Below are 72,089 nucleotides of genomic sequence, written 5' to 3' on the forward strand. Positions count from 1 at the left end.
CATAAAGGAGTTTTTTGAGAGGAAACTAAACTAGGGATCTAAGGATAATAAAAGCATAACCTAATTATTATGTAGAAGTTTCCTATTTATACTATAACATAATAATTAATTAAACCAATTTAAGGAAAGTTTCGTAAATAATATGCCAGACTAGGATACTCGATCGAGTATTGACACACTCGATCGAGTGACTTCAGCAACTTTAACTTATCTTCTCCTCTTCTCCTCTTCTCTTCTCTCGTTCTTCTTGTACTCCATCTTGCTGACTCCGCGGTGCTCATTATTATCCAATTGCTCCAAAAATGCATCCAATCTGCATTAAAACAACAAAAGGCGAAAGTATCGACATTTTTAACAAGAACGGCATATAATCAACATGTTATCGTACAAAACCGTATCAAAATCAACCAAGGGGAGGCATAAATGTGTATGTAATTATGACTCATCAAAAGGATTTAGGGTTGGATTAGGCGGACCGCTAACGCGGATCCGCCTAATCAAACCCTAAACCTTTTCCCTTGCTTGTCATTCGAACGGTAGCAAAACCAAAAGACACCCTAGAGGGGGGAAGAGTGAACCTTTTTTGAGGGGCGGGATTTAAACTAAGGGGTCGGGTATCCTAAAACGGGACGGGAAAAGGTTTAGAGTTGGATTAGGCGGATCGCTACCGCGGATTCGCCTAATCCAACCCTAAACCCTTTCCCTTGCTTATCATTTGAATGGGAGCAAAGCCAAAAGACACCCTAGAGGGGAAGATTGAACCTTTTTTTGGGGGACGGGATTTAACTAAGGGGCCGGGTATCCTAAAACGGGACGGGAAAAGGTTTAGGGTTGGATTAGGCGGACCGCTATCGCGGATTCGCCTAATCCAACCCTAAACCCTTTCCCTTGCTTATCATTCGAACGGGAGCAAAGCCAAAAGACACCCTAGAGGGGAAGAGTGAACCCTTTTTTGGGGGACGAGATTTAAACTAGGGTCGAGTATCCTAAAACGGGACGGCAAAGAGCTTAGAGTTGGATTAGGCGAACTGCTACAGCGGATCCGCCTAATCCAACCCTAAACCCTTTCCCTTGCTTGTCATTTGAACAGAAGCAAAACCAAAAGACACACTAGAGGGGAAGAGTGAACCCTTTTTTGAGGGATAGGATTTAAATTGGGGGCCGGGTATCCAAAAATAGGACGGGAAAGGGTTTAGAGTTGGATTAGGCGAACCGTTACCGCGGATCCGCCTAATCCAACCCTAAACTCTTTTCCTTGCTTGTCATTCGAACGGGAGCAAAACCAAAAGATACCCTAGAGGGTAAGCGTGAACCCTTTTTTGGAGAACAGGATTTAAACTAGGGAGCCGGGTGTCTTGGAGAACAGGACTATTATTGGGAAGATTGAGTCTATTTGCAGAACCTACCTGTGGCATGGTCAAGACCAGAAGGATAGTCCAGCTCTGGTGTCTTGGTCCCAGATATGTCAACCTATGAAACAGGGTGGTTTGGGCCTTAGAGATCTTCACAGCTGGAACATAGCTGCCATAGGGAAATAAGTTTGGTGGGTAGCAATGAAGGCTGATCATTTATGGGTTAAATGGGTACATGCAGTCTATATCAAACACACTAGGTGGAAGGATTATGAACCAGGTGTTGGATGTAGTGTAACACCCGCGAATTTTCTGTTTTGGAATTAATAATTTAATTAGCCATTTTATTATTTTATTTATATTTTAAATCCGTTTTTTTATAAAAATGCGGCTTTACATGTATAATAATGTTAATATTAATAAAAATATCCGTCTTAAGTTTGTAGTAGGTTTGAAACGTATTTTAGTGGAAAATCGACTCAATTTAAGGTTTTGGGCTTAGGATAACCATTGGGCCTTTCTTTTATTTCTTCCCCTCCACCAATCCTACACTCAAAACCTTATCTTCTTCCTTCTACTCTAAAATTTCAGCAACTTTCCTCAACAAACAAATATGAAACACCAATGTTACACCATTTCACTAAAATCCCCATAACTTGCTCAATTCTTATCCGAATCAAGTGATTTTCGCGTCTATCTTCTCCTCTTTCCGTTCTCCATCCATTCACGTAAGAAAGAACCCAACTTTCCTCTTCCCCTTATTCTGGCCGTGTATATAAGGCACGTTTTTCCCCGATTAAAACGTTTTCTTTGTGTTTAGGTGAGTTCTTGGACAACCCGGAGTAGCTTTGAGTCGGGAAGTGTTTTCTTTGAAAAGCTAAAAGGTAACGGTGATAGGTTACTCGACATTATGTTGAATTTATGTGGTTGTTTACTCTTTTAGTGAACAAGTTTACATTTTTTACTTGTGTTTGTACCATGTTTGTATGTGACGGTTTTATACAAGTTTTACTAATCTATTCGAAAAAAGATGATACCTTTAGATTCATGGTGAAGTGGGTAAATGAATTGGGTAGTTTATTTGAATGGAGATTACATGTTTCATGCTTAAAATTTTGTCTTAAGACGGCTTCACTAATTTTCTAGAAACCATATGTATAGGTTGTTGATGAGTGTGTTTTGTGGACTGTTTTTGAGTCGGTTTCTTGGGTGATTTGAGCAAAATTGTTAATTTCTGCCTCTTGTGTATATACATGTATGATTTGGGTAACTAGTATGGACGAATACCGCTTTACTCGTGCTTAGAAACCCGTCTTAAAATCACCCGCGTTGGCCTGGACACCTGTCATTCCTGACCGGGGCGACCTCCAATACCGCTGAAAATATGACAGATAGACCGGCGTCGAAAAATTAGGTGGTTTAGCCACTTGAATCACTCGATTCGGAGTCCGTATGAGTAAATGACGACCGTTTTACCGTTTCAAGTTATATCCTTTGTGTATGATGGTTGTTTATGCTTTTTATTCGTATTATGACCAAGTTTTCCCTTGTTGACTCGTATATGTTTATGGGCTGTTCGGATTTTGGTTTGTTTACGTTTTGCCTCGTGTTTCGTATTAGTTAATTCATTTGTTATCGGTTATTTATACTTTGTTCAAGTAACATGTAAATGTGAAATAAAATGTTTATTCATGATAAGAAGGCATGAAATGAAGCTATATGCTTCATATTTGAATTCATATTCATTTGTTTACATTTTGCCATGTGTTTTGTATTACTTGTTCCATTTTGAGCTCACTTGTTCCATTTTGAGCTCAAGTGACATATAAATACGAAATATAAGGTTTATTCAAGTTATATAAGATTGAAATGGTATTATATACTCCACATATGAGTTCTTATTTGTTCATGGTCGAATCTTTATCAAGTTTTAAGTAAGAAATGACTTATTATATTTCATTTATGGCTGTACTTACTCATTTCCATGTTTCCATCATATTTCAAGTATGAGTGATTTATTCTAAGTAACTACTTGTAATGAGTGGTATTCTTGTGAAAATGTCATAATGATATGCTTTCTTGCTTGACTTATCTTTACGCCTTACTTGTGCCGTTCTGCCAAGTATTGGTTTACGCCGCTCTCGTGCCGTTCTGCCAGGAGTTGGTTGATTTATGTTTTTCCCGCCCCTTTCGGACTGTTCTGCCGATTGTGGGTTAGCTCATATCGTATTCTGATGACAATGCCTTTATGCTATACATTTTGCTTGACTTGTCTTTACGCCCCTTTCGGACTGTCCTGCCGATTGTGGGTTTAGCTCATATTTTCCGCCTCTTTTGATCGTATCTGCCGATTGTGAGTTCTCGATTTCCGATCGTCTTCGAGTCTTGGATGCGGGCCGTTCGCCGCATGTCGAATTGGGGACCGTTCGCCCGAGAGTCGGCGATTTAGACTAGGACCGAGTCTTGGGAGTACAATTGTCGTCCTACCAGAGGAATTATATATTTATATATGGGTAGTAAAGGTCTTGCTTGGTTATAGATATTGGTATTTGTCTTTCATGTGTTGTTTGACTTGGTCCTATCGGATACTAGGGGTGAGCTATAAGCCCTCTAGTTGCGATATGATCGTCGGGATTGATGTTCCCATCCGTTCTTATGGTGAGATGCAAGCCATAAGTATGAATGTGACATTAGTAGCCACGTCCCGTGCAATGTTTGCTAAGTGGTTTTCCAAGTAATGGCTACGGTTTCTATTCCTGTAATTTGCATTGATTGATCCCTTACTTAACTGCTTCACATGATTCGAATTCTAATCTCATATGTATGTTGTATTTCCTTGAAATGCGTATTTTTGTATAGATGACTGTAATGTTGTTGATCTATCATGTTCCATCTCATTTAATTGCCATGTTTACACATAAAATTGATATTCATATGATTGTAAGTATCTTACATGACTTACTTGTTTTAGTTCTTTGTTATGTTCGTTTCGACATTTTGTGGCCGGGAGAACCTTGAGTTACTCCCCACTGACTGTGGCGTTCATATTTACATGAATGACAGGTACTAGTTGGTGCATTTATGGGGTGAAGACATGTGTGAGCTAGCGAGCACTTTGGCCTTGTAGTCGGTTTATTAGGATTGATTAGACTCACCTTTTATTGTATTGTCATTCGAGGGATATATTTTCCCTCACCTTGACTATCACGTTTGTATAATTTAATCTTTATTTCCGCAATCCTTTATCTGTGTTTTAGATTTTAATGAACCCGCGCTTTAAATTTTAAAAGTTTCAAAAATTCCCTATTTTCCGCTTGAATTTGTAAGTTATATTTTCCGCTTTATCGCGGGGTGTCACAGTTGATGTAGTCGGGCTTGGAGGAAAATTTGCCAAGTTAAAAATATTTATAGAGATAAATTATTTATTGCAGATGAAGTAGAGCATTACACTATCAGGCAGGGCTATCAATGGATAAAACCAGATGCTGCTAAGGTCTGTTGGTTTCCCTGGATGCTAAATAGTTGGATTTTACCACGTCATACTTTCTTGTGTTGGTTAGTCGCTCAACAACGGCTGCTAACACATGATAGACTGGTTAAAATGAATATAATTCAGGAGAATTGTTGCTACTTGTGTGGGTTAGAGGAGGAGACTCATGATCATCTCTTTTTTGAATGTATTTACAGCAAGAGTTGCTTGCAGTTGGTGACAGATTGGTGTATATGCCCTCTTCCTGGAAGGAATTGCATTGTATGGTGGATTGGATGGAGACAGTCATCTGCTTGTAGGAAAAAACTAGTAGCAGTGATATTGGCAAGCCTGATGGCGCATTTGTGGCAATGCAGAAATTTATGCAGACGGGAAGGGTTTGTTTGGAGGCCTGGTGTTCTGTTCAGCTAAGTACGACATGAAGATCTGATAAGAATAGGCCAGTGTGACATTAAATCAAAAAATAGAAGAGTACTTGATTGTGTTAGCTATATAAAAAACCAATAGAGATGTAATGATGTATGGTAAAATTTTCGAAAGTTCGTGAGTTTGTATGGGACCTTTTCAATATTAATGAGAAGCTTACATTTTCCCAAAAAAAAAAAAGTAAATATGGTGAAAAAAGTTAGCAATAAAATGTAAAACAATAATTTGTGTAAAACGTGAGGGTATTTTTAAAGATCACAAATCCTCATTTGTGACGGCCGATATCTGTCACAAACTTGTGACGGAGTCAAGTCAACCTATATGGATAGATACTGATACATGGGGGACATTGGCAAGCTCAAAACGCAAGTTCAAGTCACTCTTGTCTTTCAGATTCGTTCACTTGATTAAAAAGCAAAATATCTCTTAAAATATGGCTAATTTTGGTGTGATTCCTGTTTAAAATGAAAGTATGATGTAAGCTTTCCAACAAGTGGTCACACGCTTTATTTGGTTAAGTAACGAAGGAGATATGGTCGTTTTAAGGTGAGCTGTCCAGATTTTACACGGATGACGGAAATTGGACGAACTAAGACAATCAAAGGACGAATGGAATTGTTACTTCCCTAAATCGAGTCTAGTTATTAGTTTCCTAATTCGAGTCAGTTGGTTATTAATTGTTTCCAAATAAGTTTAGGAAAGCTAGTTTCCTAATTGTAACTAGAATAGTTATTATTTCATATTTAGTTCAGGAAAATTTTTATTATCTTCTATTAGGAATATGATGTCAATCCTAGCACTATAAAGCACTATAAATAAGGGTCTTTGTAATCAGTTTTAAATAATCAATGAGAGAGTTTAATTCAAGTTTTATACTTGTGTGTTTTATAGCTTGCAAGTTATAAGATTGCGAGTTATAAGATTGTTATTTCATTCTTGCGAGGGTGAGATAGTTACCATTTTTCCTTGCGAGGTTGAGTGTTAGTTGTGTGTTGTTTCGAATTTCTTGAGAGGAAGGGGAACAATTCACTTCATATCCTTTATTTTTGTTTTATTTTACATACAAAAACACAAAAAATATTACTTTTAAATTCCGTTGCAAAATAATACTCTAAAATCGTGAAAACTCCTTGTTAATTTTACATCAGATAGGACAAATCATTTATGATTTCCTAGACACAGGCACCATGTTGGTGATATTTAAGCCGTCACAAACTTTTGAAAATACTTGTAATTTAAAGATAGAACTATAGAAGGGTATGGTCTCCAGCTGAGCAGTTGTATTAAGAAAGCAGGAGTACAATTGTCGAAAAAAAGAAAGCAGGAGTGCCCAAAATCGGTGCCTCGGGTCTAATGATGCCACAAAATTCCTTTCTCTAGACATCTTTTCACACATGGGACAAACACTCTTTACTTTTTTGATGTCCTGCTCACTTGGACTTTTTACACAAACAAGAGAGAATCTTAGGAAAGGAAAACCTAAATCCCTTCATTTTTCTCATCTTCCCTTTTCCTTTCCCACCAACAAATACTCGAGGAAGGGAGCTAAAGTAAAGTAGTAATGGGTTCTGGTAATGCCAACAATAGTTTTCTGACTGTTGTTGCTAAAAACTTTGATGTCCTTGCTGGGTACGTTTCTTCTCACTTTCCCTTCATTTTTTCGCCAACAATAGTATGTGCTTTCTAACAAATTGTTCTCACCTAAATAAATAAATGATCGGGACGGAAGGAAGGAGTACTTTTCCTTTAGTTTTTGAGCAATATAATGAAGTTGTGTTAAGTTGTTGAAATGGGTATGTATGTATGTATGTATGTGTTAAAACTATTTTTGTCCGGTAAAGAATCTAAAGCAGTAGTACTAATATGTAATGCATATGCTTGAGAGTTTGTTAGTTAGCACTTGTAACATTTTCCTACAAGTTATATTATATTATAAAAATCTGAATAAGCTGTATATCTGTTTGCAGGCCGCTAGTAGCTCTTGTTTATCCTCTGTAAGTATTATTTCCGTATCTCATTATCATTTCAATATTTTCCGTCCCTAGGCTTTCAGTTATACCGCTACTACAACAACTACTACTACTCCAGTACTCCGTACTTTACAATGTTTCAATGCCTAGGTTTTCACTTAATCCAACTTACGGAGTTAATTAGTTTGGCTTAACTTCTGGAACATTTATACACATTAAAATGTGCACATAAACAACATTGGATATTCCTTCAAAGTTTTTCCTTAATTGGGGTTCAAACCCAAACTATTTAACAAAATAGGGCGGTTTTCAAACAATTTACCAAAAATGGGTCCACGTCATCATTTCCGTTTTTTTTCTTTTTTTTTAAAGCTGTATATATCTCGCTGTCGCGGACAGCAAGATACTAGGAAAACCGAGCAGCCAGAATCCATCCAGAATGGCACTTAAATTACGCATGTAATGTCTCGCTGTTTGGGATAGCGATATACTTGCTGCACCATTTCTCACTCTCTGATATAGCGACTATGTGAGGCTCAGAAAATAGAAACATTCTGCATGTTTCTCATTACATATTGTCTTCAGTGTATCGCTGTCCTAGATAGCGAGATACTAGCTCTAATATGCAAAAGGAGAAAAATACATATAATCAATTATAAATCTACTTCTAATTGCAATGAGAAAGATTTTAATAACAACACTAACAAGAAGAGAACTTGTTTACCTTATAATATGGTTGAAAGAGATGGAAGGATTGATTTGGGTTTAATTAGAATGATTTGGAAGAATTTTGATTTTTAGGGTTTCAATTGGTCTGGGGGTATTTTTTTTTTTTTTAAACGCTTAAATGAAGTGAAAGGGGGATTGATGGTAGGGGTGTTCATTGGTCCGGGACCGGACCGGACCAAACTCTCTGGACCGAAGACCAATAAGGGTTAAGAGGTGGACCGAGGACCGGACCATATTAATATTGGTCCGGTCCGGACCGGACCATAAAAACACGTGGACCGGACCGGACCAGATCAAATGGACCAAAGTGGACCAAATATTATTGTGATTTGACATATTTTAGCATATAAAACTAGAACTCGAGAAGTTCGTAATGATCAAAATAAACAACATCATTTCCGTACAAGATTTAACTACATAATTACACATCTTATAATACATGTAAACAAAGTAGAAAATAAAATCAATAATATTACAAATTTAAAAATTCTTTTATTACATAACTTCGGTCCATGGTCCGGTCCGCGGTCTATTCGGGTCGGTCCAGGACCGGACCGAAGACCAAAGTAGAGTAAATAGGTGGACCGTGGACTGGAGGTTTGGTCTGGTCTTTAGTCCGGACCACTGAGTGAACAGCCCTAATTGATGGTTTTATAAAATTGAGTCCGTAATATCTCGCTATCCCACTTAGCGATTAACTACAACTCATTTTTCTTCGCATTCTAAATGCTCGGTTTTCATAGTATCTCGCTGTCTGGGACAGCGAGATATATACAACTTTAGAAAAAAAAAAGAAAAGAAAAAAAGCGGAAATGATGACGTAGACCCATTTTTGGTAAATAGTTTGAAAACCGCCCTATTTTATTAAATAGTTTGGGTTTGAACCTCACTTAAGCAAAAACTTCTATTCCTTCTACGCACGTGAAATTATGCTTTACTAATAGCGAAATGATGTACTCCCTCCGTCCCAATTATTTGTTTGCCTTCATGTACATTCTTCTTTAACAAATGAAATAAACACTATACTAATAAGTGATTGCTCCAACTCATAAGTCATACATGACAATGGTTCATCCGTTGATCTTACTTATTCTTTTGCATGTATTCATTTCACTATTCCATGATCCATGACCAAACATTAATACGGAGTACAACACAACTCATACTATAGCAAATACTATCAACCTTGTGTCAACTTAAACCTAACTTAACTTTAAAATACACTGATTCGTGAAATTTAATCGATTCTGAGAGAGTAAAGGGTTAAGGTTGGAAGGAGGAGGTGCATAGCAACCCTCTATTTCACATAGGAGAACCCATAGATCATAGAGGACAATACACATGAGTTTGGTATGGATCCTTAGCTTTTTGTACGTTTAGGATGATCTCCTGAAGAATTAGTTGACCACCTGTTAAATGACTTTTAACTCTTTAATATTGATAGATATGCCTCAATCAAAGCCATAGAAAGCGGCTCGCGAGCAGATGACCAACAATGGCTTACATATTGGGTGTTGTATTCCTTGATCACCATCTTTGAACTTTCTTTTGCTAAAGTTCTCGAATGGTAAGCATTGCTTTTATACTTATACATGCGTATATCATACTTTTTCTTTGTCAAGTAAAACACAAAGCGGCAAGACTCTCTCTTATGAGTTTAACAATCCCCAGGTTTTGAACTCGAGTTCTGTGATTAGGCGCTCGAATCAAAATGATTAGGGGTAATTCCAGTGACACATTTGCTTACAAATAAAATAATAAATAATTGATGTTACATAGGTGCATGTTTGAACCCACATACTCTTGTCATATCTTTGTGATGATTGAAGAAAAATAACAAGAATCACTATTACCTAACCTTGGGCTCTAAACCCAAGTATTACGATAATGGGTGAATTGAATATGAAGAAATAATGTGTCACAGGTTCCCTATATGGAGCTATGCTAAACTATTTTTCACCTGCTGGTTGGTCCTACCGCAATTCAATGGCGCGACTTATGTTTATAAGAATTTCATTAGACCGTTCTATATGAACCCTCAAGCAACTACTTCAACAATTTGGTATATACCCAAGAAAATACCTTCTTTCAAAAAACAAGATGATGTTTTATCTGCTGCAGAGAGGTATATTGAAGAGAACGGTACTGATGCAATTCAGAGGCTCATCAGAAAGGTATATAACTCTTCATTTTTTGTTGCTAATAAGAAACCTATAATTGTTATTAATCAGCAGCAGAATGATCAAATTAACACTTTTCAAGTTACAAGGAGTGTATTTTTTTTTTTTGGGAAGAAAGGAGCAATAAATAAATAAAAGACAAGTGTTAAGATTACATCACGGGGGTGGGTCGGGGGAAAGTGGCGCACAAGCCAAAACAGAGTCCGAAGTACAAAGATCTACAACAAAAGGAGGGGGATGATCCCACTCAAAACAACCCAAAGAAGAGCTAGTGTCCCGAATGGAGTGATGAGCAATGGCATCCGCGACACGGTTGGCCGTTCTCTTCTCAAAAACAAGTTTCAAATGGGGGGAGTCCTGCAAGAGGGTCCTACACTCAAGAATAATGTTAGTAAACGGTCCATAGGGGGCAGAGGCGCGTAAAATGGAGGTCACCGCATCAAGAGAGTCAGAGGCAATCAGGACATTATTCACATGGACTCTAGAGCGTAAAATCCCATCACGAATGGCAAGGACCTCACAAATGTAAGGGTTATGACCAATGAAGCGGGTGGACCAACCTAAAACCCAGGAACCAAAACCGTCTCTGTCTCTGATGACACACCCCAGGCTAGCTAAGTAAGAAGAGGGGGAAAAAGTCGCGTCAACGTTGGTTTTTAGCCAACCAAGCGGCGGAAGGGCCCAGCTCAAAGGGTAGCAAAATGCATCATGGTGGGTGGTAATCGTAAGTGGGGTAGTGTGGGAACAGTTAGAGGCACGGGTCCAGGCAAGGGTTTGGGAGGTGACCGAAGTACAGAAAGTGGAAGGGGAGAGAGAGGTGGGAGTGGAGAAGGTTAAATCACAGCGTATAAGGCAAAGGCGCCAAAGGACGAAGGTGAAGAGGGTAATCCAGCTAGGGGGTTGGGAGGTGCAATTGTCAAAAATCCACTGCTGGAGGTCAGCGGTGAAAAAGAGTCAGGGACATTGAGGATAGTCCAAGAGTGAGAGGCAAAGCTGCAATCACGGAGGGCATAAAGAGAGGTCTCGGGAATAGAGGGATTGGGAGGGCAAGATATTCTTCCCAAAGAGGGAAGCTTTGTGTGGTAGCTTATTCCACCACACAAGCCAAAGGAAAACTTTGATCCTCGGTTGAGTTGGAAGGTTCCAAAGCCAGCTCAGGTCAGGTGAAAAGGTAGGAGGGGTAAGGGTAAGGGTCGGACGACACAGGGAAGAATATGTCTCACTAATAGAGAATTTGCCTCTGGGGGCGAGGGAGGTGGTCAGTGTATCAGGTCTTGGTGCAGACGGGATGAGGATGGAGAGAATGTTGGTGATGACATGATCAGGAAGGACAAAATCAAGGGAATCGAGGGCCCAAACTCCATTAGAGATGATGAAGCATAATCTGGCAGTAGAGGAAGAAAGATTAAGGGGGCCAAGAATAAGATTTCTAAGGGGACCGAGGCAACACCAAGGGTCGTCCCAAAGCCTAATGGTGGAGCCGTCCCCAATGGACCTGGAGAGGTGGTCTTTAAGGATATTCCAACCTCTTCCAACGCTCTTCTAAATGTGGGAGCCACAAGAGAAGGAATGTCGGGAGGGAGTACAATATTTACTGTGAAGGGCCTTGGCGGCGGTAGAAGAATTGTTGAGAAGGTGAAGGGCCTTGGCGGCGGTAGAAGAATTGTTGAGAAGGACGTTAGCACTGAGTTTAGTTGAGAGAGCATCATTAAGAGGCTCAGCGGCCTTAATTCCAAGACCGCCAAGAGAGAGGGGGAGGGTGACAAGATCCCAATTAGCCGGATGAAGTTTACTAGCGGACTGGCTTGACCAGAGGAAACTTCTAGTGATCTTGTCAATGTCGCGAAGAATAGAGGAGGGGAGTCGGATACATTGCATCGCATGATTGAGAATAGCGTTGATGGTAGATTTGATAAGGCAGATTCTGCCGGCTCTAGAGAGAGAGAGAAACCGGGACTTCCAAGTGGCTAATTTTGACTTAATGTTATCGAAGATGAAATGTAAATCAGCTCGCTTAGGTTTTTTCCCCAGGAGGGGGAAACCTAAATAAGTACCAAGGCTGTTGGTTCTTTTGATGCCGAGGGCGTCTTCGAAAAGGGTGGCTTCGGGAGAGGGGGTGTGTTTGGAGAAGGTGATTTTGCTTTTAGAGCAGTTGATCTTTTGATCTTCTGTCCTGAGTTAGAACCTGAGTTAGAACAGAAGGAGAGTGGTGTCTTGAAGAGCACGCAAGTTCTTTTCCGAGGTTCTGCCAAAGACTAGGATGTCACCGGCAAAGAGAAGGTGAGAGAAAGACACTCCACCTTTTTCAAGGGGAAATGGGGTCCACTCGGTGTCGCGGCAGGCTTGGTGAATGAGGCGAGAGAGGGCTTCCATGCAGATAATGAAGAGATAAGGAGAGAGAGGATCACCTTGCCTAATTCCACGAGAGGGAAGGAAATTGTCAAGAGGAGTGCCATTGAAGGTGACATAAGCAGAGGCCGTGGATATGCAGCTCATAATGAGAGATATAGTTTCAGGGTCGATGTTGACCGAGATTAGGCAGGATCTGATGAAGTCCCATTCAAGTCTATTGAAGGCCTTCTCAAGATCAAGTTTAAGAGCAAACCAGCCGAGCTTACTCTTGGAGGTGTTCATAGAGTGGAGGATCTCAGAAGCGATGATGAAGTTAGTGTCGGTTCCCCTTCCAGGAATGGAGCTCCCTTGGTTAGGGGAAATCAGAGAGTGCATAAGGGGCTTGAGAAGGTTAACAATGATCTTGGTGACCATCTTATATGTGGTGTTGCAAAGACTGATGGGTCGAAAGTTTTTGATGGATTGGGGAGAGGGGATTTTTGGAATAAGAGAGATGGAAGTCATATTGATAGACGCGGGAACGGTTTTTGAGTGGAAGATATTTTGAATAAAGGGGATAAAGTCGGATTTGATGATGTCCTAGCATCTCTTGAAAAAGCCCGCATGGAAACCATCCGGTCCCGGAGCCTTGTCGGAGCCAAGAGAGAAAAGAGCAGCACAGATTTCATCAGCAGAGGGGATCAGGAAGGCCGTGGTGAAGGGGGGCCCAAAATGTGAAGGGGTAGAGGGAGGGACAAGGTAAGAGACGTCCTTGCCAGAAGTGAAAAGATTGGTGAAATATTGAGTAATGTGGTTGTTCAAGGCATTATGGCCCGTGATAACAAGACCAGCATTGTTGGTAAGGGAGAGGATGCAGTTGAAGCTTCTCCGAAGAGTAACAGATTTTTGGAAGAAGGAGGTGTTGCGGTCTCCGTCAGTAAGCCAACTGATGTGGGAACGATCTTTCCAATACAAATGTTCAAAATCCAGAATGCAGTTAAGTTCATGTTCATGAGTGAGGGAGTCATTGAGGGTCAGGAGAAAATCAGAGTTGGGATTAGTGCACAAGTTGCGTTGGACACCAAGTAAGCGAGAGGTGAGTCTATTTTTCCTTTTGGGGAGATTGCCGAAGATCACATTAGCCAGGTCGGAAATGGTCAAGCTGAGGTTAGTGAGTCTAGCCGGGATACAGTCGGTAAAAGATGGCCAAGTGTAGGCCACGAGAGGGTAAAAAGACTGTTCGCACGTCCAAAAGGATTCAAACTTAAAGGACTTAGGAGCAGGGTGATGGGGGAGGGAAGTCTTGAGAATAATGGGGCAATGGTCAGAAGAGAGACGGGTCAGATGGTAATTATGAGAGTTCGGGTAATGGTCCATCCAAGCTTGGTTAACCCGGACACGGTCCAGACGTTCTAAAATATGATTAAGACGCCTCCTATTCGTCCAAGTGAATTTAGGTCCGGAAAAGCCAATGTCAATTAAATTGCAAGAGTCAAGGGAAGACTTGAAAAGGTTCACTCTATTAATCTTAATGCCCCTGCCCCCAATTTTATCGGCACTACAAGTGACTTCATTGAAATCGCCTAAACAGACCCAAGGGAGATCATGATTAATAGAAACATTGACAAGGTCATTCCACAAGTTTTTTCGAAACCTAAATTTTGGGCTCTCATAAACCACGGAAAGTAAGAAGAGAAAGGAAGTGATAGGTACCTAGACCACCACATTAATCAATTTGTTGGTTTTGTTCAGAAGAGAGATGACCGCCTTTCCCGCATTCCAAAGGATGATGATGCCACCAGTGAACCCCACCGGGTCCAAGATCTCATAGGAGTCAAAAGAGAGCCTATGCACGATGGCCAGGGAGTTGGGGGATCGAACTCTGGTCTCGGAAAGGATTACAATAGCAGGGTTGTGGGCGTTGATAAGGTAGGAAAGATGGGTACGGAAGGAGGGTCTATCAATGCCTCTACAGTTCCAATATAAGATATTCATGTTATTGGGTAGGAGAAATGGGTTGAAGGGATCGACGGGGGCAGACTAGTTACCCTCGTCCTCTGCCATGCCTGCCACGTGGTTTTGGCACTCGCTGAGAGGGTTGTGGTTCAACCCGGAACGAGTCAAGATGAGCTCTCGATGGTCCGAGCCCAGGACTTGATCCAACTGACCCACAAGTCCACGACATTCAATCAGGTTGCTGTTCAAAAGATCACTACTGAGTTTGAGAAGCTCGCAGTTCGGAGGTCCTTGGATGTCAAACTCAATAGATAGATTCTCCTCAATCGAGGCAAGATGGGCATAGGATCCAATATGAACTGGAGCTCCGGTGGTACAACCAATGATGCGAGAATGGCTCGAAGGTTGCAAATGGTTGCCTGACGCGAGACGAGGCAATGTTCTTGGGTGAAGGTGTTGTCGTTGATTAGAGTTTCTGGCAGGGTGATAGTTGGGGTTGGGGGTTGGTAGTAATCCACGGGAATCGCATCCACGGGAAAAAGTAAGATTTTTAGAGGAGCTTGGGGTAGGTTGGGCGGTGGTTGGAAGAGCGGCGTTGGTTGAAGGTAGGAGGAGGGAATGGTGAGGGTTAGGTAAGGGGAATTGTTTTGTTGTGGTGGGGAGGGGGGAGGGGGGAGGGGGGAGGAGACAGAGGCGTCATTGTTTGAGGGAATAATTTTTGTGGTTAATTTTTTTGTTTTGTTTTTTATAAGGGGAGGAGGGAAGAAGGGGATAAATGGGGAAAAGGGAGGTTGAGTGAAAATAGAGGTGGGGGGGGGGGGGGGAAGAAAAAAAAGTCGGTCAAAAAAAGGTTTAGGATTAGGGAGAGGAGGGGTAGGGCTAGTGTCAGGAAAGGTAGTAACACAAGGAATGTAAGTTTTTAAAGTTGTGGGGGCAGGAGGAAGAGGAAGAAAAGGTGGGGCTAAAGGAAGCATACCTTGGACTTTGAAAGGTACAATACTCCAATTGTCAGAAGAGGACAAAGACGGGTCACTCTCTGCAGCAGAGTCAACAGAAAAAGGCACGTTGTCTTCGACTTTTGTTGATGGTGACGGTTTAGCAGTTTCATCAGAACCAGCACACAGGCCCTTGCAAAAACCATGGCAAGATCGCCAGTAAATTTGTTTTTCCGCCAGTTTGATTTCCTGCCGGAAGTTTCCAAGCCACACGGTGTCAGGGATTGGTTTGGTTTGGACTGGTCCAAGTGGACGGAAATTCGCGTAAAACGCGCATTATTTCTGTGAAGACCATTTGGGTCGTGTTTGATGAAAATCCCGATGGAATTTCCAATGGCTTTGAGGATATCAACGCGGTGGTATTTAATTGGGAGTTCGGGGAGGATTAACCAAGTAGGGATTGAGGTGATTGACGCCGTGGAAGGTTAGAAATTGGGGATCCACGGTTGAACACGAAGATAGTTCCCTTGAACGAACCAAGGTCTGTTCTCCTTGATGCGGGTAAGATCCAAATTGGAATCGATTTTGCATGAATAAAACCCCTTTCCAAGACCAATTAATTGCAAATTGTTCTTGCAATTCCACAAATTTCTAATGGAAGTAGCAAGATGGGCAGAATCAATTGATTTTCCAGTTAACTTGATGATTAGGGAGTTTTCCCATTTGGATCGGATTGAGGATAGGACTTGCGGTGGTAGATCAATGGCGGGTTCACTCCTGGAAGGTGTTTTGCCAGGGATTGGTGGTGAGAAGATTGGGAATTTTGTGGTGGTGGTTTTTGGTTGGGGGTTAAGTAAGGAATTAGTAAGGGCGGATTTGTAGGTGGTCGGGGTGGTGGAGGTTGATTCAGGGGTTATTTCTGGTATTGGTCTGGTGGTGGGGAATGGTTGAGGTGTTGGATCAGGGTTTGGGGTTTGGTCGAGGTTGATGGCCAGCGTGCGCGGTGCTCACAGATGAACAACCGGAGAGGGTGGTGGAGAGGGTGGGGATGGCAGCATGCAGTTGGGCAGAAGGTCTCAGAAGTGGGGATTTGTGGTGGTCCGGTTGAGTAGCTGGGTTGATGTTTGGGTCTCTCATTGTATTTTATTTCTCTAGAAAAACACTCATTCTCTCTCTCGAGGCTTTATGCACAAGTTATTGTATTCTAATTAGAGTAATTGGAGAGGGTGAGGTGTATGTTGACTCTAATTATCTACTCATTACTGAAAACTGTTTATATATATATATATAGAGGCAAGATCCGGTGAGTCCAACTATATTTTTGAGTCCCATGAGTCCACTTATGTATCACACGTTGTACACAAGAATATCACGAATTGAATAACAATATAGTAGTGTTCATAAACAAGAACCGAACTAAGCTTTGAGTCTTCATTAATGAACCGATTAAACTTATAAATCACTGGATGTATGTTTTTGCTTTGCTTTTTGTAGCAGATATTTAGAAAAGTATTTAATTCCAAATAAAAATAAACATTCATTCCCGAATATAAAGTGGGTCAAAGACACAAATCTGTCGTTTTAATAATTTGGAACTTTGATGAAGATTCCATGCCGTCATAAGATACGATTATAGATTGCTTATTAATACCGCGTCCAACAATTTAATGAGACAAACGACTTAAGCTATCAGCCAATGAGGATAGAACCAAGTTGGAAATTAACAAGTGATATGGCACCGTCTTGCAAATCGATAGCTTTTCAATTCTTTGTTTTCCTAGACCATGATCTTCATACCCGTGATTAAGAACATTAATGTTCTACAGTCGTAGTCTCGTACTCTCGTACTTGAATGGCAAATACTTGAATTTTTACACTATGTCGTGCTCACGTTTCGATATATTACTAGCCGATCTCACAAAACAACTCAACCCAAGACAAAAAGAACTTAAATTAGCCGAGAATCAACCGATATAACCCGATTAACACATCTTATAACCACCGCTTCTTCAATGACAACAATATGTGGTTACAGGACAATGAGCTCTCTTACAATTTTTGTATTCACGGCTAAATTGCCTTAAGAATGAGTCAATTGGAGATGTAGCAAACAGATCTCAAACTGTCAAAACCTATAAAATGACTGACAATGAAGATGGTGAAAGACCGAAAGACGAGTTAAGTTCGGTGGTGTGATATTGTATAATATAACCCATGATATTGTTCAGTAGAACCAGTGGTATTGTTTATTGTAAGGTATGATATTGTTTTGTATAACTTGTGATACTCTTTTTTGGACTCGGAGACTCGATACAATATCACGGGTTCTACTAAACAACTTATAAAAAAAATCGTGATATTTTTGTGTTGAGCGTGTGATACATAAGTGGACTCACAAGACTCAAAAAGATAGGGTGGACTTATGTGATCCTAATTCTATATATATATATATATATATATATATATATATATATATATATATATATATATATATATATATATATATATATATATATATATATATATAGAGTGAGGTTTTATGAGTCCCCAAAAAAGATTGAGTCCCTAAGTCCTCACCACAAGTCCACAACCCTTAGATCAAGCATTGTAGATGGTTGTAGATGGTTGAGATTAAAACAAGAAACACACTTAACACTAATTAATTGACTCTCTCTCTAGCTTTAATTATACATTCACTAATTCATTATCATACACAATTAACACTACCTTTTGTCTTCTTATGTTTCAAAGTTTATACAAATTTTGTAACACTTTTACCGTTTTACAAATGTAACTTTAGTCTTTTACGAGTGTAATTTTAACAAAAAACAGTGTAAATTTAACAAAAAGAAGCGGTTTTGACAGATATTATTTTGAAATTTGTAATTTTACAGAAAGTTTACGAGAATTTTGCGTTTTACGAGTTTAACTTCCGTCTTTTTCGAGTGATTTTGACGAATAATATTTTGTATTTTTGTAATTTTAGTCTTTTGCGAGTGTAATTCTAACAAAAAAAAGTGTAACGTTAATCTTTTAGAAGTGTAACTTTAGTCCAACGAGAGTATAACCTAGTCTATTGAGAGTGTAGCTTTAGTCCATATAAAAAGTGTAACTTTAGTCCATTGGGAATGTAAATTTTAGTCCATTGAGAGTGTAACCTTAGTCCATATTAGAGATAATTGTAACTTTAGTTCATTGAGAATATAATTTTAGTCAATTGAGAGTGTAACCTTATGAGATAAGTGTAACGTTAATGAAAAAAGTGTAATTTTAATGGAGATAAATGTAATTTTAATAGATAAAACTGCAATTTTAATAAGTGTAACTTTAATAGAGAAAACTGTAACTTTAATAGAGAAAAGTGTAACTGTAATTTTAATAGTGTAACTTTAATAGAGAAAACTGTAACTGTAATTTTAATAGTGTAACTTTAATAGAGAAAAGTGTAATTTTAATAGTGAAAATTGTAATTTTAATAGATAAAACTGTAACTTTGATAGATAAAACTTTAACTTTAACAAGTGTAACTTTAATAGAGAAAAATGTAACTTTAATAGAAATAAGTGTAACGTTAATAGAGAAAACTGTAACTTTAATAGACTAAGTGTAACCTTAATGGAGAAAACTGTAACTTCAATAGAGAAAAGTGTAACTTTAATGGAGAAAAAAATGTAACTTTAATAGAGATAAATGTAATTCTGATAGAGAAAAAATGTAACTTTAGTAGAGATAAGTGTAATTCTAATAGAGAAAAATGTAACTTTAACTTAAAAAATCAACAAATTTTAATAGATCTACTTTTAACTTTTCAAAACCTAGATCTAAGATTAAAATAAAAATATCTCACAAAAATAAACAAGATCTCATAAAACAAAAATATAAACAAATCTGAAAAAAATAAATGGAAAAAGACAACTTTAAAAAAGAGACTAGAGAAAAAATTAAAATTAAAAAAATAATAATAATGAATACGATATAACAACATTAAAAATATATCGAAGGTAAAAAAATACAGGAAAAACACCCCAAATCTGGGAAAAAGAAGAAAAGAAAAAAATAAAAATAAAACAAACACACAATAACTAGATCTGGGAATGAATAATGAAAAAAACAAGTAGCTATTTCTTATTGATTTCTTATTGTTGTGTATATTCACATTATGTACATCATTTACATGAGTAGCTATTTACCCAAAAAGTAAATAATAGAGTATTAGCTATGATTCTACCATCACCATTTTTATCAAGCGGCAAAAAAACTCCATCACTCTTTCGGATTTATGGATGATTTTGGTAGGCCGACGGAAGAAAAAAAGAAAACAAAAAAACAAACAAAACGAGCAACCAGATCTGGTAAGGAAGAAAGAAAAAAAAAGGACGGAAGAGAGGAGGAGGAGCGGCAGTGGTGGGCGTCTAGGTTAGTGGCGGTTGGCAGTGGTAAAAAACGGTGGAGGTCGGGGTGGTGGAGAAGAGGATGGCGTTGTTGGTGTGGTTGTTGTAGGTGGCGGTGTTGGAGGAGGCGAGAAGGGCGGTGGCCGTGAGGGCTGGTGGCCGTCAGATCTGGAATGAAAAGAAGGGGAGGGAGGTGGTGGGGCTGGTGGATGTCGGGGTGGGGGAGAGGATAATGGTGTTGGTGGCGGTTGGAGGTCGTGGTGGGTTGTGTTGGTGGGAGAGGAGGTGTGGTTGTGGTGGTGGGTTGTGGTGATGGGCGGTTGTGGGGTGTGGTGGCCGTGGGGGTGGGTGGTGACCGGTGGGGGAGGGTTGGTGAGGAAGATGAGGGATTTTTTTTTTTGATTTTTTAGGTTTTTAATTTGTTTGGTTTTTGAGAGATAAAATGAGTGTAATTGGGGGAGATGAGAGAGAAGTGAGTGTTTGAAAAAGTATATATATTAAATTAGTAGTTAATTAGGAAGAGTTAGTAACTAATTAGTATAGGTAGAGAGAGAGTGGTAAATTAACTTATTAATGACTATTTTGGGTGTTTAATCTCAACCCTCCATCTTCATGATCCAAAGTCTCACGGGTGTTTAATCTCAACCCTCCATCTTCATGATCCAAAGGCTCACAATGAGACTTATGGACTCACACTTTAGAGGTGGAGTCTCTTGATCTTAACCATATATATATATATATATATAAGTTTTTTTTTTTTTTTTTTTTTTTTTTTTTTTTTTTTTTTTTTTTGACAGCTGTGAAGAAAGAGTTTTACATTATAGTGGCACGACTTACTAAACCATACCTATAGACTACAACATAAAACACTAGATTACTACTAATCACATAAACTAAAATAAAGTAAAAATTGCATCGGGTAAGAAGATAGTGTTGATGGTGTAAGACGGAAGTCTGAACGCGCTCTTCAAAATCCAAATCTACCCCAATCGCTAATGGACGAGCAACGCCGACCCAAGGAAAATACTCATCTTTGTTTGTCTTGATCGATGTAGCGTAGGAGAAATACCTGCAACAAAACCCAAGAAAGGGTCTCGGAGATTCATCTCCTTGGTGTTATACACCTTATCTGGAAACCAACGAGCCTCTTGGCCCAATGAGAGAGAACAAAGTGCACTTACGCCCCAAGGACGTAGAAAGAAAAGGCAGAAAACAGACCACAAAAATCTGTCTCCAGAGGAGAGCAAACTCCTACACTTTAGGACACAATCCCCGCTGACCAGAACCTCGTAACCAAGAGAAGCGAGTAAAAAGGTAGAAAACAAAGGGGGAAACCATATAAACACCCCCCTAACCAAAACCAACTCTGCACAGTGAGTTGGGCTCAACACTGTCCCGATGCAAAGTACCATTCATCCTAATTACCCCGGGGGTAAGGGGATAGGACACCCCAAACCAACAACCAAAGCTTATTATTTGAATTAACAAAAAAAAGAAAAAGACGGAAATACACATTAATCAATGGTGAAACCACCGCATCCGACCCACCAACGACACTACCCAAGAACCCGACACCACACTACCCAGCACCTCTCCAACAGACGAGACAAACACCCCAGCCAAGACGTCGCGCCAATCCAAGAAACAAACGGCCCCAACCTGCCTTCACGAGACACACGACAGACCCCAAGACCTAAGACATAAACCGAGACTCCAAATTCCAACAAAAACCCCCAGGACAATCGGCTTACAAGCAAACAAACCAACCAAGAGATCGACTCGGACCGACACTAGAAGACCAGTAAGTGGAACCGATCGGTGGGGGAAGGGGCAAGGAGAAGGGGAAACACCAAATCGTCCCAAAAACTATATATATATATATATAGAGATTGGATTTGGTGATTTTGGTTCTTATGGTGAGTTGTGAGTTGGGGGAATCTCAGCCACTAGATTATATTAGAGATGAGTGGCCAAGATCAAATCTTACATGTCATATAAAACCATTGTCATTTACTTATTTTCTCTTTTTTCTAATGTTACTTTTTTTTTACTTTAATTTTTTTACTTTTTTTTTTTCACCTCGTGTTATTATGCTTTTTTTTTACCACTTTGATTTTTGTTTTCTCTTATGTTTTTCTTTAATTTACTCATTATGTTACCTTTTTTTCTTTTTCTTTTTGTACCGGATTTTTTTTACTCTTATTTTTTTTACCTCGTGTTATTATGCTATTATTGTGCTTTTTTTTACCTGGATTTTTTTTACGACTTTGATTTTTTTTCTTTTTTTTACCACGTGTTATTGTGCTGTTATTCTACTGTTATTCTGCTGTTATTCCGGTGTCACTTTGATTTTTTACTACTTTGATTTTTTTTACTACTTTGATTTTTTTACTCTTTTTTTACCGCATGTTATTGTGCTGTTATTCTGGTGTTATTGTGATGTTATTCCGGTGCCACTTTGATTTTTTTTACGACTTTGATTTTTTTTTTCTTTTTTTTTACCCCGTGTTATTGTGTTGTTATTCTACTGTTATTCTGCTGTTATTATGATGTTATTCCGGTGTCACTTTGATTTTTTTTACTACTTTGATTTTTTTACGCTTTTTTACCACATGTTATTGTGCTGTTATTTTGGTGTTATTGTGGTGTTACTCTACTGTTATTGTAGTGTTATTGTGGTATTATTCTATTATTAATGAGGTGTTATTGTGGTATTACTCTATTGTCAAATGTTTACAATTCGACAAAACTAAATGGCAAGTGTATATATAATAAAATCCTCAAACAATTTTAACACTAGGGAGAGTAGACATCTCTAATTAGATACGAGTACTATTTTGACTCAACCTCCTTAGCCACTCATCAGTTCTTCTCGACCTCACTGTTACATGACTACACTGCATTTTCAACAAGCTTTTTAACACAAAGTTCTTTTGCGCCTAAAACTAAATAACCCATATCCGTAGTCGCAGGCAAAGTCGTAATCATAGTAATCCAATCAGGCCTTAATCTATCCTCCTCCTGCATTCGCGAAACCAACTCTAACGCAATCTTAGCATACCCATTCTGAGCAAATCCAGCATTCCAAGAAGCAACATCTCTTTCAGGCATTCTATCAAACACCTTGTACTCAGAGCAGAACTTGAGGCTCTGTTAAGCTGCCATTAAAGTTTACTTTACAAGTCTTGGGGAATTCGATTCCAGCAAGATGGAGTCCGGTCTTTGTTATATGTGGGCATGACCTGACATCAATGTATTCTAGGAGTTTGCAGGAATCAATTAGCATTGCTATTAGTAATCTTGGGACAGTTGCACATTTTGAGAACCTTTAAATTGGCTGCATAGTTTTCACCTTTGCCTAAATGCCCAAAGGATGCGTCACTCACCTCTTCACAACATCCTATATCAAGGGCAAATAATTGAGTTGCTTACAACCAGTAACAAGCAGAGTTAGGCCAGAGTCTGTTATGTTTGTGCAGCCTTGAAGAACCAACTCTTCCATATTAGGACAGTTACGGGAGAGGGAAGACAATACGGCAACGTTAGATGATTCTTCTTCGCCTCTTCCTCCTTGTTCTTCTCCTCTACTACAGCTGCTTTCCTCCACTCTCGTTCTGCTGATCAATAATTGACGAAAAACCAATTTGGCGATGAGCGGATAAAAACCAATTTGGCTACCATAAACACCATCATTAACACCACCATATATCCCGCCACCAGCATGACAATTCACCATTTCACCTGTTCGCCAGTTCATCCCCGTCGCGCGCCGTCATCGAACTTCCTTACCGTAAAGCACAAAATTCATTCATAAAAGAATTCGAGAGAAAGAATCGATGTTTTGATTTTGTGATTCATAAAGAATTCGAGAGAATTCATTCATTCACAAAATTCATTCATAAAGAATTCGAGATAAAGAATTCGAGAGAAAGAATCGGCGTTTCTGATGAGCAATCGAGCAAGCAATTAGGGAAATCGATTGAAAAAATTGGGGAATTTTTGGGGTAATTTTAGGGTTCATGGGAAATTTTTGGGGGAATTTTTGAGCGTAGAGAGTGAAGTACGCTAAATAGAATCTCAGCTGTGTATTTTGATCTCAGTCCTTGGTTTCTTTTGATCTAGTGGCTGTGATTTTCCAAACTCACAACTTACCGTAAGAACCAAACTCACGAGATCCCGCCTCTATATATATATATATATATATATATATATGTATGTGGGTTAGTTATTATTTGCAATCATTGTTGGTGTACAAGTTGGTTGAGATAAACTGGTACAGTTAGATAAATATATAACTATAACTTTTGTATGTTGAGTTTTTTCTTATATTCGTCACCGGAGTTTAAGGAAATATGTTGGTACAGTGAGTTGGTTGAGATAAACTGGTGCTAACTTCTTGACAACTTCTTAGCTTCTGGCCTGAAGCTGGAACCTTTTAAGCTACTGGACGATAATGTTATTCATCCAATATTTATTTTTCAAGGAAATTATCACCAGGACGTTAAATTCTCACTAATTAATGAATAACCATTGCATCATAAGTAGCTTGAATCGTAGTATCTCGTAAACCATTGGGTCGATCATCCATTATTAAATCTAATTATGTGCAGGCTGATAGAGAAGCAAAAGCAAGGAGAAAGCACTACATGATTTTTGACGAGGATGAGAAGTACCATTGAAGCTGAGGAGATAGTGGTACGTGATCTTAGGGGTTCCTTGGGATTTGAGTGTATTTGTTAAGAAAATGAGAGACCCATACATAGCCTTTGCTCCTGCTGCAGATAGTTGAGTATGTAGCTTAATTCTCATGAGTCATGACTACTTGTTTGGTAGATTAGTTTTGATCCCCAAGGATGGAGCTCGAAAATTTTCACTTGTAGCAGTCATGTTTAGTTCTCTGACTTCGCTTCACTTCTTAATTAGATGTAAATATAGAGATTGTTTCATGAGACCAAATGTTACTGAGTTTCGGCATCTCTCACTAAATGCTGTATCTAGTGCATTTTACATGTATTTTGTGAGTTTCATGTTTCTTGCTTATGACTTCTCGGAACAAGTTGTGGGAGCGAGAGGGACTAATGTAGAGCTGGCAAATGTTGACTCGACCTGAGGAAGCTGAGTCAAACAACCCGAAAATCGACCATATTAACTAATGTAACACCCCTATTTATTCAGGAGCCTTCAGCTAGACATCCCAAGTAAATAAGAGCGTTCCCATCTCGGTTTCCCGAAGTAGTGAATAACAAAGTACAACAAACCAAAGTATTTTAAATTAAAAATTAGCGATTACATGTTTATTACAATTAACCAAACTAAAACTTAATATGAAATAATATACAACTCACAGCGGAAATAAATAAAGTGACTAAATAATCTATGTGGTCTAGACTTCTAGGTAAGCTGGCCAAGTCCTCACGCATCCCTATGAGCTCCCAAGTCAGCTAATCTTTAATACCTGTCAAATCTGCTCCCCATTATGGTTCATCACAGGTGTTCACGAATACACAGTCAACCACGAAGTTGAGTAGGAAAATAACAATGAATAAGAATAAAGCAACCTGCAATATCACTGATACGCAAATAAATTCTACCACCACAATTCCGTTCACTTCACTCCACGACACACAGCCACAAGGCACACAACCACTTCTAGACACATAGTCATACTCCACTTCTAGACACACAGTCATACTCCAGGACACACAGTCCAATGGATACACAGTCCCACCTCAGACACACAGTTTTGATATACTGAACACACAGTCTCGCCTCAGACACACAGTCTGGTTACACACAAAACTCATCTTTCAACTCCAACAACAATCGATAATAATGACAGTCTCAGTAATATAACCAAACCAACATGATATAGAATAATGGCATAAGGCAGAAAATCCAGCAAGATAATAAAAGATCGCTGTAAACAGTTAAACATATCCTTACCAATCCACCACCTCATACATTTAATCCATCTTTAGCAATAACAAAAATAAGACAAAATTGATTAGTTTCCTACCTGGCAAGCAAATCCAATTAAGCAGCTCAAAGCGCTCCAAATAATTAAAGCAGTCGAACCCGATTATAAATTCTTCACAAACCGTCACCTAACATAAATATTATAATTTAATTATTACCTTCCATTATTATTTATAAATTATATTCATTATTTAAATTAATTATATTAATTTATTTGATTATAATTTAATTATATAATTATTTCCCATATGAATCATTACGTAAAAAACCGTCCTAAAAATAAATAAATCACTCACTACCCATACCTATGAACTTCCCGTGAAATCAACCCCAAACACGACCCATACAACACGTCGACACCGTGTTTCAACACCCCACCAAAACCCTTCCTTCACGACTCTCCTAGCCACCATCAGCTCCACCCAAGCCTACCACCTCCTAGCCCGCACCACGATGAACACCCACAACCAACAACCACCACCCAAACCGTCCCCTACAACTCACAATCTCACGCCCTAGCAACAATAATCACGAACACTACTAATTATCGAAAACCCGACACCGACGAACACCCTGTAAAGAACCCCTCGCCAACACCACCACATCCACCATTACCACCTCTAGCCACCACCGTTGACACCACTGTCTCACGGTGACTCCAGGGGTGGTCCCCTTTCCCCGGTACAGTCACTAATGCGGCCACAGTGCCCGTCTTAAGACAACCATGACAACTCCTCTGTTTTCCCCTGTTTCACCGCCACGACTGCCACAAACCACCAGCTGTCACCACCCCTGACACCTCCACTGTGGTCGACTCGGCCACCCCATCACAACCCCACCATTCCCAGCTCACGACATGCCCAAACAAGGGTCCAACCCGCGGTAACAATCACGCAACTACAACCTGCCTATGGCACGAAAACCGCCCCATCAACCACCCTACACAGTGAACGTCGATCAAGGAAGGGTCATGTCAGAGGCACGGCGGTCCAAGGTTGTCCTAGGTCAAGGTCACGAGTCCTATGGTGGTCACAAGGTGTTATACACGGTGGTCATGTTATATGGCTACAATTGAATAAAACATGATGATGTGGCTAAAGTCGTATCACCAAACCAAAGTAAATCTATCTCAGGACTAACAAGAATAGCTAGCAGTAAGACAGGTATCGAATCCACAGGGAGGCGGTAAAAGCTAAGTCTGTAATTATTTAAGTTGTCTAAGGGTAACCAATTTCTGGGGGTTTTGTTTGGTTTTGATCTAATAAACTAATTGCAAGTAATTAAATGAAGGTTTAAACAATAATATTAAAGGTCTAGGACTTCTGGTTCACTAGGTCAAATATTTGGGGATTGTTAATCAATTGCTAAATCTATCAAGCTGTTTAAGGTCATAAGATCGGTCGACTCAATTATGCCCTTTAGATCGATTCTAACATGCGGTCGCTATAATTAGATACAATCTATTTGATTATCGCAGCCTATATTAATTCTAACCCGGTCGGCGATAGGATCAATTCGCTACACTAATTAATAACTCAGGCCTCAAGTTAATTAACTAGAAGAAGTACAATAATCAAACAACAACTTAAGCGATATCAATAGCAATTAATTAATTTTCCCTTTTAATTAACCTAGATCCCCTTCATCCTAGATGAGGAGATTAGCTACTCATGATGATAACAATAACAACAACGATTGATAATGAAAACATGATTGAAAGCATGGAACAATAATTGATGAACATAAAACAATGAACGATTAATTAATGAGGAAAGATTAGTACCGTCACAAGGAAGAAATTAGGGTTCTAAGGAAATATCCAGCAGTATGAAAGTAAAAAAAATGTAGTCTAAGAATAAACATGAGTTTCTAATTTATAACAAAAGATAATCGTTTTAGGAAAATCCGGAAATAAGTCTGCCAGAGAGGTTCCTCGATCGAGCCAGAGGTGACTCGATCGAGGACAGCTGCTCGATCGAGCCAGTGATGACTCGATCGAGGAACTTGCTTCACATGCTATTTCTTCTCTTCTTTCACTTCTAGCCTTCGTGCTTCCTCGTTTCTCGTGCCGTGCTTCGTGTATTCTACTATGCCGTCTCCGCCATGCTAATCTTAGCTTGATCATACTCATAACGAGTCATTTCTGCATCAAAACACAAAATAGCGGCAGTATCGACAATTCATTGAAATAGGGCATATAAATGATATAATAGGCACGAAACGGTATGTAAAATGGTATAAAGGGAGCTATAAAAGTATATATAAAAGTGATACATCAAACTCCCCCAAACCAAACCTTTGCTTGTCCTCAAGCAAAGCAAACAAAGCCAAACAAAGAACAAACAAACATATGGTGAATGAATAACTCGAGCAAATGTCTAGGCACATACAAATTTTTGTCCACATCTATAACAAAGTAATGACCAAAGTTGTGCTAATAAAACAAAGTCAAAAGCACGGGTAATAGACTAACGCAGCTCTTACTCAAGATGTGACATGATACCGAGACTCAGCCAAATACTTTTCAACCTTGCAAGACAATTTTGTTGGATTCTCGCGGTTTCACTCATGCACTCATAAGGGGTGAGATATATGTAAGATAGAAAGAAATAAGATTCTCACTCAACTTATGAAATATGCATGCAATCTAACGTGATAAGAGATTCTCCAACTAGTACGCATTCACGAAACAGACCAAGTACATGTATCAAAGACAGAATGGTGGTAAAGTGGCATGGGTATAGAAATGGCTTGTGCAAAAGCACGTATGAGTATGTGAGGCTCAGACGGTAGTCGCAGCACTAGACCAATAGCCAAATCTAATAAATAAAAACAAAAATCCAACTGGAGAAATAATCTCAACTTTGACAACATATGAGAGAAATGAAAAGGCTCTCCAAATGTGCATTAGACTCCAGTAATTACCACACACGACCTCCTAACAAAACTTAATGAAGCAAGCAATTTTCTTTTTTTTTTCTTTTTCTTTCTTTCTTTTTTCTTTTTCTGAATTCTTCTCTTTTTTTTTCGAAACTTTTTTTTTTTTTTTTTTTTTTTTTTTTTTTTGCTTCATAATACTTCTTTTTTCAACATAAGAGGTCACACAATTGCTACAAAAAGATAGCTACTACCCACATGACAATAAAAGTCCCAACCCAACCAAAGTAGCTATAACAATAAGGACTCAAGCAATCAAGATTTGTCCGAAAAAGGTAGGCAAATTCTGGAATGTAGCTAAGAAATAGGATATAAAATGGCTACATGGTTAAAACGGGCTAACAAAAACTGGGTAATGTACGGCATATTTGAACAAAAAGAACCGCCTTTCCTCATGTACTTAATCATATGAACGCGCAAAAGCTAAGAAACTAATGTCACACTTATGCAGTTTGATATTACATATTCCACAAGGAGACCACACTCATCAGCCTAAATTACAATGAGACCGGTTTATTAATGTTCCCGGCCTAGGAAGCTCTAAAGACCTCATAAATTTATGTGGTTTACCAACAAAATAAAGTCAAGTCTACTCGGCATAAGGCATGTTGTGACGGTCAAGACTTGAGTAAAGAGCTTTGTTCATCATAGCTAACGGGTCAAAACAATGTACATGGACAACTAGATGGGACTCAAATGCAAAGACAAAGCAAATTATCATCATTGCTATACAATTCACCAAGACTCGACTCAAAATAAATAAAAATAAATAAAAACATGTTTTTGGATTTTATAATTTTTCAATTTTTTTTAATTTTTTCACACACAATATTAAATAAAAGCACACAACAGAAATAAACACACTCCCCCAAACCTAAATGTCACAGTGTCCTCATTGTGACGCCTACAGCATAGCAGTCACACAGAAATCCAGCAACCTATAGGACACCACTAACAAAGGGAAGAGGGAAAAAGGAAATGCAATAAAACAAAACAAGAAAGATAATACCAGCTGTAATGCAGTAGCCTCCCCCAAACCAGCTGGAAAGAGAGGGATGTAGTGACCAGCTGTCACTACTGGGCTCCATCAGCATCATCATAATCATCAATCTCGCATAAAGGGACATCAGCTCAGGATTAGGAACAGGACTATGACCTCGACCACGGGTGGCTCTCCTAACACGGCCTCTACCACGGCTGCCTCCTGGAACAACAGCAGCGGAAGTAGAAGCACTAAACTGACCAAACGGTCCTCTCTGGGAGCAAGGAACACCGGCGTCCTCCGCAAAAACAGAAGAAGGCTGAGGGGGGCGGACTGGAGTGTAAAAGGGACGGCCCAAGGCACCGTAGGCAGTGCTAAACTGTCCAAACTCCGTAGGAGTGACTGTTGGGAAATGTGTCCTCAACAATAGTGCGATCATATGATTTAAATATCATTATTAAATCTCATTTTAAAGAATACAATTGGGAAGTATTTTTACTGTCAACTGGTCAACATATATCGGTAATGATTGGTGACTAGAGTTTGACATTCTTGTCGTGTGACGGTGGTGATCAGTTGACCCCCTAGGTCATACCTATAGGGCAATACTCTTAATTGATCATTTAATTAATCGTATAATGTTACGAGTTAATTAAATTACTTGAAAAATTGACGGACGATTTTGGAAGTAAAATTTACGTATCAAATTGAAATGTGATTAAATAAGATACGGTCTGAGTAATCGAATTGTATTATTACTCGGATGAAATTATTGTTTAAAGAAACGATTGGATTTGAATGAATCATTATAAATGCGATTTATAAATTGGTAAAATTTTGGTACAAGTAATTATGATATTACTAAGTCGATTTTTTGTATGTGACGTATTTTTGATAATACGTTGATTTTTAATATGTTAAAAATACATAACAAATTTATGTGACATGTAACATGTGACATATTGACAATTGACAAAAATAATATGGAATCCATATTATACATGTGCCGAAAATTTGGAGGAGGATTAGGATTAATATTGTGTTTACAATTAGTGGTAAACATAATGATTAAAATAGGAGAGTAGCCATGCAACCCTATTTACCTTGTGAAGGCAAACTAATGCATGCATTGGGTCTTTTTCTTCCCCTCTCCTCTCCTCTTACACGGTTCACAAAAGAAAAAGAAAAAGAGTTTTGTCTTTTATTTTTGAATATACACTACATGCAAGATTGTAGATATTCATTCATTCTTACTTCAAAAATATTTTTAGAAAGAGAAAAACCTCTAAAAATCCCTCTCCTCTAACCGGTTTTAGAGAGTAAAAACCAAACAATTTTGGTTCAATTTTTCACTAAGATTAATATTATACTAGCTCAAATAATATTAATTAGATTAAGAGTTAGCTTTGGGTATTATTCCTAAGGAGAGATCCTACACTTGGATCTTGTTCTTCCATTAAGGAAAGCTCAAGAACAAAAGAAAAGGAGATTTCTTTTGTGCCCATTTGAACCGAAATTTCAATGTAAGGATATGATTTCTTCTCTTTTATTATATTGTTTGCATGCATAAAATCCACATTTAATTTTATGACAAATTAATTTCGACATATATGAGTATGTTAGTATGTATATGAATCTACATTTCCTTCAATCGGTATCAAGAGCCACGGTTGTTTGCATGCAAATTGGTTAAAAGTTTTTCCGAGTTATAAGAATAACAAATAAAACTTGTAAAATTTGTGTTATTATGAGATATCACGAAATTAATCCATGCATGTTAATATTTCTGGTCCTAAAATGTTTTAGGATATTTTGGTTAATTTTTCGGATTTTTATTGTTCATATTTCACTATAATGACATTTAAATGTGATTTTATGAGTAAAAATGTCATTTTTGGTCTAAAATTAGCTATACTTCGAATTTTCAGTTGGTTTTTGGATATGTTGTTACATATATTATTTTGAGATAACCTGTAAATTTTCATAATTTTTGGACTTGTTATGCTCGAAAAATGAATTTCTCATTATTAAATTCGGATTTAAGTGAAAAATAGGTTAATATGAGTTAAATTTCGAATCTGGTCATAGAAAATTAATATGTTGTCACATGCAATTTTACAAGATGTGTGTAAAATAATTGGCTATAAAGAAGTCTTTTTGCATGATTTATGAATTTTTGAAGAAAAATAGCATAAATAGTGACATTATTAGTGGAAAATTAATAAAACATAATCTATGACTTAGGAAAAACGTATAATGTTGCATTTTATTATCTTTTTCAGATATAAAATTGAAAAGTTAGTGAGAATAATTTTTTCCGTGTTTTTATGATTATTTTATTAAAAATCGATAAACCGCAACATTGTTTTTCCGGAAAAATTTCGAAATTTTTAACCTAAAATTTTGAACATTATGAGTGTCATGGAATTTTTCCAGAATGTTCATGAGTTTAAATTTCAAATTTTGAATTTATTTGAAATTTTGTGATTTATTTGAAGTTTAATAGCTTATTTTTGTAATTTTGGACCATTTATGAACAATTTTATAAAATATTGGTTAATTATGGTCAAATTATTAGTGAAGACTAAATTTTGAGTCCTCAAGGGGGTCGACAGCAGGTAAACGGGCGCAAGGTAGAAGCATGTAAGACTCGCCCCGGACCCTCCAGTAATGGTCCTTCCCATTCTTGATGTCAATATAAGAAATTTCATAACGAAGGTGGTCATCATCAACAAGTGGCTCATGGTCATCCATGGGCTCATAGGGGTCATCACCCTCAAAATCACAAACAGCCCTAGCTATCTTGGTGACAAGAGCACCACAATCAAGGTTCCCATACCTCCCAATCATCCTGTCAAAAGCCGAGCACATAAGAGCAAAGGGAGAGAACTGGAATGTCTCCTCCCGATAAGAATTCAAGTAACTAGCAAGTATTAAGACCTCAAATAGTGGAGGTCTTGCTCTTGTCGTGCCGGCCATACAACAAATAGCTCAAATACCTCAAAAATAAACGAAGACAAACGTGTTGGACGTCCAACAAAGCCATAGCACTGACATCCGCATAACCGGTAAACAATGGAAAATATCGAATAGCGGACAGCCCACCAACACCGTACAAGTCTCCGTCTGTATGCTTATCTATTCCCAGAATATCTGACAGACGGTCAAAGGTTAAGGACCGTTCTACATTAAGCAATCGAAACTTGATAAGATGATCACTGGGAAAGTAAGTAAATGAGCTCAGAAACTCGAGAGTTAAAGCAGGGTAAGATAATTCATGGAGTGTGAAAAGACCCTGTAACCCTATCTCATTGAACATGCCAAACATAATGTCATCTATCTTCAATGTTCGCAAAATTTTCCTATCCACGCATCGAGTGGCACTCATAGATTTAGTTAACAGATACTCGAACCTGTCCTTTTGTGCTTTGTCACGGAATTCGATGAATGGGTAATCGTCCAAAGGAGACAAGTCATCCTCCGAAGACACAACTTCTTCGGGAATCACCTCGGGTTTCTGAACCGGGGCTCTCCTTTCTCGAGTCCTCTTATTTCCTTGCCTAGAAGTCGACATTGTCTACATAAAAGACAAGTAAACGATCATATTCAACCATAGCATAAAAACAGTCCCGTTTTTTGGCATAAATGGGTCAAAAAATCAAGTTTTAAGACTCAAAATCACAATTAAAGCATCGAAAAAGTTAGGGGAACATGAGTATGTATCAAATAATGAAGAATCCAAGCATAAGAACACAATTTCTAACCAATTTAATGCATAATTTCTACCCGGATTTTGAAGAACCCTAATTCCCAAATTAGCAAATTAGGCATGAATTTCAACAATTAAGGGGCTAGAAAGCAAGGAAATAGCAATTGTATACTAGCAATGGAAGATTTAATACAATAAACTCAAGTTATAAGCAAGGAATTTCAGAAATTTCGAGACAAATTAGGCAAATTTCGGGACATACCTTAGCAAAAATAGCAATGAATCGCGAAAATAAGCACAAGAGAGTGATGCAAACAAGTAATAAGCAATTAAACACAAGTTTTAAGTAAGATTTGATGATGAATGATGATGAATGAAGATAGAAAGAGTAATAGAAGATGAATAATGCAGGAAGAAGGCACGAAAAGAAGAAGGGAATTGAAAGAAGTTAGAGTAATGAAAGCATAAAACCGGTTAAAGAAAAACGCGGAACCCGGTTTATTTTGGATCCTCGATCGAGTCGCGCCTGGCTCGATCGAGGAACCAAATTCCTGACTAGCCAAATTTCGTTTTAAACTTTTTAAAATTCTTCACTGGTGCCTCGATCGAGTCGCTCCTGGCTCGATCGAGCTGATAGATTCCTCGATCGAGTCGCGTCTGGCTCGATCGAGGAAGTTGATGCTAGCCTTGTCTTTCGTCATTTGTCACTCATAACTTCAAATTCCGTCAAATTCCTGCAAATATTACTTGAGAGCATATCAAGTACCCTCTCCTCATCTCTCAAAGTTCAAGGAAAACATAAAAGTAATAACAAAAACTTAAATTTGAAATCCTAATTACAAACTAATAATTTACAAAATCCGAGCTGCCTCTCGGTAGCGCTGGTTTATGCGGTCCCGCACGACCGTAATTCTTCATTAGTGAGAAGAATCAATGGCATAGAGGTCCAAAGCCTCTATCACTCCGACATACGCTCCTTCATGGTAGATCTTCAATCGTTGCCCATTCACTTTGAAGATTTCCCCTTTGTCAGTTTGCAGTGTAACTGACCCAAACTTGTTTACATCAGCTACAGTGAACGGTCCGGACCATCTACTCTTCACTTACACGGAAACAAACGCAAACGAGAGTTAAATAAGAGAACTTTCTCACCAACATGAAATTCCCTTGGCAAAATATGCTTGTCATGCCACTTCTTCGTTCGCTCCTTATACACTCGAGCATCATCATAGGCATGCAATCGAAACTCATCAAGCTCATTCAACCGCATCATCGTTTCTCACCCGCCAAAGTGAGGGATCCATATTCAGCTCCTTTATGGCCCACATAGCCTTGTACTCGAGCTCCACAGGTAAATGGCAAGACTTGCCATAGACTAGTCGGTACGGTGATGCTCCAATCGGGGTCTTGAATGCAGTACGGTAAGCCCACAAAGTGTCATCGAGCTTCCGACTCCAATCCTTTCTGTTCTTGCTTACTACCTTTTCCAAGATTTGTTTCAGCTCTCTGTTGTCTACTTGTCCACTGGTTTGAGGATGATATGCCAATCCTCTGCGGTGTGTAACGCCATACTTCTTCATGAGAGAATTAAGATGACGCTCATTGAAATGCTTGCCTCTTCACTGATCACTGCGCGAGGCACTCCAAACCGTGGAAAGATAATCTTCTGAAATAGCTTAACAACAGATTGAGCATCACAAGTGGGGGTGGCAATTGCCTCCACCCATTTAGAAACATAATCTCTGACTACTAAATTATCGATTCCCATGAGAAGTAGGGAATGGCCCTTGGTAATCAATGCCCCAAACATCAAAAATCTCCACTTCGAAGATTCCAGTTTGAGGCATCTCATGCCTTTGCGAGATATTGCCCGTCCTTTGACATGCATCACAAGAACGGACAAAAGTAGTAGCATCCTTCAAGATAGTAGGCCAATAAAAACCCGATTGCATTACCTTAGCAAATGTCCTAGAAGGACCATGATGACCTCCATAAGAAGAAGAGTGACAATGAGAAAGGATGGCACGTACCTCACCCTCTGGAATACATCGTCTGTAGATACCGTCTGCGCACTCCCGGAACAGATATGGGTCGTCCCAGAAATATCGCTTCACGTCATGCAAAAACCTCTTCTTCTGCTGATAAGAAAGATCAGGAGGAAGCATACCTCCCACCAAATAATTGGCATAATCTGCAAACCATGGAGTATTTGCACTACAACTAATGATTGGTCATCCGGAAAAGAGTCATCAATGGGCAAGATCTCTCTTCCTGCAAATCTCAGCCTAGATAAATGATCTGCAACAACATTTTCAAGCACGGACTTATCACGGATTTCTAAATCAAATTCCTGTAACAACAAAATCCATCTAATAAGTCTAGGTTTAGCCTCTTGTTTGGTTAAAAGATATTTCAAAGCTGCATGGTCAGTATGAACAATAACTTTAGAACCAACAAGATAAGCTTTAAATTTGTTTAAAGAATAGACAACTGCAAGAAGCTCCTTCTCCGTAGTAGCATAGTTAATTTGTGCATCATCAAGAGTCTTGCTTGCATAGTAAATGGCATGTAACACCTTGTCCTTTCGCTGCCCCAAAACAGCTTCGACTGCATAGTCACTGGCATCGCACATAATCTCAAAAGGAAGGCTCCAATCCGGAGATCGGATAATAGGAGCTGAGATAAGAGCTTGTTTAATCCTGTCAAAGGACTTAACACATTCGTCAGTAAACACAAAAGGTGTATCTTTATGGAGTAGCCGGGTTAGAGGTTAAGCAATTTTGGAAAAATCCTTAATAAAGCGGCGATAAAACCCTGTATGACCAAGGAAACTACGCACACTTTTAACATTAACCGGGTACGGGAGTTGCTCAATTACCTCAACCTTAGCTTTGTCCACTTGAATACCCTTACCTGACACCAAGTGACCGAGTACCACCCCTTCAGTAACCATGAAGTGGCACTTCTCCCAGTTGAGAACAAGGTTGCTCTCCTCACAGCGCTGCAAAACCTTAGTCAAGTTTCTCAAACAAATATCAAAATCAGTACCATATACACTGAAATCATCCATAAAGACTTCCATAATAGACTCTATGTAATCAGAAAATATGGCCATCATACAACGCTGAAAGGTAGCAGGAGCGTTACATAAACCAAAGGGCATCCTCCTATAAGCAAATACACCATATGGACATGTGAAAGTGGTCTTTTCCTGATCGTCAGGATGTATGGGTATCTGAAAGAAACCGGAGTAGCCATCTAAGTAACAGAAATAACTATGACATGCTAGTCTCTCTAACATTTGGTCAATGTAAGGAAGTGGGAAATGGTCCTTTTTAGTGGCCGTGTTCAACTTCCTATAATCAATGCACATCCTCCACCCTGTAACAAGTCTAGTAGCAATCAATTCATTCTTATCATTTTTCACTACTGTAGTACCTCCCTTCTTAGGTACAACTTGGACAGGACTGACCCATTTAGAATCAGATATAGAGAAAATAATACCAGCATCAAGTAATTTCTGTACCTCTTTTCTTACCACCTCATGCATTGGAGGATTTAGTCGTCTCTGACCCTGTGCACTAGGCTTGTGGCCTTCTTCCAAATGAATTCGGTGCATGCAAAAATCAGGACTAATACCTTTCAGATCATCAATGCTATACCCAATTGCCTTTTTATGAGTTCTCAAAACAGTCAACAAAGCGAGATAGTTGACCTTCATTAGGCTAGCATTGACAATCACTGGGTTCATTTCACAGTCATCAAGAAATTCATATTTGAGATGAGAGGGAAGAGGTTTTAATTCAGGTTTCTTTACCCCAGTTACCTTAGGTGTAACACCCAAACTATATACCTTCTGATGTGGGCATTCTTCTCCAGTTAGAAGCTTCTCAATCCGATGAACTTCTGGACTCCATGAACCCGTCTGATCAGCTGGATTAGAAACCAGGGCAATCTCCAGAAGATCCCTGTCCAAACACATAGGAAGACACTCATCAATAGTAAAATCAACAACATCTATACTATGACAAGTCTCTTCTATCATGGGGTTTTTCAATGCTTTTTCCAAGTTAAATATAATCGTATCATCCCCCACAGCTAAGGTCAATCCCCCTTGCCTAACATCTATAACCGCCCCCGCAGTATGTAAAAACGGTCTGCGCAAGATGATAGGGATTTGGTTGTCTTCAGCCATGTCCATGACAACGAAATCAACGGGGATGAAAAACTTCCCAATACGAACGGGAACATCCTCTAACACCCCCAATGGGTGTTTAACAGTTCTATCGGCCATCTGCAGTGTCATATTAGTAACTGTCAACGGACCCATATTTAATTTCTTACAAATAGAATAAGGCATAACGCTGACACTAGCTCCTAAATCGCAAAGAGCTTTACTAATAAAAAGATGACCAATTTGACAAGGGATAGAAAAACTTCCTGGATCCTTTAATTTTGGTGGTGAATTAATTGGCAACATGGCACTGCACTTCTGAGTGTAAGCAATAGTTTCCACCGCGTCAAAGGATCTCTTCCTTGTCAAAATCTCCTTCATGAATTTCGTAAGCAAGCACTTGAGTAATTAATTCAGTAAAAGGGACACTTACCTGTAGATTCTTCACGACCTCCATAAACTTACCGAACTGCTTATCCAGCTTGGATTTTTGTTGTCGATGAGGAAAAGGTAGTGCAATGGTTATGGGCTCGGCTTGCTTGACCTTAGAAACAACTTTGAAACACCGTCAGCTGTCGATTTTGGTTCCTCGATCGAGCCAGGGGTGACTCGATCGAGCTGTCTGGATCCTCGATCGAGTCGCCTGTGACTCGATCGAGGAACCTCTGCAGGTTCAGCTTCTTCGTCTTTTTTACTTTTATCGTCAGCTCGTGTTTTGTAACACCCCGTATTTTATTAAGTTGGATAAAATTCTTTTAATTGCTATTTTGAATTTAATTACATCATTTAACGATTTATATATTTATGCTTAGCTGGAATTTGGATTATTATTGATATTGGAGATATTGTTGGATTGTCAGCTGAATTGGGTATCCTACTTGTCTTGTGTGGTGTGGGCTAAAATATTCAAGCTGGGACTAGGTCCTAGGTGAGTATTTCGGCCTTCATTATAGATAGGCCATTATAGTCTTTGACGAGTATATGTTCACTGCTTGATAGCCTCTGTGTTCCTGACTTGGTGGGATTATATCCAAGTTGGGGCATGACCTCGTTACTTATTTTGATAGTAAGTGGTCAGCTCAAGTACTAGCCAACCCTTTGGTGGACTCCTTAGGGTACTCACTTTGTTTTAGAAAAATTGTGGGTCTTGGGTGCGGTGGTGTGTATCCGCATGTCTAGGTCTGCGCAGATTTTAGGCTAGGGTTGTGTTGTGTCTTGGCCATGTTTTGATAGAACCTCTGAGCCAAGATACCGGTTCGATTACCTTCCCTACCTCGTGGTATAGACTGAGTTCTGAGTGACTATTGACCGTACTAAGAACTTATGCCTGTCTTTGATATATTGTCCTTTCTTGTATGGTGATTCTATGAATCATAGAAGGTGAGATGCAAGCCGGCTATGGTTGATAGAGTTTGGATTCCCGTGTGTTATTTGACTCACATGATAGTATAGTTTGAGTCGGTCTAGTATTCACATGCTAGGACTATGTGGTGTTATATTGTTGTTCACATGATAAGCACGATTGTCTAGCATTTATATGCTAAGGCTATGTGTTATTCATATTCATATTCTTATGTTTACATGTTATATTAATTATGACATTTTACGGGAGAACTCGGAGTTACTCCCCACTGACTGTGGCTTTCGTATTTGTATAAAATGCGAATGACAGGTAGGTGATGCATATATGGTGTACATGGACGAGCTAGCGAGCAAAGTAACCTTGGAACCTAGATTGGCTTTATTTCATTGTGACCCTTAAACACTTTTTATGTCACATACATTTTAGGGACATATGTCTCCCTCTTTACATTTGGTTGTATAATTTGCTATTCGCGACTTTAGCGATGGTTATGTGATGACACTTCTAGTTAGACCTTGTATGTTTGACACCTTCCAATTTGGATATCTTTATAACAGGTTCAGGTTTTAAAATTACAGGTTTTTACCCAATTGAACCTATTACAAACATATCCATGCAGTTTTATTCTAGAATTACGTGTTTACTTTTCCGCGATAAGTGAGGGTGTCACATGTTTCAACTTCGTCAGGTTCTTTTTCATCATCACTAAGCTCCAAATTACCCAATCCTTTGGGATGCATATAAGGGACTTTATCAACAGTAATGGGCACTTCATTCTCAAGGCTTTGTAGGTCGGGATTCGCATAAGAAGTACCGCTCCTCAGCTGAATGACATTAGCTTGCTTGTGAGCTTGTTTACCTTGAGGAGGAAGACCTACGGCCTATTTTGATGGGTTTTGAAGTGCCATCTGAGCCACTTGATTATCTAGCATCTTGTTATGGGCAATCGGCTCAGAAATTTGAGCCGTCTGCTTCAGCTGCATTGACAAAGTTTGTTGCAAAAGATTGCGCAACTCTGCCATTTCATTGTTCGGAGCTTGTTGAGGAATTTGTTGAGGAGTTTGCTGAGGAGGCTGTTGATATTGATTGTTGAACTGCTGACCTCCTTGATTTTGCCTCTGATATCCCCCTGGCGGTTGATTACCACGATTGTTGGGAGGGATATAAGTATTCTTTTGCGGTTGTGACTGCTGCGGGTTTTGCACATTCTGACTAGACCATTGAAGGAACGGATGTTCCTTCGTTCTTTCATTGTAAAAGTTGGAGAAAGGTGTACCTTGTGCACCTTGTCTATAAGCTTTGAAAGGCATTAACTCGCTCTAATGTGCTCATACAATTTTGCACTTTGTGACCATCTAAACCGCATCTAGCACAAGACTCCTCTACTTGCTGACTCATAGCATGAACTCTCTCCTTACTACCCAATGATTGGGTAGTCTTTATCTCAGCAATCTAGGCAGAAATAGTCTCTAGCTGTGCCGCCAGGGCACTATCAACTCCAGTACCTCGCGTGCTTCCCCTAGGATTTCCATACCTGGCGGTATGGGTAGCAATCTGATCAATCAACTTCCACGCGTCACCATCATTGGTGTTATCTTGAAACCTCCCATTAGCAGAAGAATCCAAAAGGGCACGATGATCGTCAAACAACCCGTTATAAAACTGGTTGCAAAGAAACCACTTTGGGAAACCATGATGGGAAGCGATCGGACTAAACGTTTGAAGCGAGTCCAGGCTTCATTCAAATCTTCAGTAGCTCCTTGCTTGAAACTGGTAATTTGATTTCTCAAAGCATTAGTCTTTTGAGGTGGGAAGTACCTCTTGTAGAAAGCAAGAGCCAAGGAATTCCAGTCTGTAACTCCCTCAGTATCCATGTCCATATCTCTCAACCACTCAGCAGCTCCATCTTTCAGGGAGAAAGGAAAGAGCACCTGCTTAACCTGGTCTTGTGTCACTCCAGCTGTTAATGGAATAGAACAGCAGTAGGTGACAAATTTCTTCATATGCGTCGCAGGATCCTCAGCAGCTGTCCCTCCAAACATATTTCATTCCACCAAATTGATATAAGATGGCCGAATCTCAAAAGGTCCATTGGTAGTAGTGGGCAGCTTAAATCCTTGTGGGATAGAAGCTAAGGTCGGCTCAGAGTGACTGGCTAGAGTAGGCATGATGGTAGTTTTTGGAATATCAGTTGTGACTGGAATTTCAGGAATAGGAATTTCGTCCTCTTCCTCTTCGAAGGACCGATCGGCTGTCTCTGTTGAGCTTGCCGTTTCAACGTCAAGTATACTCAAGTCTTCTACTTGACCCACTTCTTGATTAAATTTCCGTCTGTAGCGAAAAGTCTTTTCTGGTTCAGGATCAAAAGGAATAATCTTGGACCTATTAGACCTGGGCATAAACGGAACTAACAAGAAAAGTGTGAGAACGGTCTCAAGGAACTGGGTTCCCGGAGACAAAAAGACAAAATAAACACAAACAGACTAAACAATTGTTGCCTCCCCGGCAACGGCGCCAAATTTGATGTTGGCTAAAGTCGTATCACCAAACCAAAGTAAATCTATCTCAGGACTAATAAGAATAGCTAGCGAAAGAAGATGTATCGAATCCACAGGAGGCGGTAAAAGCTAAGTCGTAATTATTTAAGTTGTCTAAGGGTAACCAATTTCTGGGGGTTTTGTTTGGTTTTGATCTAATAAACTAATTGCAAGTAATTAAATGAAGGTTTAAACAATAATATTAAAGGTCTAGGACTTCTGATTCACTAGGTCAATTATTTGGGGATTGTTAATCAATTGCTAAATCTATCAAGCTGTTTAAGGTCATAAGATCGGTCGACTCAATTATGCCCTTTAGATCGATTCTAACATGCGGTCGCTATAATTAGATACAATCTATTTGATTATCGCAGCCTATATTAATTCTAACCCGGTCGGCGATAGGATCAATTCGCTACACTAATTAATAACTCAGGCCTCAAGTTAATTAACTAGAAGAAGTACAATAATCAAACAACAACTTAAGCGATATCAATAGCAATTAATTAATTTTCCCTTTTAATTAACCTAGATCCCCTTCATCCTAGATGAGGAGATTAGCTACTCATGATGATAACAATAACAACAATGATTGATAATGAAAACATGATTGAAAGCATGGAACAATAATTGATGAACATAAAACAATGAACGATTAATTAATGAGGAAAGATTAGTACCGTCACAAGGAAGAAATTAGGGTTCTAAGGAAATATCCAGCAGTATGAAAGTAAAAAAAATGTAGTCTAAGAATAAAACACGAGTTTCTAATTTATAACAAAAGATAATCGTTTTAGGAAAATCCGGAAATAAGTCTGCCAGAGAGGTTCCTCGATCGAGCCAGAGGTGACTCGATCGAGGACAGCTGCTCGATCGAGCCAGTGATGACTCGATCGAGGAACTTGGTTCACAGGCTATTTCTTCTCTTCTTTCACTTCTAGCCTTCGTGCTTCCTCGTTTCTCGTGCCGTGCTTCGTGTATTCTACTATGCCGTCTCCGCCATGCTAATCTTAGCTTGATCATACTCATAACGAGTCATTTCTGCATCAAAACACAAAATAGCGGCAGTATCGACAATTCATTGAAATAGGGCATATAAATGATATAATAGGCACGAAACGTTATGTAAAATGGTATAAAGGGAGCTATAAAAGTATATATAAAAGTGATACATCACATGAGTTAATTATTTATAAGACGATCTTACCTTTTATCGCTATATTGCTCCTTTCGTTTCTTAAACTCTTAAATCTCCTTCCTCTACTTTTATGAATTACTTTTCAGATTTATTATGTATTTATAGTCTAGGTTAGAGAGTATATGAGGCCAATTAGGAAACTACTGCCTTTTTCCGATTATTATTAGGAATGACCATATTATTATTATACTTATTATTTTATTATTAAATCCCGCTTCAAATCCCGACTACTACTCACACTAGGCCTAACATAATCGGCCCAATAATCCACATCACACGGCCCAAGGCTTAACTGACTTTAATTCCAATTCCCAACTCGCTTACTTACTTTATTACTTAATTAATTTCTTATTTGCATTTATTATTAAAAATGTCATTAATTAATTATTTAAATTACATAAATTATTATTAAATTACGGGGTATTACAAGTAACTTCTCACTCGTTTCACTAGTAAATGCAAGAGGTTGTAATCTTGTAGATAATGACTTCTTGAAACTTAGATTGTTTGATTTCATCAAGTTCCATAGCTAAGACATCGTTCAGTTGGTGGTACGTTCATCTAGCGCTCAACTCTATCTGACTAAAAAGTGTGTTCCATAATTATTTTACGAGGATTGACCACGGCATTACCATAAGAGATCTGGCTAAGATTCAATAGAAAAATGGGAACCAGTTGATTATTAACTAAATTTAAGGATGCTAAGATTCGACGTCATTTGAATTTATAAAAAAGGGAATTTATAAAAAGTGCCTAGGATGGTTTGGCCATTTCATACAGGAAAAGGTTTGAATGGATTTATTTTCAAGAATTTCATGGACTTAACCTAGTCTTGAGTGAAGAAAGTCAGTAAAGCATAGGCTTTTAATTATGTCGACTTAGAAGAGGAGGAACAGCAATGTGAATTAAACATAAAAAGAAATCTCAAAAGGACATCCGTTTTAATGTAAATCCTTAGGGTGTGTTTAAATTGATGAATTTGGAGGGAAAAGAAAAGGAGAGAGAATAGGGATTTAAAATCCCTTGTTTAGAAAGCAAATGAGTGTGAAAGGAAATGGAGGGAAAGAGATTTGGTGGGATCGAATTTCCCTCCTCCAAGCCTAATCAAAATTCTCCATAATAGGCAAAATTTGGAAGGACTTGTATCCAAACAACCACACTTCATTTGCCGTTCCCTTCCTTTACCTCCCTTTCTCTTCCCTCCTTCCCCCTCCCCTCCCTTTCCCTCCACTTTTGCTACCCAACACACCCTTAGAAGGAAAAGAAATCTCTCCCAATAGAAATCTAAAACACAAAGGTGGAAAAATATTTAGTCACTTTATATGTGAATAATATGATTAGATGGGTAGGAAGTTACATTGAGAATAATTTGCAAATATAAAAATAGTGATAAAGTCAAATAGTGTCGGTCTAATTAGGTAATTTTAGTTGAATAAATGTGTTGTGAAGCTGGTTTCAAGTGCCAATCGTTGTATTTTCCGGCCAATCCACTTTGGTTGTAACTTGGGTCAATTTAACTTGTTTTTGGCATTTTCATCTCAAGGGTGGTTCAAGTGTTTCATGATGATAAGTTGAGGTGAATAAAATGTTTTTTGCAAGCCGAATTAGAAGTCAAACCCGACCCACGTTCAACCAAGGCGAAGGAGAGCCAAAGGTAAGTTAAGGGAATAAGTGTAAAGTCAAGAGAAGCAAACAAAAGGAAGAATTGAAGCCTTGGCATGCACAAACAAGAGCCAAAATGAAGAATTGAAAACTCGGTTTCACAAGAGTCAAGTTCAAACGAGTATACCTTGAGTTCTAGAGCTCGGATCGACACAAGGCCAAGTGGAAGTGAAATCTTGTGATCTTAGCTTTCCAATGATAAGTCGCATGCCTTATTTGGATAAGAAACGAGGAAGATATGGCTTTCGCAAGATTGTGCTGGAATGCGGTTTTCAACTGATCTTTACGACGTGGTCTTATTTCCGAAGGCCCATATGTTTTGTCACCTAAAAAGGAGGCTCAAGGGTTTAAATACCCACATGTTTTGATGTTTTGAGATCTAAAAACCACCTCCTTACCATCAAACATGATCTTATGCTTTGGATTAATCTTGTAATAATTAGACTTAATCATTCCCTAGTTTATGTTAATCTTTCCTCATTTTGTGGGTTGTAACAAGATTATGGAAGGCTAAACTTCCTCTACTTGGTGTAATTCATTTCCTTTACCATCTCTAAGCTAGTGTATGAACCTCTAAACCTTCCCTTTGTTTAATTAATGTATTTCCAATGTTCTTATTGTTTATGTTGAATTGATATGTGTTAGAATTGGCCATTCTTGCATATAAATGTTGAACTATTTCATATTCTAAGCTTGTTGGTCTAATATTGCTTGGAAATAGTTGAAGCATCCTCTTTTGTTGCATGTTTGGTTCAAAGTTTGCATCTTTATGGAAATGTTATACTTGTATGCCATTATTAGAAGGGGAAGGGGAAGAGGGGATTACTAGCCTAAGTTTTGGTATAAGGTTGAATTACATCAAGTTTTCTCTAAATATTGTCAATTTTTGCACTCTAGTTGTTTGTTGAATTGCCGTCTTGTCAAAGTTTCAATTTTTCGTTGTTTGTTACCAATTTCTTACATGAAAATCTATTTTCTATGTCAACCTTTATTTGTTCATTGTGGATACTAATAGTTTGTGTTTGGTTTTACCTATTGACTCCTAATTTACCATTAGTGTCTAGTTAGTAGTTTGTCTTAGTTTAAAGTTCGAGTCTTGGCTAAATGGCCTTCCTTTTAGGTTCGACCTGAGCTTACCATTCTACTACCTTCTTTTTAGAAGCTAGTAGAGTCTAATTACGATATAAATTGTTAATTTGATTGGGTAATTAGTATAATTAACGATACCTAGTTATTTACTATCAAATAGCAACATTAATAAATAGATATTCAACGTAAGGCACTTAATAGATTTAGTTCTACCCCTCTTATTTAAGCATAATGATTATTATATATATATATTGTAATGATGTTTTTAACTTATATTGTAATACTACGGTTTTCTGGTCCTAGCTTACTTGGCCGAGTAGTCCATACTCGGTCGAGTAAGTTGTCGAGTGCTTTTAGACATGCTTTGGATATCTATCTGAAGCAGGGTAAGACCGCATTTCCGTGGTCCGTGTTCAAAAGAGAGATGAGAAATGAGTTTGTTCCGGACCATCTTCGCAGCAAGATGCGGGTTGAGTTCGATTCTTTTAAGATGACTAGGGACATGACCGTTACAGAGTACTACCATAAGTTCAATGAGAAGTCGAGGTATGCTGAGGATGTGGGACTAAATCCGGTGAACTTAACACTTCGATTTGAGAAAGGGCTAACTTACCAGATCATAGAAAAGCTACCAGCGGGGATTCTTACCAATGTGAAGGAAGTTTATGAGAGAGCTGGGCGGGCTGAAAGGTTGGTCGAAATGGCCAAGTAAACTAGGGAGAAGAGCTCAAAGAAGAGGAAGGTTGAGAGTGATGGCGGTAATCAATCTAGTTACAAGCGTGGTAACCACAATCAGTCGAAGGCTTATTCTTCTGGGTCAGGATTCAGTGGAGGATCTTCTTTCGGTCGTGGTGGTCACAGGGGTAGCGGTAACTGGTGTATCGCATGTTTTAACTGTGGCGGTGTTAGCCACAAGAGGCATGAGTGTACTAGTGCTGCTGAGAGAGGCTTTCAGAGACAGTCTCAGGGGAACTTTTCTCAAGGACCGACGCAGAGTTATGCAACTAATCGGCCAGCTGGGTCGTGGAACAACCAAGTTGGGCAGAGACATAATAATGGCGGTTTCAACCGCAATGGCGATAGTTCCTATCAACGTCCGACGGTTAATGCCAATAAGGCATCAGCTGCCAAGTCTACTGCATCAGCGGTGCAAGGAGGAGGACAGAATAACAACGGTAAAATCTTCATGATGGATAAGCAGGCTACGGAATATGATGCGCAAGTGATCACCGGTACATTTATTGTTAACAACGTTCCTACTTTTGTTTTATTTGATTCAGGGGCGTCACACTCGTTCGTATCGTCAAGTCATGCTAAGTCTATGGGTTTAGGGAAGTTTGTGTCTATAAAAGATGAAGTTTTTATATCGTATGGGGTCCAGTGTCATGTGGGAAATTGTATAAAGTGGTATCCATGGTTATTAGACAAGCTGATATTCCAGTTGACTTATTTGAGTTTCCTATGGATGGTTTTGAGATGATAGTCGGGATGGATTGGTTGGGGAAGTATAAATCTAGAATAGACTGTCACCAAAAGAAAGTATCTTTAAGAGGTCCTATGGGTGTTAGAGTGTTGATGTGGAGTGATGTCGTCGGGTCACATCCAATCAAACACATTTATAATACTCAACAAACAACTAGTTAGCGGTAAGTCGAGGTCGATCCATGGGACGGTGTGCTTTGGGTTCTAAGTCTATCTATCTCAATTTATGCTAGTGTCACAATTTGTTTGGGTTTGTAGTTGTGTCTAAACTAATGCGAGCAATATAGTAAAACAAACAATAAAAGGAAGGATGTAAACAAATGGTTAAAAGTGCTAGGATATCATGGGGTCATAGGGGATTCATGGTGTTGATTATACAAACATGTTTACAATTATATGCAAGCAATTAATGTTGTGGGGGAACCGAGTTGGTTTATGTCTTACGGTTCATAGGAAGGGTTGGGTCCCGGAGCCAAATCGATTAGATTGTACAACACCTACAAGTCGACTTACTTTCCTCCTATTCAACTTCTATGCATGATCTAACAAGACTCGAGTTGGGTTATATCTTACAAGTCAAGTTGAGTAGATAAGAGATGGTTGTAAATGCAAGGATTCATAGGCTTAGCATTTCATCAAACATAACATGTGCATAAAGTTGACATCACAACAAGCAAGCAATTTAATCATGTGAACATATTAGATTAAGCATGAATCAATCCCATGTTGGTTTCCCTTAATTACCCACTAATCCTAGCTAAAGGACTACTCACTCATTATCAAGTTTAACATGTTAATAAGGGTGTCAATCATCACAACAAGTATAAACATGATAATAGAATGAAGAAATGAACAATAAAGATTAAAGAGTAAATGAATTATACCAACTTAAGATGATCCAAATAATAAAGCAAAGAATAATAGAAGAACTTGATGATTGATGGAAGGTTGTCAATCTCCCAATAATAACCCAATAATCTTCAATTACCCAATAATAAACTTGAATAATAAACTTGAACAATAATTATGGAAAGATTAATGTGTAATTTGTGGAAAGATTAAAGAGTAATCTATTCTAATCTACTCCTAATCTAATCTAAGGAAGGATTTTTCTAGCTAAAAAGATGTGTCTAATCTCATAAAACCTTCTAAAAAGGATTATTACAAATGGGGTATTTATAGTGGAAATTAGGTGGATGCATTAGGGTTAACTAAGGGCTAAACTAGTACTTACACTTTTGAGATTTGAGCAGGGAGACTACGGTATTTTTCGAAGGAAGGGCTTCTTTCTTTGTAGCTTGGAGAAGACGAAATTGTGCTGTGCAGGAATCCGTGCATATTGGAGTCGGGACGGGCGGATTCTGAAGATGCAATCCGGGCGGATTTGGGAGAAGACGGGCGGATTCTAAAGATGCAATCCGGGCTGATTTGGGAGAAGACGGGCGGATTCTAAAGATGCAATCCGGGTGGATTTGGGAGAAGACGGGCGGATTCTCCTCCAGTGAATTTTCTTGTTTTTCCCAGCCAGAAGACGGGCGTCTTGTGGGGAAGACGGGCGTCTTGGGGAAGACGGGCGTCTTCTTCTCGGGACGCGCGGATTCCCGAACAGCTTCTTTGTTTGACCTCGGATTGTAAAACGGACGTCATTTTCTCATCCGGACTCCTATTAGAGTGATTCAAAAGCCTAGATCACTTGTTTTTTCGACGCCGTTCCAACTAGCATACTTTCAGAGCCAAAGGAGCAGCCCTTGATTTGCGTTCCGAGCAATTTTCTTCATGAATGGCTTCCTTGCTTTTCCTCCTTGCTTTAAACCTTATGACCTTTCTATATACTCTTTATTCCTACATCTTTGGTCATCATTCTTGCCTCCTCTTCATACTAGTCCATCTAATATCATCAATAAGCTTCCAAATATGCACGAAAGACGGGAATTTCCGCCTCATTTATCTCCTTTTCTACAAAACATATGAAATGCGATAGAAAAGCAAATATGAAGGTTTTGACGGATAAAAAGGCCATAGAATGTTATAATAGTATGCAAAATAGGCTCAATTAGGGGACTAAATGTGCGCAAATAATGTTCACATCAAATATCCCCAAACTGAACCTTTACTCGTCCCGAGTAAAGATGTGACTAAAACTAGACCTTTATTTAAACTAACCTAATAACATAACCGATATGAGACAATTAGCGGATCTCACTCCGCCCCTTCAACTCACAACAAGACAACCATGAGGTAGGATGCCTTCTTGCAAGGCAAGGTGGGTCTTGCCAAAATGGCGACACATCCAATCATTAAGCACACAAAATCAAGTAATTGATGCATCTACAAAAGAATAGCCACTTTCCTCATCTAAGTGGCGGAAATTATCTACAAGGGAAGCAATTCAAGGGTACACAATCCTTCATAGATGCAATTTGTTCAAACTACTAAGCCTAGAAGGATACCAATAAATCACCTCCAAAATGTGTCAAGCTAGGGTACCTTTGTCCTCAATCGTTAAATGCTTTTGTCAAGAATAGACTCCCTATGGTGTTAGAAACACTGGAGGATCGCGGAATTCCCCCTCTTGCCTAGACAAGAAGAAGGGTCGTCCCCTCTCTACCATGCACAAAAATGGATACGATGGATAAAGGGATCAATAGATATTTGAGTTTCACTTTGGGAGTTTGCTTTTGTTTTTGTTTTTCCCCCCAATTTCTTGTGGCATTTGACATTTGAGAACACTTTCTTTTTGCCATTTCTTTTTGATTTTTGGCATTTCAACACTTGACAACTTTCAACTTTTTGCATTTTCTTTTGAACATTTTCAAAGTCACCCCATATGTAGTGAGGGTGCCTTATATTTGAAGCTTTTAGGAGTCTATTTTTGCTCCTCTTTTCATTTGATGCACTTTTGCAAACTTTCTTTCATTTTTCATTTCATTGAACTCAAATTGATTTCTTTTTTTGTGCCCATTCCCTTTTTGATGACAAAATGTATGGTAGAACATGGATGAATGGTTTCAAGGGTCACCTTGGAATAAACGGTAGCCAAGGAGTTATCACACCACAAGGTACTCTTGACTAGGCCTTAATCCATGGGTCAAGGGATACTAGCATGACACATCCTAGGGTGTTTTACAAGTATTCTAACAAGCAAAGTCTTAAGAAGAAAAAGCATCTACTAGGGCCTATATACACTAGTCAAGCTTCCCAAGTAGACGGTTTCGCAAAATTTTTTCTAACATGCAAACTACATGCCATGATGCAACTAACATATATACATCCTAATGCAAATGATTCTACCAACTAATATGCCATATAAACTAAATGCAAGTCCTAAGTTCACATTGTTTTTACCGCATCAATCAAAATAAAGCCACATAGTCATTAACATAAAGAGGAAAAAGGAGATTGGAAAGATCATACCATGCGGTCTTCAATATCCTCATGTCTCGGATGTGGCGTAGTCAATCAATGTGAAAAAGGATGAACAAACACAATATATACAAAACAATATATACAAGTCTACACTACAAAGGAAATGAACTTGTTTTTGGATTTTTCAATTTTTCAAATTTTTATGGTTTTTGTTTTATGAAATTTAAAGACGTATTTTTGTGATTTTTCGAAATTTTTCAATTTTTATGCATTTTTGGAATATAAATTCCCATCCCCCACTCTATTTTGGACATTGTCCTCAATGTACATGTAGGAGTAGGAATGAAAAAGAAATACATGTTTTTGGATTTTTGATTTTTTTGAAATAAAGTACAAATGCAATGATATGGTATGAATGAATGCATGCTCTAACTAAATGCAATTCTATATGACATATATAACAAATGAATGCAATCTAAACTATACTATATGATGCATGATTTCTAGTAAATTATGGTCACCTATGATCAAACCTCCCCAAACCGATTTAAACACTATTTCTAGTGTAGAAATGAATAGGTTTGGCCATTAGTGACAATGCATGAATTCTAGTCTACATGCAATTATCTATATGAATTATATTATAATGCAACTATACTATGAACTAACTAATGTAAATGCAATATGAAATATAATACAAATGCAAGCTAAAGGTATATGTATATAACTAAATGCAAGTGGAAATGTAATGCAAAGTGAAAGGAAAGGGTATCTTACAAATGGTGGTTTGAGGGAGGACTCCACCAAACTCATTCATATTCCATTATCCATGGAGCTCAATGCTCTCTATAGTTGATCAAAGGTTTGTGAATGGTCCTCAAGTAAGCATGAATAAGTCTTGAACCATTGCCAAATAGAGTAGGGCCAATCCATGAGGGACCTCCCTTTGAACTCCTTCCCCTTCTCTTTTGCTTTGTGATGGTGGCCTTCCCGGCTCTTAAAACTAGCAAACTTGAGATTCTTGTCATGGGGGCTTTTCCGGTTGCTCCTATTTCTTCCAAAGTTGAAGATGCGAATGCTTAGACTAGTCAATTCTCCAAGGATAGAAGGCGAACTTTCATGGCATTGATGATGGGATGTCTTAGGATTTGGGATAGTGGATGCCAAATTTCCACATATAGACTCCTTCTTAACCTTTTCTTTGAGCTTCCCCACTAAGTAATTCTTGTATGACGATTTGACTTTCGTAAGAAGGTCCATAATGTCATCTCCAACTATCATGGGCTCCATAGTGGGTGCAAAAAGGTTCTCATGAAGGCATTCCTCCTCTTCATCGAAGCAATCTTCAAACTTCTCAAGGATGGGTTCCTCAAGAAAGCTAATCCCATAACTCCCTTCATCATTTGAGTCCATATTTCCCTCATCATCTTCTTCCATAGATGCATCATCATCGCTTTCTCCATATGAATCATAAATAGGGGCTTCACTCTTCTTCACCAACTCATTCTCCAACACCTCAACATCTACTTCAAATGACACACCCTCATACTCACAAAGGCTAAGAGTATTTGGCTTACTCAACCTCATGTCTTCATCATCAAATACCACACTTTCATACTCACAAGAGCCCAAAGAGGTTGGCTCTTCCCACTTCTCATCAAAGGTAACTCCTTCAAACTCACATTCATGGTCAATGTCCAAGGAGTGGTGGGGGGTGGTTTCTTGGGATTCTCTCATTTGGGTAATTTGAATCTCCAACTCCTCACCTTGGGCAACAATGCCTTGAAGAACATTGTCCCTCTTTTGGCTCTCCTCTAGTATTTGTTTGAAGAAGTTTTGTTGATCTCCCATCATTTGGAGAATCACACTTTGAATGGGTTCATCTTCTTGTTGTGGGTAGGTGTGAAAGTGGTTGTATTGTGGCATTTGGATTTGGTTGTAAAGTGAATTTTGGGTGGTTGGTAGTTGTGGGTATTGGATGTGGTGATTTTGGTGGGGAAAGTTGGGGTAGTAGTTAGAATTTTCATTGTATGAGGTGTAAGGTAGGTTTGTGTTGACTTGCTCCTCAAACTCCCCATACCCATAGTCATACTCAAAAGATATACCACATACTCCATAACACATGTCTTGAGTCATCATAACTAAGACAAGGTGATAACTACAAGCATGGAAACTACATGAAAACGGTAAGAACAATCCTTGAGGAACAAGTTCCTCAAGGTGAAAGCAAAATCAAAATAGACAAATAAGTAAGAACTTAATCACATAGCACCATCCCCGGCAACGGCGCCATTTTGATGTGGAGTGATGTCGTCGGGTCACATCCAATCAAACACATTTATAATACTCAACAAACAACTAGTTAGCGGTAAGTCGAGGTCGATCCATGGGACGGTGTGCTTTGGGTTCTAAGTCTATCTATCTCAATTTATGCTAGTGTCACAATTTATTTGGGTTTGTAGTTGTGTCTAAACTAATGCGAGCAATATAGTAAAACAAACAATAAAAGGAAGGATGTAAACAAATGGTTAAAAGTGCTAGGATATCATGGGGTCATAGGGGATTCATGGTGTTGATCATACAAACATGTTTACAATTATATGCAAGCAATTAATGTTGTGGGGGAACCGAGTTGGTTTATGTCTTACGGTTCATAGGAAGGGTTGGGTCCCGGAGCCGAATCGATTAGATTGTACAACACCTACAAGTCGACTTACTTTCCTCCTATTCAACTTCTATGCATGATCTAACAAGACTCGAGTTGGGTTATATCTTACAAGTCAAGTTGAGTAGATAAGAGATGGTTGTAAATGCAAGGATTCATAGGCTTAGCATTTCATCAAACATAACATGTGCATAAAGTTGACATCACAACAAGCAAGCAATTTAATCATGTGAACATATTAGATTAAGCATGAATCAATCCCATGTTGGTTTCCCTTAATTACCCACTAATCCTAGCTAAAGGACTACTCACTCATTATCAAGTTTAACATGTTAATAAGGGTGTCAATCATCACAACAAGTATAAACATGATAATAGAATGAAGAAATGAACAATAAAGATTAAAGAGTAAATGAATTATACCAACTTAAGATGATCCAAATAATAAAGCAAAGAATAATAGAAGAACTTGATGATTGATGGAAGGTTGTCAATCTCCCAATAATAACCCAATAATCTTCAATTACCCAATAATAAACTTGAGTAATAAACTTGAACAATAATTATGGAAAGATTAATGTGTAATTTGTGGAAAGATTAAAGAGTAATCTATTCTAATCTACTCCTAATCTAATCTAAGGAAGGATTTTTCTAGCTAAAAAGATGTGTCTAATCTCATAAAACCTTCTAAAAAGGATTATTACAAATGGGGTATTTATAGTGGAAATTAGGTGGATGCATTAGGGTTAACTAAGGGCTAAACTAGTACTTACACTTTTGAGATTTGAGCAGGGAGACTACGGTATTTTTCGAAGGAAGGGCTTCTTTCTTTGTAGCTTGGAGAAGACGAAATTGTGCTGTGCAGGAATCCGTGCGTATTGGAGTCGGGACGGGCGGATTCTGAAGATGCAATCCGGGCGGATTTGGGAGAAGACGGGCGGATTCTAAAGATGCAATCCGGGCGGATTTGGGAGAAGACGGGCGGATTCTAAAGATGCAATCCGGGCGGATTTGGAAGAAGACGGGCGGGTTCTCCTCCAGTGAATTTTCTTGTTTTTCCCAGCCAGAAGACGGGCGTCTTGTGGGGAAGACGGGCGTCTTGGGGAAGACGGGCGTCTTCTTCTCGGGACGCGCGGATTCCCGAACAGCTTCTTTGTTTGACCTCGGATTGTAAAACGGACGTCATTTTCTCATCCGGACTCCTATTGGAGTGATTCAAAAGCCTATATCACTTGTTTTTTCGACGCCGTTCCAACTAGCATACTTACAGAGCCAAAGGAGCAGCCCTTGATTTGTGTTCCGAGCAATTTTCTTCATGAATGGCTTCCTTGCTTTTCCTCCTTGCTTTAAACCTTATGACCTTTCTATATACTCTTTATTCCTACATCTTTGGTCATCATTCTTGCCTCCTCTTCATACTAGTCCATCTAATATCATCAATAAGCTTCCAAATATGCACGAAAGACGGGAATTCCCGCCTCATTTATCTCCTTTTCTACAAAACATATGAAATGCGATAGAAAAGCAAATAGGAAGGTTTTGACGGATAAAAAGGCCATAGAATGTTATAATAGTATGCAAAATAGGCTCAATTAGGGGACTAAATGTGCGCAAATAATGTTCACATCAAGTGTCTTATCGTGGGTTTGTTGTCAAACCCAAAGTTAAGGTGATTGCAACAATGACATTGAAGTCTTTTTTGAGGAAGGGGTGCCCTACGATCCTTTGCCATGTGAAAGATACTCGCATGGTAGAGCTGACGGCAGCTGAGATACCAGTGGTGGGAGAATTTAAAGATGTTTTCCCAGATGAGATACTGGGATTACCGCCGCAGAGGGATATCGATTTCAGTGTGGAGTTGAAGCCAGGGACGGGACCAATCTCTAAGGCCCCATACCATATGGGTCCTAAGGAGTTGAAGGAGTTAAAGAAACAGTTGAATGAATTGATGGACAAGGGGTACATTCGACCTAGTGTATCGCCTTCGGGTGCGCCAGTCCTGTTTGTGAAGAAGAAGGATGGGAGTTTAAGGCTGTGTATCGACTACAGGGAGTTGAACCATGTTACAATGAAGAATAAGTATCCTTTACCGAGGATAAATGATCTTTTTGACCAGTTGAGTGGAGCTGGTGTCCTTTCGAAGATTGATCTAAGGTCGGGGTACCATCAGTTGAGGATTCGGGATGAAGACATATCAAATACAACTTTTCGATCGCGGTATGGTTACTATGAATATGTGGTGATGCCGTTTGGGTTGACTAATGCGCCAGCGGTGTTTATGGATCTGATGAACCGGGTTTTTAGCAAGTACTTGGATCAGTTCGTGGTGGTGTTTATAGACGACATCTTAGTCTATTCCAAGATTAAGGAGGTGCACGAGGAGCACTTACGATTGGTGTTGGAAACTCTACGTGATAACCAGTTGTATGCCAAGTTGTCTACATGCGAATTCTGGTTGGAGAAAGTGGCTTTTCTGGGCCATGTCATTTCTAAAGAGGGTGTAGCTGTTGATCCTAGCAAGATTAAGGCGGTGTCTAATTAGGAGGCGCCGAAGAATGTGGCCGAGATCAGAAGTTTCTTGGGTTTGGCTGGATACTATTGCAGGTTCGTGAAGTACTTTTCAATGATTGCCAGACCTATGACAACTTTGATGAGAAAAGAGAACAGTTTTCGCTGGGATGAAAGTTGTGAGACGGCGTTCCAAACATTAAAGGAGCGTTTGACTACAGCTCCAGTCTTGGCTTTACCTGAGGGGAGTGAGAATTTCGAGGTGTATACAGATGCTTCGAAGAATGGGTTGGGTTGTGTGTTGATGCAGACCGGGAAAGTCATTGCCTATGCTTCTAGGCAACTGAAGTCTTATGAGGAGAAATATCCGACACATGATCTAGAGTTGGGTGCAGTTGTTTTTGCTCTAAAGATTTGGAGACACTATCTATATGGGGCGACCTTTAAGGTGTTTTCTGATCACAAGAGTTTGAAGTACATCTATACTCAGAAGGAGTTGAATATCTGACAAAGGAGGTGGATGGAGATCATTGGTGATTATTACATGGATATTATCTACCATGAAGGGAAGGCGAATGTTGTGGCTGATGCGTTGAGTAGGAAGAGTGTGCATTCCCTATGCACAACTATGTCACTGATGAGGTTGAAAGATGAAGTGACCAAGATGGGGATGCATGTGATCCAGAAGAGGGATGCTAGGGGGGATTTGACAGTTGAACCAGACCTTTATGATGATATTCGGAGGAAGTAGGCTCTTGATCCTAAGATTCAGGAGTAGAGGCCTGGAGTAGAGAAGGGGACAATGTCTCGGTTCTCTATTCATTCTGATGGGAGTGTTCGGTTTGATGGGAGATGGTGTGTACCTAAGGATGAGGATATGAAGAGGATAATCATGGTGGAGGCTCATTGCACTCCGTATTTAGTGCATCCAGGTGGTGACAAGCTTTATAAGGATCTTAAGCAGACGTTTTGGTGGCCTGGGATGAAGAGGGAGATAGCTGAATTTATGGCTCGATGTTTGACTTGCCAGAGAGTTAAAGGGGAGCAGCGAAGACCACAGGGTAAGATTCAGTCTCTTGAGGTACCTGCGTGGAAGTGGGAATCTATCTCCATGGATTTCATTGTAGGATTACCGAGAACTCAACAAGGTAATAATATGATTTGGGTGATCATTGATCGATTGACCAAGTCAGGTCATTTTATTCCCATGAAAGATACGTGGAGTAAGGTTCAGTAGGCGAATAGCTACAATAAGAATGTGGTGAAATTGCATAGGGTGCCAAAGGATATTGTGTCAGATCGAGATGGGAGATTCATTTCTCAATTTTGGCAAGAGTTACAGGAATTGATGGGGACTACATTGAAGATAAGTACCACATTTCATCCTGCGACAGATGGGCAGACGGAGAGAACAATTAAGACTTTGGAGGACATGTTAAGGGATTGTGTGATGGAATTTGGTGGTAGCTGGGAAGATAGATTGGATCTGATTGAGTTTTCTTACAATAACAGCTACCATACCAGTATTGGGATGGCTCCATTTGAGGCGTTGTATAGGCGGAAGTGTAGGAGTCCGATTTGTTGGGACGATAGCGCAGAGACAGTGGTTTTAGGACCACAGATGGTGCAAGATATGGTTGAGTAAGTGAGGTTGATTCGACAAAAGATGAAGGCGGCCCAGGATTGACAAAAGAGTTATGCGGATTTGCATCGTCAGGACATTGAGTTCCAAGTTGGGGATAAGGTTCTTTTAAAGGTGTCACCTATGTGTGTGGTGTTGCGATTTGGTAAGAAAGGGAAGCTAAGTCAGAAATTCATTGGCCCTTCCGAGATTTTGGATCGTGTGGAGAAGGTTGCTTATCGGTTAGCCTTGCCACCCGCTTTGGATCGAGTACACAATGTGTTTCATGTGTCTCAACTCTGGAGGTACGTGAGTGACCCTTCTCATGTGCTAGAGGTTGAGGACATTGAGTTGGATGAATCCTTGTCTTATCTTGAAGTGCCAAAGGAGATTTTAGATCGCAATGTTCGTACGACTAGAAATGGGGAGACCGTATTGCTAAAAGTGCTGTGGTCCAATCACAACGTTGAGGAGGCGGAAAAAGCTATAAAGGAGCGCTATCCGTTTCTTTTTGATCAGGTATGTGTGGTTACGGGGATGTAACCATGTTTCTTTAAAGGGGTAGGAGATGATCGCATAAGTTTTTGGTGCGATTTTTGGTCAGTTTTGGTCAAGTTTAGTGTATGTTTTGGGTTTTTAAGTTGTGTTTTAAGATTTTCCTTGAGTTGTAGTTGTGTCGTTGCGTTATAGTTGAGTATAGTGAGTTTTGTTTTCAGTATGGGTTTGAACTTCGGGGACGAAGTTCATTTTTAAGGAGAGAAGACTGTAATACCTCAAATACTTGAGCTGTTGGGTACTCTATCGAGTAGGACTTACTCTGTCGAGTAAGTTGTTTACAGATTCTGGAGTACATTCTGCTTTGAATGTACTCGATCGAGTGGAGATCGGCGATACTCGATCGAGTAACTCGGGTTTTATGGACTTTTCGGCCGGGTTTGATAGTAAACGTGGAGAGGTATTTAAAGTTTTGGTCGACAGTCTTTGTCACTTTTACCTTTATTTTCTAAACTTTTCATAAGAAAACTCTACAACGTTCAATTCTCTCCTCTTTTTGCTATCAAATCAAGGCTAGGGTTGTCGGATTTCTAAGATCATTATACCCTTGTGATCATCATCATTTGGGTAAGTCACTTGTGTAATTTTTATACCAATATAGTAGATTTGTCTAAACCCTAATTTGGGTATTTTGGGGTTTTTGGTGTAATTGTTGTTGTGGATCATAATTGTATGCATTATTGTTATAGGAGGTGATTTCGTAGAGGAGGCTTTTTGATCTGCTGCTATTGTTGTGGGTGATTCCATTTCAGGTAGGGTTTTCCCTACTTAGTTACTGTATAATTGATTTAAGTTAATGTGATGGATGAATTACATGGTTATCATTGTGGTCATAATTGTATTTCTTGGTAATAAGCATCATTGTCAATATTGTGGTTTTGGCTGCTAGTTGTATGTGGTTCGCGAGGTGCTCCCTCGGCTGAGTGGTGTCATTTTCAAGAATGGCTTGACGCCCTTGATTCGCCCCTTGTGGTTCCCGTCACAAGGGGGATGTGCACATTAATGGTCATTGGGTTATTCGCTCTACGATTTTGAGCGGGGCTTAGGTGGTAAGGCTGCGGTCCCCACTGGCAGAGTGGAATATCTATTGCGATGAGTATTCTGGTAGGTCTACACACTTTCGTGTGTAGACAGGTGATTGGTGATGAACTGGAGTTGGAGGAATGTGCTTATGTAATTGGATGTTGCTGTATTTCTTATTTTGATTATTCAGTAACTGACCCCGTTTAAATGTTTTGGAAACTGTGGTGATCCATTCGGGGATGGTGAGTAGTTGATTAGCAGGTATTCCTATGGAGTATGCGCGGGATCTAGCTGGGGATGGAGTCATCACTAGTCCGAGTCTTTTAGTCTTCCGCTGATAGTATATGGCAGTTTTATTTCAGTTTTGGATTCCAGTTTGAGACGGTTGTATTTTTATACTCAGTTTGGTTTTATAAGTTGTACGCATTCTAAATATTTAAACTTAAAACATGTTTCTTTATGGTCTTCTTTGATTACTATACCTCGGGTAACCGAGATGGTAGCATCTCCATGTGCTAGCGTGGTCTTGGTAAGACACCTTGGTGTATGGGGGTGTTACATGTTGACTATCATATGATGAACTCCTCACATATCACCTGAATTTGAGTCCAAACAAAACCAATGTGCTGGCTGCAGTCTTGGTCACTTGATTAACTGAATGCTGCCTTCTGCTATTGGTCTTCTGAACTGATGACCATTGCATTAGGATTAACTGATAATTAAAGTACTTATGACCTTTTGGAAATGTCCTGATTATGTACATGTTGTTGTTGTTGGATTGCTAATCTTAAGCTGAGCTTGGGCAGGGGACTGAACCATCCTGAAACCCCTGAACCAATGACCTGGACCTAGTCCTGAATGAGCTTGTTGCCTAAAAAGCTGGTAGTGGGCTATTTTGGCTTGCTATCCTTGCCATGGACCTTGACCTGGTTGTGATAGGGTCAGGGATAAGGCTAAGCTGGCTGAGCTCCTACTCCAACCTCCCCTTCTTGAATTGGATTTGGCCTTAAAGCCTCAGCATCTCCCTCTTCATAAGTTTCTTCATAGTAATTAAGGTTGGAGGTCCCTTATATTGAAGGTGCCATGAACCCTATATTCTCCAGGTAGGTTGAGCTTATAAGGATTTGGCGCAATCTTCTTAGTTACCTCAAATGGACCATCTGCCCTAGGCATCAGCTTGTTCTTTCTCTTCTCAAGGAACTTTCCTTCCTCAGATGGAGCTATACAAGGTCTCCTGGCTTAAATTCTCTTGATTTCTTAGGACCTTTTCTTACCCTGTACCCAGCATTGGCTTTCTCAATCTGTTTCATGACCTGAGCATGGATCTGCTGTATTTTTTCCACCCTTTTCTTGGCATCATAATCAATTGAACTCCTCTTGACTGGTGCTAGATCAGTTGGCATCAATGGGTTCTCACCATAGACTACCTTAAAAGGACTTTGACCTGTGCTGCTTAAAGGAGCTCTGTTGAATGCAAATTCTGCCGCAGCCAATTTTAGATCCCAATCCCTTAGGGACTTGCCCACAGTGCACCTTAGAATTCTCCCCAAAGTTTTGTTGGTTGCCTTAGTTTGGCCATCTGCTTGGGGGTGGTGAGAAGTACTGAACAACAGCTTGGTTTTAAGTTACTTCCATAGAGTTCTCCAGAATTGTCCCATGAATTTGACATCTATATCTGAAACAATGGTTTTTGGAACCCCATGAATCTTGACAACCTCCTTAAAGTAAAGATCAGCAACACTCACTCCATCCTCAGTCTTGGTGCATGCAATGAAGTGTGCCATTTTGCTAAACCTATCAACCACCACCATGATTGAATCCTTCCCCTTATGTGTCCTTGGAAAAGCCATGATGAAGTTGCTGATATCTTCTCGAGGCCTGTGTGGGAGTGGCAATGGTGTATAAGGACCAGTTTGAAAATAGGACTTAGATTGCTTACATGGTGCACACCTCTTGATAACATCTTGCACATCACCAAGCATCTTAGGCTAGTAGAATTGATCCTGTAAAATTTCATAGGTCTTCTATACTCCAAAGTGCTCAGCAAGACCATTTGAGTGAGCTTCTTTGATTAGCAATCCCCTATAAGCCCCCTTAGGAATACATAGTCCATTTCCTAAGAACGGGAATCCATTCTGAACCAGATATTTGTTCCCCTTCTTAATTTGACCTGATTACTGCAAATTACACCCCTCCTTGAAATCAGGATCATGAGCATAAAAATATTTCATGTATTCAAATCACAGCACCTTTTAATCCATGAAACGGAGCATAATATATCTTCTGGACAATGCATCAGCAACCACATTGTCCTCTTCCTGAACAAACTTGCTGGAAAATGAGAATGATTGCAGGAATTCAACCCACTTTGCATGCCTTGGGTTTAATTTATGCTGACCATTTATATATATGAGTGCTTCATGATCTTAATGCAACACAAAAGGCTTTGGCTTCAGATAATGACTCCAATGATTGAAAGCCCTGACAATAGCATAAAACTCCTTATCATAGGTAGCGTAATTAAGCTTTGCCCCATCTAATTTTTCATTGAAATAAGCTACACGCTTGTGCCCTTGCATCAACACAGCACCAATACCCACTCCACTGGCATCACAATTTACTTCAAACAATTTATTAAAATCTGGTAAAATGAGAACACGTGAGTTGCACAACAGTTTCTTAATTTCTTCAAAGGCGTTCTGAGCTCTTTCACTCCACTTGAATTCTGTTTTCTTTATGCACCCAGTGACTGGTGCCATGATTGAACTGAATCCTTGAATAAATCTTCTGTAAAATGAAGCCAGGCCATGGAAACTCCTGACCTCAGTGATGCTCTTAGGAGTTGGCCATGTTTTTATGGCTTCAATTTGAGGGATCAACAGATATCCCTTCATCAGATATCACAAAGCCAAGAAACTGGACCTCAGATTGCATAAAGGAACCCTTATGTTTGAAATGAAATGATCCTAGGCCAAGGCTATTTGAATCCTTATCATCACCACTTTAACACGAGGTTTTGCATAAATGAAAGCAACATTGTACCGAAGTCTACACAAGACTTCTACTATGAATGTGAGCAAGCCTTTGACTACTTCTACGGGATGTTGAGCAACATCAACAACGTCCTAGCTCTACCCCTTTGACTAAGCTTTAAATGGAGGAGAGTTTGGTGTAGTCCTCCCTAAACCACCATTTGTAAATGTTCTAACCCTTAACTTGCATTTACTTAAGTTTGTTGCATTGCATTCACTTAATTGATCAATTTTTGTAAGGGAGCAAGTAAGGGAGGGTTACTAATTGTGTTTTGATTTTGATTAGATAATAGAAATCAAGTGTGGGAACGTATTTATCAAGGCTAATCGAGCATAAGGGACCCTAGACAATGCTAGGACGGTCAAGGATAAGGAATAATTTATGCCACAGGAGGGTCCCCACGAGCTCAACATGAGCTCGTGAGAGTTGAAGCCAAGAAAAGCAAGAAGAAGCCTCCTGCCAACCAACTCGAGCGACCTCTGAACAAACTCGTACGAGTTCCCCAGGAACTCGCTCGAGTTTCTACTTTTCTCCAAATTCTTCTGCTCAACTCGTAAGAGCTCCCCTATAGCTCCAGCGAGTTGATGACTTAACTCGAGTTATAACACGGGTTTAACCCCGTCTTCCCAATTATATTCTCATTTTCAAAACACAAAACACCCTTCTCTCTCTATTCTACCCAAAACTCGTAATTCAAAACACCAATTCCTCCGTCAAAATCATCAAACAACCATCACAAACTTGATTTTTCTAAAATTAAAACACTCCTTCACCAATTATTAGTCTTTAAACCATCAAAATCAACCAAAATTTGACTCACCCAATTCTAGGGTTTTGGTATTCCGAAAAATTGCAATTATGGCTTAAATTTGGAAGCAAAGAGGTATTATCAAGTGTTTACAAGGCTAACTGGTACAAACATCATCAAGATTTGGGAAAAATTCCATCTTAAAGGAGAACTCATTTAAATGGCAAGAACAAAGGTTAAAGGGCAGGAACCAAGTGCCCCAAATTTATCAAAGAGGCAAAAGATTTTGGCATCAAAGGCAATTGTTGTCCGAGAAGTGATTTAAGAGTATTTGGAAGCGACCTCTATCCCGGAAGTTGCTCAATTAGAAGGTTTTCCGGAGGTAAAATTTCTTGAAGAATCTCATAAGAAAGCTTTTAATTCCTTTCTGCACAAGAAATTTGTAGCTACTAAGTTTGTTTGCCAAGACACCTTGACCATGCTTAGAATCGTAGAGCAAACCAAGGAATTTTTCAAATCAATAGAATAATAGACCCTCTTCGATATGAATGAGTTGACATACCCCTCCGTTACCCTTGAATTTATTAGCTCAGTGTAATTCTCCAATTAAGGTGTAGGTGTGGACATGGGCCACAAGCCGGCCTGCAGGCGCGATGCCGCCTGCCGGTCCGTAGTCACGGGCCACCTGCACGCCTAGCCAATCTGTGGACGTACAACGGTCTTTTGAAAGCCACACTCGGCGGCGTAAAAATGCTTTCGACCGGATCGTTTTAGATCGGTCGGTTTCGTCTCGGCAAAGGTCTCGAAACGATGCAGAAATGTTCGGAATCGCCACCAAGCAATTATGGGATGCCTGGAACCAGTTCGAAATCCACTTTATACCAAGGTCAACCAAGGCAAAAAGCGGTGTTTGACATAGGTACTAAAGATAAGGACTCGTCCCCCTTTTAGCATTCTATGCCTAAAATGACTCTCGTACGCCCTGGATAAGGCCATCCACTATCCAAAGGTTCTGAGTAAGGGGTGAGGGTACGTATTGGGAAGCCCTTTAATCGGACACCCAATCCCGCCTGCGTTAGCGGCCTCTACTAATCGATCGTGGTTGTTTAAGTGCAAAAGTTGATAAAACGGTTTAAATGCATGAATGCGCATCCAAAAGCTTGACCTAACATGTGAGAATTTGCTAATTCGGTTTGTTGATCCACATAGCGTGAAATTGATGTCGAAGTTGGATTAGATTGATTTGCATGTGAAAACGGAAATTAAACATCCATTTACCAAATTTGGGTTATGATGCTTAACACGATCCATTTATTTGAAAAAGTGTGTTTAAAAGACAAAGTATAAAATGCAAACTTGTCAATCTGATCCGTCACGTATTCGGATAAACCGTAATCGGGATCGTTCTAGACAAGTACCAAAATGGGACAGAACAGTGCCAGGCACCCCATTTGGGCGCGAGCCTATTGGCGAGGGAAGGGCTCTGCCCAGATTTTGAAATATGAGAACATACGACCTCTTGGGGCGCGAGTCAGACGACGACCCAAGGGGTCATCTCCTGGTTGTTAAAAAGGTTGTTTAAAACCGTTCTTTGTGATTGATGATTTGCAAGTATGATTTGCATGACTCGGAATAATTACTATTATGTTAGTAATATTCGTTGTCGGATTTGTAAGTTTGAAAAGCATAGTAAAATGTGTAAAAGGAAAATGTTTGATTTGAACTAATTATGTTAAGTTCAATTATTTGTAGTTAGTCAAGTTTGTCATCGTACTCGGATTAAACCGACATGGTATATAGAACCAAGGATGATTATGAGTTATAACTAATATGTTTGCAAGTGTAAATAAATGAGAAAAATGGTAAATAAAAGAAAAGGGTGTTAAAATACCCATTAAAATGTAATTAGCCAATAATATCATCGAGTCACGGAATAAACCGTCATGGTATAAGGAACCAAGGATGATTTTTGTAATGGTCAGAATATGTTTATCATAAAAATGAATTAAAATGGTAAATAAAAGAAAAGAATTTCCTTTACAATGTAATTAACCAATTAATATCACCGAAACACGGATTAAACCGTCATGGTATATGGAACTAAGGGTGATTATAATTTATGTCTAAAATGTTTGTCATAAAAATGATTTGAAACATTTGAAATGGTAAAAACTGATTGCAAATAAGAAATGAAATAAAGAGGAAAGACGAGAACAAACACGGATGGATTAAGGCCTGAGAGGGCATTGAGTTGCGAGCCTACCTGCTACGTAAGTAGCCCCTGTCTCAAGCCAAAATCCGGTTTTGGCTCGTCTAACCTATATTTGAATCGTGTTATGCATTGTTCATGTATATAAACTCATAAAAACAGTAAAGACATGAAATTAATGAGATATTTACACCCTCAAACTTACGTGTATTGATGTTTGCGACGTAGACGACTTTAGAGACGGTTTTCTCGTAGCGACTACTCACGATCAAAGAAGTTTAAAAGAGTGCCTTAAAAAAGGATTTTGTTTAGAAAATATGTTAATTAAAACATGTTGATTGATGAATTGAGTTGGTCAAATGGGTCGGTCGAATGCACGGCGATGGTACCAAACAAAATGTGTAAGGCTTGTGTTTACGATCGGTTGGTCGCAAACACGTGTCGATTTTTTGACTTATGAAGTCGGGTCTAGAAGTTTAAGAGAGAGGTGAGGGGGCGGACGCTCTCGTGAGTATTGTGGTATGTGCTGGTGGGTATTTATAGAGAAATGTGGGGTGGTAGGTCGGTTGAGTTTGCTTAGAGGCTAAGCAGACACCCCAAAGAGGCGCGAGCCACCTAGTGATTGAAAGGGGTGTACTGTCCCTTTCAATTTGGACGTGGCCTTTGCTCTATCTATTATTTGGTTGGTTTGATTTGTGGTAATCAAATACGATGTCGTGTAACAATATGGGCACCTAATAAGATTATTTTGGGTGTTACTTGAGGTAGGTGTTTTGTGTGCTTGACTCCGGTTTGACCCGTGTGAGTCGGGATTTGAATTTGGAGTCGGTTTTTGGCCCGGTGTCGGTTTTGACTCTAATTAGGGTTATTTTAATGGAAATGACATGATAAAGACATTCATGGCATTATTTTTGACATTTGAGATTTGGGTTGACTCGGGTTGACTCGAGTTGCGGGTTTCTGAGTCGGTTTTGGGTCCGAAGACGGTTTTAACTCTAAATAGTGTTGTTTCAATGCAAATGAAGTTAGAAAACCATTTTTGAAATCATTTTTCACATCCGAGTAATGCATTAAACCGTCTCATGTATAGCCAATTCACGCACGCATATCAAAAACACGTTGTAGTCCGATCATCATCAGGTGGTTTTTGGAAGGTGGAGATACTGGGTATCTACAGTAAGATAGAAATTATATTGAGTTCCAACTAGAGAATTTGTACAGAATAATGGAAAGGTCGGAGTTTGGGAATGTGTTTGACATTGTGCCTAGAAAGCATTGGATTAAAAAACCCCACGAATTTGATGGTAAACCAATATGGAGGGCGTTTTCCAGGCGAGAATTGACGGTTAATAAAGAATGTCAATTACTTTATGTCCGCTATCCGGGTATACGGTATTGGCATAGGTTCGTCTAAAAAATCCTTATTGCAAGAAGAGAAGCTGATGTGGTCGTAAAAAGTGCACTTTTAACCCCTTAATGAACCCCGTTGCGCATGCTTATTTGCACTTATTAGGGTCATTTTGGCGTCTTTAGCTTCCTATTTGTTATTCTATGAGAATTTAGCCCATTTGTTGGAAATGAAGCAAAAGAGGCATAAATCGCGCTTAATCAATACAAATTAGAGCTAAATTAATGCATCTAATAACCACGCTTGAAGAGGAGACAAAGACCATTGACCCTTATATAAATAAAGCAAGATTTGGGATGGTTTAGGATGATAAGCCCCTCGAGTTATCGTTCAACAATGACGACAAGGGAGCGACTACAAGAGGAAACCGCTTGGACCTAAACCAATAATTGCTTATTTTTCTCTCAAACCTTTATAGATTGATCGGCGTCAAAAAATCAAGTGGTCTAGGCTTTTGAATCACTCTAATAGAAGTCCGGATGAGGAAATGACGTTCGTTTTTCAATCCAAGCTCAAATGCCCAAGTTGAGCCAGAATCCGCCCAGATTGTCCCAGAACTCGCCCGAATTCTCAGAATCCGCCCAAGTTGCTCCAGAGCTCGCCCATATTCTCAGACAGGATTTGAAGTTGTTCTTTGAATCCGCCCGCCTTCTACCAGAGCTCGCCCTGCTCCATCTACGTGATTCCTTCTTCTTGTACATCACTCCACTCCTTATCAACCCTAATCTTATAGCCACTATATATACCCTTTTTGTAATAATTTGAGGGTTAAGCTTCATTAGTTTTATGCCACCTTAGATTATATTAAGCTCCCTTAGATTAGATTAGGAGTATATTAGACTTAATCTTTCCACAATTAATGTAATCTTTCCTTAATTACTCTTCAAATAATTCTAGATCTAGCATTGTTCTTTGATTTCCTTGGGTTTGTTGTAACACCCCAACTATCTGGCCAAGATAATTGGAGCGTTACCATATCGGTTTCCCGAGGTAGGGTTTCCAAACTCCAATCAAAGAACATTTTATTAATGTAATATTTAGTGAATTACATAAACGTAAACAAATGAATAAATAAAATACAACTCGTGATATCTATACTCTTCTAGCCAACTAGACTCGTCTCGTGATATCATCAAGCTCGTTCCGTCTCCCGCGTACTATCCAAACAACATGAACATAACCTCCTCCCCATATGACCAAAGGATATCATATGGATTGACTCAGGCCACCCCAAAAGAGATAGGTGACAATGCACAGACATACAAACATCAGTTTTATTAAATAAATAAAGTGTGACTCGACTCGAGTGTGTGAACATACAACATCACTATGATATGAATGAATCACCATCAACAACCACCACCACGATACCGGGACACGCTCAGACATACCGACAACCACACTGGTATCGGGACACGCCCAGACATACCGATCACCCCACTGGTACCAGGACACGCCCAGACATACCGATAACCACAAACAGGTACCGGGACACGCCCAGACGTACCGGGTCCGGAAGCCAAGCGAATCCCCTGCCAGACGTCGTGTCTCAACCACACGAGTCCCTCCGTAACTCAAGCCATTAATGTGCACATTCCTCTTGGAGTGGGAAGCTCCAAGAGGCGACTTAAGCGTAAGACGGTCTCCCAACCGTCTTACATCTCCAAAAGAAGTAACCAAATAAACCACCATGTCCTCCGACATACAAGACAACACAACACAACAAATACGATATACCACATAACATGCCAATTACCGACTCACTCAATGCAAATGAATGATAAAAGACTCATTTTATAAGTAAATGCAACAATGAAACGAGTAGGATAAACCTACCTCACAGCAAATCCGCATAAGCAACCGTCACACAAGCTAGGTCCGTCTCGTAAAACCGTCTCACAAAACCCATTTCCTAAAATACGATAATAATACAAATATGTATAAATATACCAATCTAATACGTATAATAATACGTACAAACATACTAATCTAATACGTATAGAAATACGTATACAACTAATTAAACCCGTCTTATACATTTACCCAAAAACCTGACTCAATCTAACCCCACTACAAACATACTAATCTAATACGTATACAAATACATTTACCGTGGACCACCACCCCCAACCGTGGTGGCCACGACCAGCAGCAGCCACCCACGACCCCACCAAAACCAACATCACAACAACACCAACATACACCAACAACACCACTCGTGTCACCCATCTCACACACAACCCAACACCACCGCGGCTACCACCACCACCATGGTGCCGCCCTGACCACGGTGGGTCCAAGGGTGACCACCATGCCGGCAGACACCACCCACAACAGTAGCAACGACCGCAACAACAACCGTAACAATACAACAACACTCTATATCCCTCTTTCTCTCCCCTTTTCCGCCACCTACAACCGCTCTTATAGCCACCCACAATCACTACTCTACTCATATCTCTTCCCTCAACCTAGATCCGCTCAAAATCAAACCCAAACAAACCCGCAACAGCCCCTAAAATGAAACCCTAACCCGCGACCCAAAACCCCAAAAATCCCCTTTAAAACCCACGGTCAAAGCCCTATTTGGGTGGTCAACGTCGCTCAAAGACACGGGTCAAAGATGAGTCGGGGTCAAGGCAGGTCAACGGTATGAATAAAATAATATAAAGGCTAGTATAAGACGGTTTACCTTATGATCTCAAGGCGGAGGGCAAAAGACGGTCTTTCTCTTCCTTTCTCTCTTTCTCTCTTTTCTCTCTAATGTTTGATGGTGGATTTTTGGTGGACTGCAAATGGATAGGGTTGGGTAGATAAGTTATAAGGGAGTATATATATAGGGTGAGTGTAGTATAGGTGAGTGTATAAATACATGTATATTATATTATTATATTAATATTATTATTATTATTCTGTCTCAAAATAACTCGTATAATTACAATAAAATATTATTATTATATAATTATTAAATACAGAGTATACATTTGTATTGAAGATTAGTGACAAGTCTTCATCCATATTAAAGATTTCCTTCCCTTTATTGTTCAATTAGTTGGTATTACTTCTCAATATCCCTTTAATTTGTTCATCTTTCTTCAAGTTTGTTAATTTCTTGCTTAATCATCATGTTTAGTTGTTTTATGATGTTTGACACCATTGTTGGCAGGGTAACCATGATGTGTAGTGAGTAGTCTTGTATCTAGGGTTAGTGGGGGATTAGGGGATTAATTATGGGATAGATCCATTCTTAATGAGTTCATATGAATGATTATTTGTGGTTTCAACTTATGCACATGTTATGTTTGATGAAATACTTGATTGACAACCTAGCATGATTCTCTATCTTTTCAACAAGCCTTGTAAGACATAAAACAACTCAAGGATTATTAGACCATGAATGATGTTGAATAGGGAGACCTAAGTCGGCCTAGGAGCCGTAAGATATAAACCAACTTGACTCCGGAGATCCAAATCGACCTAGGAACCGTAAGATCTAAACCAACTCGGTTCTAACCCAACACTAATCCTTTATGTGACTCATTTATGTGATCTACCATGATTTCCCATATGATACCATGACACCCTAGTGTCTTTATTTTTTTTTACATCTCTATTTTATTGCTTGCTTTAATTTCCTTGTTGTTTACTTGCTTTTCATTAGCTTAGACTTTAAACTCAATCAATTGTGATAACCTTAGCACAACTACAACTTGATTGAATGCTTTAAAGACCCCCATCCTTTGGGTTCGACTTTGACTTACTTGTTATGCTAAGTTGGATATAAATATTCTTTGATGGTGGACAACAACTCGCTCAACAAAATGGCGCCGTTGCCGGAGACAGTGTTGTGTATTTGAATTGTTCTTGTGTCTAGTTTTAGTTGTGCTTTAACCTTGAGGAACTTGTTCCTCAAGGTCATTCTTACCGTTTTTGTGTAGTTTCCGTGTTTGTAGTTATTTCCTTGTTCTAGAAATGACAATGGCAAAAGCCTTCCAAGAAGAGTATGAGCAAGGTAGAGGAATTGGGTACGACTTGTATGAATGGAGAGGGTTTGTTGAGGAAGAAAACACACCCATATCCTACGACTTCTACAATGAAAACCCAAATTACCCCACAAACTTCCCATACCAAAGCCTCCACATCCAAAATCAACAACTCTTCCAAAGCCAAAATTCCTTCAATAACCCATACAACCAACCCCCATATAACCACAACAAGAGAATGCGCATAACCTTGATATGCAAGATGTGGTTCTCCAAATGCTAAGAGACCAACAAAACTTCTTCACAGAAATGTTAGAAGAAAGTCAAGCTAGGGACAATGTCCTTAAGAGCTCAATGGTGAACAAGAGGAAAGTGATAATGAAGATGGGGAGTGTATGATTGGTTGTGGACCAAGTGTAGATAATGAATTGGAAGATGATGTGATAGAGGATTGGAATGAATAATTCTCTCCATTTGAGGATGCCATTTCAAAGGAGAATGAGTGGGTTGGTGAGCCTCTTGGTGACTCTTGTGATATTAACCCCTGCGATGACAGTGCTTGTTGGGATGAGCCTACAAACGACTTTTGAGAAGCCCAAGTTGATGCCATTGAAGCCGCCTTGAATGGTGACAGAAGTGGTTGCATTGAATATTGTGAGTTAGGCTTGTCGGAGGGAGAGCTTGATGATATAGAGGCCACTTTGCTAAATGGTGGACCATTTGGTGGGGAAATCATAGAAGACAAGGGTAAGAAGGAGATGTTGGGGGTCCTATCTATGAGAAGTTGACTACTCGACTCTTAGCCCCCAATCACTCTCTTTCTCAAGTGAAAGCCCTATGAAGCATGCCTCTTCAACCGTTGACCCCAAAGATCACGGGAGAAGCCCTAAGTACCCGCAAAAGCTTGAAAGGCCATTCTTATCTTACTTTGACAAGATATATAAGCCACTTGGGTCAAGCCACCAAGAAGGCCCAAGAGGTAGTGCCAACATGGGTAGGAGGACCTTCGACAAGAATTGTTGGATGAGGAATTGGGCGTGCTTTGTAATGAAGTGGCCATGGTTTTACATTTGCTTGTTTTAAGATTGTGCTCAAGCCTTTGATCAGTTGCTAAGGGCGTTGAGCAGCATAGACAATGCTAATGAACATGGCAACAAGAAGTAAGTTTGGTGGAGTTCCCCGATAACCACCAACTTGTACATATGCATTTAGTGTAATCTTGCATTCATCTTAGTTGCATTTATTGACTAATGTTTCACATCAGAGCAAGTTAGGGAGGGTTACTAATGTTTAATTGTTTATGGACGCCAAGAATGAAGTGTGGGGATGTCAAATGCCTAGGCTAGATAAGCCTAAGGAGCCCCAACACAAGGAAGGAATCAAAGGAGCATGAGTAGAACCCTCCTACATTAGAGTCGAGAGATCTAGAAACAAAAGGGAGAAAGGAAAAGTCCCTGCCCAAGAATCCGGGTGGCTTCAAGCCCAAACCGGGCGAATTCAAGCCCAAGTTGGGCGGATTCATGCTCGAGCCGGACGGATCCCTATGCTACATCCCTTATTTAGCACGAGACCTCTTCTCATTCCTTCCCATTTCTTATCCTCTCCTTCTAAACACAAGACCCTACCCCCCTCTCTAACACATCCAAACCCGCAACTCTTAAACCTCAAAACACAACCCAAACCATCCTCGTTGGTGGAAATGATACGTTGCTTATCATCTTTAACCCTATTATAACACAATTGTGGAAATCCCTCTCATATCCTCATGATTACAACCCCCTCTATCGACAAGAGCCTCAATGTGGGGGGTGTACGCGCCTAAAGAAGAAGTGGGTAGCAAGAAATAAATGAGGAGGACGATGGTATCATGGCAACAATGATAAGGGTATTGCGGAGAAAGATGTAAAGAGAAATGACTATGGTGATGTGGGAAATGGAGTGTGAAAAGCAAAAGGCTTACAAGCAAGAGATGATTGTCCGATAGTGGTAGATGGCTAACATAGCCTCCAAACCGGGGAGGTAATTGTGAGCACATCCCTTTCCTTTGTCTAGCTCTCATGTTTGCTTTACTAACTTGCATTCATAGTAGTTCATTTCATTT

The 72,089-nt window shown here is 39.4% G+C and overlaps 2 protein-coding genes across 4 annotated transcripts; both read left to right on the forward strand.

Moving 5' to 3' along the window:
* The first annotated feature begins 6,586 nt into the window (after positions 1-6,586).
* Positions 6,587-39,473, forward strand: LOC141623659 (HVA22-like protein a). Of its 3 annotated transcripts, none has more exons than XM_074439779.1 (5): positions 6,600-6,897; positions 7,236-7,262; positions 9,412-9,534; positions 9,892-10,141; positions 39,211-39,473. In XM_074439779.1, exons 1-5 carry the CDS (start codon positions 6,830-6,832, stop codon positions 39,298-39,300), a joined length of 558 nt encoding a protein of 185 aa, XP_074295880.1. In that variant the 5' UTR covers positions 6,600-6,829; the 3' UTR covers positions 39,301-39,473. The 3 variants fall into 3 exon arrangements, with proteins under 3 accessions (XP_074295882.1, XP_074295880.1, XP_074295881.1); XM_074439780.1 differs by lacking the exon at positions 39,211-39,473 and adding an exon at positions 24,371-24,785 and having other exon boundaries at positions 6,611-6,897; XM_074439781.1 differs by lacking the exon at positions 9,412-9,534 and having other exon boundaries at positions 6,587-6,897.
* Positions 39,474-57,173: 17,700 nt separating this feature from the next.
* On the forward strand, positions 57,174-59,319 carry LOC141618498 (uncharacterized). Its single transcript, XM_074435611.1, has 2 exons — positions 57,174-57,548; positions 59,314-59,319. The coding sequence occupies exons 1-2, from the start codon at positions 57,174-57,176 to the stop codon at positions 59,317-59,319; spliced, it is 381 nt and encodes a 126-aa protein (XP_074291712.1).
* The last annotated feature ends 12,770 nt before the right edge of the window (positions 59,320-72,089 follow it).

The sequence above is a fragment of the Silene latifolia genome, chromosome X (genome assembly GCF_048544455.1).
Source record: "Silene latifolia isolate original U9 population chromosome X, ASM4854445v1, whole genome shotgun sequence".
Taxonomy (NCBI): Eukaryota; Viridiplantae; Streptophyta; class Magnoliopsida; order Caryophyllales; family Caryophyllaceae; genus Silene; species Silene latifolia.

Excerpts from the sequence above, each read along its gene's own strand:
- LOC141623659 (XM_074439779.1), top strand. The coding sequence starts at position 6,830 with ATGGGTTCTGGTAATGCCAACAATAGTTTTCTGACTGTTGTTGCTAAA. Across the intron at positions 9,535-9,891 it reads TTTGCTAAAGTTCTCGAATG|GTTCCCTATATGGAGCTATG; the intron begins GTAAGCATTGCT and ends AATGTGTCACAG. Across the intron at positions 10,142-39,210 it reads TTCAGAGGCTCATCAGAAAG|GTAGGTGATGCATATATGGT; the intron begins GTATATAACTCT and ends TGCGAATGACAG.
- LOC141618498 (XM_074435611.1), top strand. The coding sequence starts at position 57,174 with ATGTGTGTGGTGTTGCGATTTGGTAAGAAAGGGAAGCTAAGTCAGAAA.